Source organism: Agelaius phoeniceus, chromosome 3 (genome assembly GCF_051311805.1).
Source record: "Agelaius phoeniceus isolate bAgePho1 chromosome 3, bAgePho1.hap1, whole genome shotgun sequence".
Lineage (NCBI taxonomy): Eukaryota > Metazoa > Chordata > Aves > Passeriformes > Icteridae > Agelaius > Agelaius phoeniceus.
Window position 1 is genome coordinate 106642919 of NC_135267.1, and position 69074 is coordinate 106711992.

The following is a 69074-nucleotide window of genomic DNA, read 5'->3' on the forward strand; positions in this document are numbered from 1 at the left end:
GGGACAGCAATACTTGTCAGCATGGAGAAACTGAGTGGCCAAGCTGGAGCTGGATAATGTTGGTATTAAGAGGGCAATTGTCTTTCTAATATGGCCATGCCAAACAATCCCCTCCCATTCTCCTGATCCCCCTTCAGAGCTCCAGGGCAGCTGCTGGCTCGTGGCACATTTCTTTTCCTAGATGTCACCTTGGGGGTTTCTTTTCCCCCACCTCCCTGGATTACTAGGATGCTTGAACTCGTTTCTGACTGTGGTATTGCAGATGTGCATGGGCTGGGCTGCATTTTTAGGATCTGATTCAAAGCCCACTGAAGGCAGGAACAATTTGCTGTTGATGTCAGTGGTCTCTGGAGCAGGCACTGTGTAACTGCTAATTTTTATTCCAGGCAATTGCAGTTAAAAGGAGCGAAGTAAAACCCCCACATTTTATTTTAAAAGTAAAGTGCTCAGCCAGGTCCACTGGCTGCTGAGCAGCCAAAACAATGATCCTACTTAAGCCAGGGGGTGCAAAGTGTGACTTCTTCAGCCTGGCAACTCCCTGGTTGCTCCTGTCATGTGTCCTCTCCGTGCTGTGGGATGCTGGTCCCCACTGAGTGACCCATGGATCCCATACCCTGGTTTTGAGCACCATGGGGTTACATGGAAATGTGCTGCTCTTGGGGCTGCTCAGGGGCTTTTTTCCTGCCTTTGGAAATCTTTAAATACCCTTGGAACGACAGGAAGCTCAAGGAGAAGCACCAACTTCTCAGTCCTGTGACAAGGTCGCAGACACCAGAGAGCTGCCAGGGGAGCAGCACCCAGGAGCAGTTTGTGAGTAAAAAATGTATGTATGGGTACATACATGAGTACAAATTCCCATTGTGGGGGCCAAGCTGTGAGAGAGGAGCTGCCAGGGAAGGTGTGTGAGATTTGGGTGGCTGTTTAATTGGGGAGAATTACAGACTCATTAGGACCAGACCTCTTATTTCACTTTCTTTGGGCTTCATCTAAAAACGAACAGGATTTTCTTTGCCACCAACTTCCGTGGGCTTTGGATCAGGATCTTTGTGCCTGCAGGGTTATCTCAGTTTCCTGGAACTCTTTCACTGTTTGAATTTGCTAAGTATATTTACTGCCAGGCTGCTTTCTTCTTTAACTCCGATTGCAAAAACGTTTTGTTCCCGGCAGCCGCCGGTACGGGAGCGGCGGCGCTCCCTCAAAGTGGGCTGTGCACGTCCCTGGGTGTCCCCTTCTCCAGCTGGCCCCAGTTCAGCCTTAAAACTTCACAAGATTCACTGTGGACTTGCCCCTTGCAAATTATTTGGTGCAGCTGGGGGAGGTTCAGCAGCATCAGGTAGTGTTATTAATATTTTTCCTTTCTTTTTGAGCCTCAGACAGCCTCTCACAAAGACATGGGCTCCCTGGAAGAGATGTTTGCTCTGAGTTTATTCCCTCTTTATTTGTTTGGTCACATGAGGAAAGCAGAAAACTCAGCTGGCTGAATGTAGCCTCATCAATACTCTCAATGAATAAACAAGCATGGGTAAATCAAATGTTCTGGTTGGCTATTATTAAACGAGGAAAATTTTCTAGTGAAAGCCCTGGTTGTGGGTGTTCAGCACCTTCTGAAGAACAGAAGAATGTGGCCTAACATTTAAAAACAGAGGAACCTAAAGTGAGGGGCAGTTTGGAGAGCAGAGGCTGGTGCAGGGATAGGTCTGAGCCACTGTGGAGCCTGTGGATCCTCCTCCTTGGGTGGAGAGCCATCAGTGGAAACACCAACCTTCCACCCAGCAGCACAGGTGCTGATGGCTGAGCAAGGCTTTGATGGTCAGGAGAGTGCCCTCAGTAATACCTGCAGACCTTGGGTATTGGAAAAAATCTGTGACTTGCTTTTCCACTTGACCTAGGGCAGGCTGGCAAGTGCCTCTCTTGATTTTTTAGGCATTGATGGAAACATTACACTTTTAGGAGACTGCATCTCATCCAGGAGTCAAAACAGGTCTTTAAAATACAAATAGGAGTGGAGGCAGCAATGCAGACAAGCTTTACATTGTATTTCTCCTGAGTACACAGAGCCAAAGTACAGCTTGCAGTATAAATATACATGTGTGTGTCTAACCAGGACAGCTGAGAAAAAGTCTGAGAAGTGTAACTCCCTGCCCTCTGTTAAGTTTTAAGCATGTGCTGCAATGTCAGAGAGACCCTAAAATGTATTATTTGAAAGGATTCACTGCAGGGGCTTTTAGAGATAATCTTGTCACTTATGGCACATCTAAATGTTTGGATTTTACAACATGTTGTTCTTTATAAGCCATTCCCAGGGGTTAATTAGGCTGCATGAAGAGATTTACAGGAGCCTCTGCCCCTGGCAGTGGAAAAGGGAAGCACTTCTGCTGCCTGGGAGGGATCCATGCTCAGCTCCCAGGAGGAATGAGCATGCCAAAGGCCATTGTCCACAGCACTGCTCTGCTGTGTCAGAGCACTTCCAGCTGACCAGAGTCATGGTGACCTGGTTCCCAGCCTTCCCATTCAACCTCCTTTGCTCCAGTTTTACTTTTAAGGCCCTTGTCAAACACCAAATAACGCTGCCCCCTGCCAAGGCGAGTGCTGGCCAAAATCCTCTTTGAATGTGAGCTGAAGGTTTTCCAGTGCTCAGGGCCAGGTGGGAGAGCAGAGCCCGAGTGTGAGTGGCTGGGGATGTGCCTTCCCCTCCAGGGCAGGTTTGGTTCCAGCAGACCTGAAAAACAAGGAGATGGCAGCGAGGTGTCAGGCCAGGCTGGTGTGTGAGGTGGTGCAGGAGTATCCAGGGAGCTTAAAATGGGAGCAACAAGCACAGGGGTGGCACAAGCAGCCACCCTGGAGTGTCAATCCCACACCAGTCTCCTGTGCCACGGTGGGGGGACAACAGAGACACCTCTGGCAAACCTGAACCTGGACTTTGAATTCATCCCACAACTTGCAGCTTCCCCCTGCACACCCTGAGACCTTCCCCAAGTCCCAAACACTGCATTTTGACATTGTGTTCACACTGTGCTGCTGCAGCAAGATTTGGGGCTTGCTTTGACCCACATTCAGAAATAGGTTCAAGCCCCTCACCTGGCCAAAATGCCAGCCTGGCACCTGGGTGTAATTGTAGATGTACTTGGACAGGAGTTGTTTTATTTATATATATATATATATTTTATTTGCTAATATAAAAATCCCTTTTCTGCTCAGAGGCAGGATTCTGAGTACAAAGTGTTGTGTGCAGCCAGAGAGCACAGCATGTTCTTGGACAGCAATGTGCAGGTACACGACTCTGCTCTAAGGAGACTAATTCAGAGCTAGGATTTACCTTGGCATTATTCAGTGCCACCTCACACACAGATGTAACCCCAAGCCTGAGGTTTCCAGCTACATTTTTTGTAAGAGAAACGACTTAAAAAATTACAATTAAAAAAATTTTATCCTTTTCTTTCTTATCTTCCTTTTTTCTTCTTTTCTTACTTCTCTGGGTAAATAACTGTTCCTAGGTATGTTTGTTTTAGAGACCTTCTGACACATTTCAATGCTGATGTGGCAAATCCCAGGAGATTCAAAATAAGTTGGTTTTTTTTTCCTGCAGACACAGAAAGGGGCTGTTGGCCCTTTGCAAAGTCCTCTTTGCAACAGTGGGTGTGTGTTGGATGCCTGTACCCAGCAAGAGAAATTCACTCTAAGATTCATGCGGAGCAGAGAGGGCTTAAAGTGACATGGAAATAAAAAAGGGATTTAACAAAATGCAGGTGGAGGGCTTGGCTGCTTTCTGCTGCTGTACAGGAGCAGAGGAATGAGCAGTGGGGTGGGAGCTGTGTCAGCCCAGGTGGTGTTGAGCTCACACAGTGAAGGTTCCTGTCCCCCCCACCATCAGACCAGAGGGATGGCTTCCCATCTCCCCTCCACTGCTCTCTCACAGATCAGTGCCACCTTCCATGGGTGTCCCTTTGGTGTCTGTGGGCTGGAGAAAGACTCAAACAGGACAAAGGGAAAAAAAAAAAAAAAGCAAGTTAGTTCTTTTTTGCCCCACATAAAATTTGGAGTGATGAATGGAGAAGAAAAATCCATATTCTATGAAGGGCCTTTTCTCATGCAGAAAAATATTCCACTTACAGAGTGTATTTTTTCATGGAGCAGAAGAAAAACCCCTTCAGCTCTTGGCTTTCCCTTCATGGCTCCTGTGCCTGTATTTTGCAGTCTCTCCAAGTGCATCCAAACCTCTGACTCTGGACGTGGCTCACACTTTTTCCCTGTTGGCTCCTGGGTTCAGCCAGGTGAAAAAAGGCATTGCACAGGTTTTACCTGGAGGTGTGGGGGCAGAAGGCAGAGGAGCTTTGGGAATGTGGGAGAGCCTCAGCCAGGAAAGCCTGTCCTCAGCTGAGGTGTGTTTCTTCTAAGCCAGAAGCACTTTGTGGCTTGTTACTGAAAGCTGAAAGTGCTCTGTTGTCCTCCACTCAGGCTCTGTAGCACTGGCATCCCCAAAATACCTTAAATTCTCTATCTGGGGCCATGGCCCAGGATTTCTCAAAGCTGGGAGCTGTGCTTGTTCCTGGCTTGTTAGGAGAGCCTTCCTGGGGTGCTTTCAGTTGGATTACAATTTCCAGATGTTGAGTCAGGCAATGAGCATGAACCCTGCTAAGATCATCCATGGGAAGTGGGAAGGGTTCCCTTGACAGAGCCAGTGATTGCCCCATCCCAGTCTGCTGGCAGTGGAGCAAGGCAGGCTGCACTTCCCTGAACTGCTTCACCCCTTCTCAGCTGATTTGCCAAATTCTGATGAAGTTTCTTGCTAAGCTCCTGAGTCAGTAAGTTTGTGTCCAGTCAAACTTTCAAGAGAAGCCTGAATTTTTCAGGACCTAAAGCCAGTTTGGGGATGGGAAGGGGAGGACTCTCCTCCATCCAGTGTGGATGGAGAGGGTCTGGAGAGAATAGGTCCCAGGGTTTTTTCCTTGCCCAGATGGAAATGCCCTTGGTCCAAGCTGTGCATAGCCCTGGTTCTTCAGCCTGGGCACAGGGACACCACTCTGCACAGTGAAGGATTAGGTAATTTCCTTCCCTTCTCCTCTGGAAGGTGTTTTGATTAGCATAACCATTGTGTTCCCAAATTAGCTCGTGTTCCTGCTTTGCCCTCAGGCTGGCTTTTCCTGTTACAAGCCTGCCCTGGCACAGGGATACAGTTTTCCACTGCAGCATCACAGCTCACATCTGGACAGATCCAGCCACACTCAGTCCACCAGCTGCCCTTTCTGAGTAACCTTGGGCTGATGCTGAGGCTACAGAGAGCTGGTCCTACAGCCCTGCAGGCCACCGGTGCATAGAAAACCCCAAACAGCCCAAAAATTTTTTGTGAGGTTGGGGGGACCATGGTATGTGCTGGATGGAGACCAGCAGCAGACAGGACACGGGTGCATCCCCATCCCTGTCATCGTGGCAGAGGGAATGTTAACTTCTGGCACAGGCTGGGGTGCACATCCCTGGTACCTCAAGCCATCCTAAATGGGGTCTGAGCCTGTCCAGCACATCCTTGACCAGTCACTCACCTGTTCCTGCTTTCCTCCTGCCAGGAATTGTTCTCAGCTGAAACAATGCAAAGTTCTGGGAAAGAATTAACAGGACAATGCAAAATATTTTCCATGTGCCAACAAGACAGATACACACACACACACACAAAAAAATAATTAAAATAATCAGGGCCCTGATTTAATGGCTCTTGAGTGCCACAGAGAGCAGGAGCTGCTTGCATGAAGCTACTGGTTGGGAGGTCTCTTTGGTGTCAAGCCTTATCCACAGCAGATACATCTGGGGGTCTGAAATCAGATGGTTTTAACACCCCTTCATTGCTGGCTGAGCTACAGGGGTGGTGTAGCTTCACAACCCTCCCTCTGTGGAGATGAAGCTGTTTAAGTGAATCCTCCCAGAGAACAGGTTTAAATTCTGCTTCAAACATCTCCAGTGAGGGATGGAGGAACAGATGAAGCATATGGATATTTAACCTTTCCCCATTACAAACCACATTTGTTTTTCATGCCTTGAGATGGCCCAGTGCAATATTCCACCAATTTCAGATGGGGTTCCACCTGAATGGGAGCTCAGTTATGCCAGGAGGGCAGAAGCAAGGATGCCACAATGAGGCCAGTGGGCAACATGGGAAGTAGGTGAGGAGGAAAAAAAGAGGTTCCCTTCTTAAACCCTTCATCAGCTGATTGAACTCCAAGCTCCTTACCAATCTACTTCTCTAACAACACTTCCACTGTCGGTGGACCCAAAGATGAACTCATTGAACTTTTGGCTTCTGGTGACTGCCTGATTTGCACTCCTCCTGCCAGCATTTGGGGCACCTCACAGAGCAGAGCTGTCAGGGCAGGGGAACAGCAGAACAGAGATCTAAGGCACGAACACCAGGAGTTCTCCTGGAAAAGTGTTATTTTACAAACACCCAGGGCAAAGCCCAGCTGCAGAGACACAGGGATTTAGTGTCTGCTGGGAACTGGGCTGTCCCACTGGGCTCTGGCTGCCAGCCCACTGACGTGGGGTCATCCTGCAGGTCCTGGTTCATATTTCATATTCCAGTGGTATTTTCCAATCCCATGTGGAGTTAGGTGGAAAAACAAGGAGGCCATGCAGGAGGTACAGAAGCAAATCCAGCTGTGGCACGGTGCATTTTCTAAGCCAGGCCTCAGCGGTGCCATGGCAGAAACAGGGGTGAGGAGGGATCCAGAAACTCTTGCCACCACATCCCTGCACTTTGCTCTGCTGCAGCATCCACCTCTAATTTCCATCCCTGGAGCAGAGCTGCTGCTTATTAAACCCAGACCAGCAAGGGCTTGGCAAGGCACGCAGGCTGGGAGGAACTGCCAGGGAGCCAGGGGGAGGCCAGACAGACTGATTCCTTCTTTTATGAAAAAGGGGAGGCTGCTTCCAGAGTCTTCAAAAAGATCAAGTGTGGATGTGGTACTGCTTGGAGGATCAGCCTGACCAGGAGACAACGCAGCATCACGTCCACAGAGCAGGCAGCAGCCGAGTCTGGAGCAAGGGGCTGCCCTGCTCTTGTTCCTACTGGATTTTTGGTGCATTTCTGCAGCAGGAAGAATTCCATGGTGGGAGTGAGGGGGGGCAAGCACCTCTACAGCTCCACACTTCCACAAAGGCACCACCAAGGCCAGGCAGAGCTCCCTGCTCTCCGGGAAGAAAGCATGAGCTGTGCCTGTCTGTGTGCTCGGCCACAGCCTGGATGTGGATCTCATGGGGGTGGCACAAAGCCCTTGGTCACAGTCCTGGGTGGCTCCCCAGGTGGGATTTCATGGTCATCTCTGCACAACTGAACCTGGAGCTGCAGAAGGAGCTGGGCTGCAGGGGACCTCAGGGAGTCCTGCAGAACTTGTGGCAGTGTTTGTTTGATGACTGCTGTGCAGAGCTAAAAATACCCCAGCTATGGTTAGGAGTTCAGGATAACTAATACACCCAGTGGAAAGATTTGGAGCCATTCCAGGGCTAAACAACAGCTTCTTCACCAACAGCCAAAGACTTGTGGATGCAAAAATAACTAGAAACTGAAAAACTTGAGCTGGAGCAAGCGATTTTCAAACTGAACCCAAAAAAAACTTTTCTAGTAGTGAAGACGACCGTGGAAAATTGTCAGCACTTTGGTTTTTTTAACAACAGGGTACACAGACCTCTGGATTTAGGCTGGATTCTGCCTCTGGGCAGGAGCTGGGAGAATTTAAGGAAAATTTGGTATTTAAGGAGAATGCCTTCATTATGAAGGTGAAATCAAATTACACTGATAATATGTTATCCCAGTGGTCTGGATGAACAGCATACGTGCAGAGGGAAGCACCATGATGGGAGGTATCCACTTGATGTCTTATAAAGTGAGGGGAAAGACCCAAGAATAGACCAACAGGGACTGTGGGTGCTGAGAAGAACACTCTGGAATGAGACAGCTTCAGCCACACAGGGGCCGGGGAACTGAGGGCAATCAAGGGTTTCAGACATCTGTCTACAGACCCCAAACACAGCTGAGGAAGGAGCAGAGGGAGGGCTCCCCTGAGCACATCTGTGCCATGGTGGCAGAGGACACCCAGGCTCACATCTCAGCTCTGTCTGCCTGGGGTTTTACCCCTCACGGTGCATTTCCCCACTGCCCTGCCCTCATTACTGTTCCATGCTGAAGCAGACACTCACTTGTTCCTTTGGCTGGAGGGGGTGAGAACGGGCCCAGCTCCCCATGGCCCCCTTGGCTGGGGCTGTGCCTGCCCGTCCCTGCCCCAGTGAAGTGCTCAGTGCCTTGCTAAGAGAGCTTGAGAGAGCCAAGCCTCGTGTCTCTTACACCCAGCAGGCATGAGAGAGCACCCATAGCCTCTCAGGACGCTGATGGCATGGCAGGGGGCTGGAAGGGGTGCCTGGCTGCATGCTCCACCACTCAAGTAGCCAGGGAAATGGGGACTCACAGGGCTGGGGACATGGGTGCTGTTCAGCCCCTGTGTTCCTGCATCCAAGTGCTTTGGTTTGGAGAAGGTCCCTGGGGAGTCTAATGAGCTGATGGTCCCAGGTGGACTGAGGCAGGGATGGATCCCAAACTTTTATGGCTTTGCCTGGAAGCATCATGGCCATCGTGGGTTTTCCCAGTGCAGGTCCTGCTCGAAGTGGGGAGCCCTGCCCTGCCCCAAAAGAAAACCCAAAAGAGCCTCCAAGTCCTCATGAGTGCCAAGAAGTGTTTGTGTCCATTTCAGGTCCCCTTGCAGAAGCTGTGTTATCATAATTAGTTGAAACATTTCTCCATTAGCATATTTTTCCTCTTCTGCCACCACATCAGCCCTCATGAAACAGTCACTTATTCTCCCCTTGCCCTTGTGTCGAGATGTACCAGGCTGTGGGCAGGAGCTGCTGCCCTCCCCAGCCTGGCCTCAATAGCATGGCTTGTTCTCCGTGCAGGGGGTGACAATCCAGCGGCAGCTGATGTAAATCCCAGGAACACCACTGAGAGCAGCCCCAGTGGCACCCCCTGAGCAGGTCTGGCCACTGAAACACAATAATGTTGATGTGCCAAGCCAGGAGGCTGGAAGGTCCCCACAGCCCGTGCTGTGATGGTGATTTATCACTCCCTCACAGACACTTTTTAATATATTTCTTTCTTACTCCACAGCCAGTGCAGAAGCTTGGTTCAAACATGGCCAAGGAGAATGCAGGGTAGGGAAAGAGACAACTCTGAGCTTGGCTGATGGTATGGAGGCATAGGAGACATACTCCCACTCAAGACCAGATATTTTGTCTGTTTTGGGATAAAAAGTGTAGCCAATGCCACGTGTGTTTGAGTAGGCAGCAAACCTCCGCCCTTTCAGACCAACCCTTCTTGCCAACCCTCACCCTCCCGCTTGGTTGGGTGTCAGGGTGTTGTTCCTGGGGAAATGGCTCTCATATTTTTATTACAGGCTGGCAGGGTGCAGCATCTCCTGAAGATGCTCTGGCTCGTCTCCAGTGGTTCAGCCTGGCAGTTGCTTCTGACGTGAATGGAGTCCCTTCTGACCCACTTCCAGATAGAAAACTCCCTCTGGTGTGAATAGGCACTTGATTGATAAATCTTGCCATGGGAGGCCGGGAGACACACAGAAGGCATGTGCCAAGAGGACAGCCACTATCCTGCATGGCACTGGCCATCGTGGCCACGGCTTTCTCCCTATCCTTGGACATGCAAGCTGCGGGGTGATGGACCAGTCCCAGCGCTGTTTAACCGCACATTTGCAAACCCAGAAAAAAGGCTCCCGCACGGGCCGGGCACCTTTCGGGTCCCATCTGCTCCCTTGGTGCTCACACCTAGCCCTTGAGGAGCACGGAGCAGCACCCCTACCGCCGGCCGGGAGCTGCCCAGATCCCGCACCACGCTCTCCCCGCTGTGCCCCAGGGATGAGGCCAACACCCGGGGCAAGGCCGGCGGGCAGCCACGCCCGGCGCACACCGATCCCCGGCGGCTCAGCCCGGGGGCAAAGCTCCCCGGGGCTCCCCCGGCCCCAACGCAGCCCAGGCGGAGCGGCGGGACCGCGGAGGCACCGTGAGGGACGGCAGAGGCACCGTGAGGGCCAGCGGGGCAGCGTCTCTCCCCCAGGGGAGGGCCCCGCGGCCGCCCCGCCCCGCCCGGCCCGGCCCGGCCCCGCGCTGAGTGGGCCCCGCGGCGCGGAGCGGAGCGGCGGGCGGGACGCCACGGGGCGGGGCGGGACGCGGCGGCCGAGCCCGGCGAGACAGCGGCGGAAAGTGCCACGACTCCACACGGCCGCGGCGGAGAACAGGGACCGCGACCCGGCACGGGTGGGTAGGGGCAGCGGCAGGGCAGCCCTTCCTTCCCCCGGCCCCTTCCCCGGCCAGCGCTTCCGCGATCCCCCCGCGCTGCCTGCGGGACCCCCCGGCCCCGGCGCTCGGAGCGGGGCGGGAGCTCCGAGGCGCGGCAGCCCCGGCGCGGAGCCGTGTGGCGCGGGCAGCGGCGGCAGCCCCGGCGCGGAGCCGTGTGGCGCGGGCAGCGGCGGCGGCGGTCCCGGCGCGGGGTCCGGTCCGTGCGGCGGGGCCGGGCGGATGAATGGCCCTGAGCGCGGAATGGCGGCGTGTGCGGGCAGGGCGAGGTCCGGGCCCCGCGCTGCCCCCGGCTCCAGCGCCGGCCGGATGACAATTGCTAATCTGATTAACTCGCTGAAGGAAGGTCCCGGCGCTCGGGCCGCTGTCCCTTGTCCCTTTTCTTTCCTTAACTAAGCCCCCCCGACGAAACTCTGCTGGCACCCGGAGACCCCCGGCAGCGCGGAGCTTTTATTAGACAGAGGCATCGACCCCCCAGGCGGAGACCCTGGGCCGCCGTGGGCTCCCTGCAGCCGGCACAGGAGCAGCCTTCCCGCGGGGCTGCCCCGCTCCTCTCCTCTCCTCTCCTCGCCCCGCCGGGGACGCGCTCCAGCGGAAGAGCGTGTGCTGCACACGTGGCTGAGGGCATGGAGAAGCGTCCGCGCCCGGAGTGCCAGCTCTCACCTTCGTCGAAGCCCTGCACCGGCGGGAAAGGGCTGCAAGGAGTCGAGGCTGCCTGGGATGTGAGCCCCAGAGAGGAGCTGATGAGGAGCGGCGGTGAAATGCCTCTTCGGGCCAGGGAGGGGAGAGAGAATTCCTAATAGCCGCTGCAGAGTTTAGTCAAGCTGCAGCTGTGTTGTGGTGCTGTTACACTCTTCTCCTATATACCCATGTATTTTCTGCCTGTTTTCTCACTCCTGGGCTGAGGAAGGGAGCTGGCAGCACTGCTGGCAAGTACAAGCCAGCTGGCTGCTGCTGCCAGAGCTAATGGAGCACTAAGACACGTTCAATTAAGCCGAGCTGTAACTGTTGATGATGGGCTGATCTGGAGTTGCTGTGTGGAGTAGCACATGCTGCTGGGAGGCTGGAAGTGCACAGTCACTTACACAGAAAATGTACTTAAACAGAGGCTGCTGGCAACGTGGGCAGGATCTGCTCACGGCATGCAGGCTTTTCTCGTTTGTTTTTAATTTTTGTCTCTATTGCAACAGGGTGGATAGAAAAACTCCAGGAGAGGTATCTGGTGATTGTTTTTTTATCTGCTGGCAGTGCTGTTGCTGAACTGGCCTCCCAGTTCCCTCGTCCTTGCCCTTTCCCTCCTTTTTTTTTTTTTAGCTGCTAGGATATGTAGAGGAAGGGATGCTGCAGGAGCTTCACTGGCAGGCATTGCTGTGGGTTATGCACAGCCTGTCTGTGTGAACCCAGTTCTCTCTCTGCCCTCTGGCCCCTCATCACCCCTGCTGCCTTGCTCTAAACTGAGATGCCACCTTCACACCATGGCAAAGTGGAAGCCTTAGGGTGCAGGGGGTCAGTGTCCTGCTGGCCAGGAGCATCTTTTCCTGTCTGCAGCACCTGTCGACACCAGGAGGAGATAATGTGTGTTTTCCTTTGGCTGTGGGAAGAAATAAGATCTCTGTAGTTACTGCACAACCTGACTCTTCCATTGCTCCTGCCCACCTGTTGTGTGGCCTGGGTGATTTAAATGAGGGTGGGTGGAGGGCTGGGTCATAAAGATGCTGAATTCCCATGGATTTCATGTATGGTCACAGAAGGGAGGACAGGCTGAGCAGGTGGCACGGTTCCAGCCTGGTTTTTGACACAGCTGTCAGTGACAAATGTGACCACAAGACACTGAGCACGGCCCTGGTGCTGTTGTGTCACATGTCTGTGGGCTGGTTCATCCTGGAAATTGTTTAGTGCTGAAAAACCAGCAGGGCTGAGTGCTTTTCTGGTTCTGCTTCCTTAGGGCAGAGTTGGACTTTGGCTCAGGTCAAACAGAGGTGGCTGCATCTGCAGGGGGGTGAGGGAGGTCAGGTCTCTTGGGCTGTTATCTGGGATTTTGGGAAGCTTGATGGATAACAGGAAAAAGCCACAGGAGTGGAAGAGTCAGAGCACAGCATTTCAGCCAGCTCCTCTACATGAGAAGGCCAAGTGAACACCAAGTGAAGTTGTTCACTGTATTCCTGTTCTGATGTGGGGAAAGGCTTTACCTGGACCAGCTGTTTTGGGGAAGGAGCTTGTGTATAGAGATATTAGATGATTTCTGCTGTTCTGGCTGGGAGAGGAGTGGAGGATACTTCAGAAAAGTCGTGGAAGTAAATGTGCTCAGTGTTGGATGTGAACTTGATATTTTGAGCGTGGAGTCCATGACTGCTGGTGTCCACTCACTTCTTGGGCACACAGCTCTCTCCCAGCCAGGTGGAACAATGCCATCACAGGAGTGATGCCCTTTGAAGGACCAGGAGCTACAGGAGGGAGGATCCTGAAGTCTTGGAGCCTCTCCAAAGCGTGGCTGTCAGGCTGAACATGTGAGACTACCTTTGGTGCCCCATTTTGCCGTGTCCTGGCTAAGACTTTGTCCAGGTGGGAAGCACAGAGGGGAACTTGTGCTTGTGAGGGGGATGGTGTCTTGCTCTGCAAATCCAGGAGCAAACTTCCAGCCCTTGGAAGGGCAAAGGTGGCAAGGTCAGGGAGTGTCAAAGCAGAGCTTCTCTCCTGGCTGCTAGCACCGTGGCATAAACGCTTCTGGCATCTCTGCACCAGGAAGTTCCAGCAGGAAGATTTTTCCTTATCCCCCAAATGCCAAGGCCAGCCTGGCTTGGTTTAAGCCTGTCTGTGCCCCTTTGGAGAGATGGGCTCTTCCCTGAACAAGTTGCTGGGCTGGCCATGCCAAGTCCCAACCACAGGAGGAACCCTACAGGTAGAACTCGCTCCTCCCTGGGGGCTGCGGGGCAGGAGCGCTGGGACAGCAGCAAGGTTTGCTGCTGGCAGGGATCATTTCCTGGCTGGCACCTCTCTCTCCTTCCTGTGGATCTTCTGCTGGCACATCTGTCCTCAGGAACAGCATGGGGGGGGTTCCCCTGCTCGAGCAGTGGGAGCTTGGATGGCCCCTCTGAGCATCTCGGCTGCCCTCAGGAGCTCTGGCAGCTTCCAGGGCTCTTTTGCAGGTCCACAGCTCCTCGGTGCTCTCAGCTGCATTGTTCCTGTGTTGTTTTTGGTCTGGAGGGGGTTGCTGGGGTGCTTTTGTGTCGATAGGAAGGACTTTAGTGCTCATTTACATCCTTATCTCAGCCTGGCTTTAGAGCAGGAGGCAAGGTACAGGCAGCTTTTACTGCAGCCCATGGAGCTGGGTGAGGCTCTCTGCAAGGGACAGAGGGTATGGGGCTCTGGGAGGGCTTTGGGGACAGTCCTGTGGGGTAAGGATGGGCAGGCACAGGGCTTTGGTGCCATGATGCCACATCCAGCGCTGCCATCTCACCCACCTCACCACCCCTGTCCTCTCATCCATCCTCCCTAGTGGAGAGTAGGATTTCTTGCCCCATTCCCATCCCCTGTGTGCTCCATCAAGCTGCTTTGGAGGGTGGCAGTACCAGCTGGTGGGGTTGGAGTGTGTTTATCAGCACTTGGGGAAGCCCTTGCCCCAAGGTGGAGCAGTGGATTTTTATCTAGATTTGAAACTGTGATGCTGTGAGATCAGGAAGAGCTTATTTTTACAAATAGGTTGGGGGTTGCTGGGTGAGGAATGTAGGTCACATTGTTCTGGCCCTAAAACAGCTCCTGGGTGCTTTGGTATAGCCCTAAACCCAGCCCAAGACTGGGGGAATGTGTTCTCCAGCCCTGCTTTTTATTTACTGTCAGGGAGAGGAATTCCAGTCCTTTTCACACTGTGGTTAGGGATTACCTGTCTGTCCTGGTTGGGACATCCCAAAGCAATGCTCCTTAGTCAGGAGGTAATGGCTTGGCACCAGATGTGCTGGGATAGAGCGGGCTGAAGCCATTCAAGTGCCAAATGGCCAGGGTAGATGTGAAATAGTAATGAGGGATGCCTGCAGTATCAGCTGGGATCTCCAGCAGTGCCCTGGGGTAGAAAATTGGCCCTGACAGGGCTGGCTGGTTCCAGCTGGCATGGAGAGCCCTCCTGCCTGCCAGCTTCTCTCTCTGCTGCTTTACCTTGGAGAGGTGGGCAGGGAGAGCTGGTTAGAACATCCTTTCCCAGGCAGATTGGGTGTCTCCAGTGGGAGATTGCAGCTCCTGCCAGCTCTGCACCCCCTGCTTGGGTGCTGGAGATGAGTTTGCACTGCGCCGTCCCCACCTCGAGCAGCTTTGAGCTGCAGATTCAAGTTTGCTGCTCCAGCTCTTAGAAAGGAAGGGCCTCTGAGATGTCTCCCTGCAAGCACTGAGGTTTGAAAAGATGCTGATCTCCTTAGTTTTAGTCTTATTTTTGCCTCCTCCCCTTCCAGCCCCTCCCTCCCTCCCTCCCTCCTTGACCCACACCCCCTTAAAGAGGAAATTTGATAATGTCAGCAGTTAATTGTGGGGATGAGAACTCCTGGTAGCTGAGGACTTCCTGCATTTTGCTTGTTCTGTTTTGAGTAACAGTGATGAGGAACCACAGCCATGGCAACTGCTGGAAAATGTCCTTTCCCACATTACCTGCCTGACAGCAGCATCTGGGGGGCTGGGAGCCACTTCAGAGCCACATGGAAGTGATGCCCTGGTGGATGAAACACGTGGATGGGCCAGCAAAAATTGGATTTGAAACCAGGATAGGTTCAAGTAGCCATTAGGAGGAGTGGAGATAGCAGCATCTTTCCCCAGGTGTGGCTGAACCCTGCTGGCCAGAGCTCAGAGCAGGCAGTGTGGTCTCTGCTGCTGCTCAGCAGGGAAAGGGAAGAGGGAAGGGCTGCTGCACAGCTTTCTCCTCCCAGGGGGATATTTTGTCCCAAAGATGACACCTGGATATGTATCTGGGGGCAGTGAAAAAGCCAGGTGCTCCAGGGAAAGCCCAGATTTTGGCCAACCTGCTCCCAGCAGTCTGAAAGTGGGCTCTCTTAGTGCTGCAGGTATGGCTTAGGGTTGTACAAAACCACCCCACTGGACATAGAATGAGGCTCGTGGCTGTCTCTGACTCAATCCCTGGTTTTATTTCCTTCTCTTTGGTTCTTCTGGAGATGAAATTTAGTCACTGATGTACAACTGGACCCCTGTGCATGGGCAGTGTAGCAGAGGAGCACAAATTCAGGGGTGTGCAGGCAGGTCAGGCTGAGCCATGTGAACCTGGAGCGCTCCTCTTCCCAGTGGAAGGCACAGATGCCAGTGTGAGGATCCTTCTCAGGAAAGCCATTGCATTTCTTTCCTCCCATGCTGCCCCTAACTGTTGTCCTGGTGTCTTGCAGGCACAGAGGAGCGAGGCAGGATGGATGTGTACGACCCTCAGACGCTGGGTGTTATGGTCTTTGGAGGCTTCATGGTGATCTCAGCCATCGGGATCTTCCTGGTGTCCACCTTCTCCATGAAGGAGACATCTTACGAGGAGGCCTTGGCCAAGCAACGCAAGGAGCTTGAGAAGAGCCAGCAGCAGAAATTAGAGAAAAAGAAGAAAGAGAAACCGGTTGAGAAAAAGGGAAAATCGAAGAAAAAGGAGGAGAAACCGAATGGAAAGATCCCAGAGCAGCAGCTTACTCAGGAAGTGACAGACCCTCCCAAGGAGGTGCTCCCTGAGCCTGCTGGGGTGCCCGAGCCTGTAGCAGTCGAGACTCCAATTGCAGCAGTGGCTGTTGTCCCCCAGGAAAAGGAGAAACCCGTCCCATCACCTAAGGAGAAGAGGAAGAAGGAGAAGAAGGTGGCAAAGGTGGAGCCTGCTCCTAGCCCGGTGCTGGCTCCGCCCCCTGTCAGCGTCCCCAAAAGTTCTCCCGTGCGGGAGGTGGCCCCCAAGGAGGTGCCTGTGGTGGCAGTGCCCCCGGTTGGCACCCAGCAAAGTGCTCCTGTCGTCAGCTCTGTCGCTGTCAAGAAAAGCGAGGCTCCCCCAGCCCAGGAGGACCAGAAGCATGATGGACCTGCCAAGAAGAAGGCTGCATCCAAGAAGAAGAGCGAGCCAGGTGAGGCCAAATTCCTCTGCTTGTATCCCTCTGCTCCAGCACACGGGTGTTGGAGAGTGACAGGTTCCTCTGGGCTCTGTGTTGTGGGCTCTGCAGATGGGAGTGAATGAGAGCTGCATGTCCCTGTCCTGGGAGAGGGACAGCTGCCAAGGTGCTGCACATCTGGTTGGAAAGCCAGGATGAGGTGTTTTCCCCATAGAACCCTGACTGTTAAAAGCACAGAGGAGCTCTCCCACACTTGGTCACTGCTAGCATTTCCTCCTCCTTTGGTGGAGGTGAAGAAGGATTCTTCAAGCAGAGAGGATTGATGGAGTTTCAGACTGCAGGGGATTGATTGTAGAGAAATTAGAGGGAAGTGACTTTGGGTCTCTCACAGGGAAGGGAAAACTTACCCATCATAAGTCGTGCCTTACTTGATTGACTTAGAGATGGAAAAGATCAGGTGGTCCTGAAATCTGCAGAGTATAAAAAAGGTGTAGGGAGGGGAAAATCAGATTTCTTGCTGGATTCTCGCCTCTCATTTTACCAGTGAGAACAGTTTGGGATTTATTTTTGGTTAAGTGATAATTACAGGCACTAAAAATGTGAGTGCTTTCAGACCTGTGGAAGGGTTCCCATGTGGACACATGGCAGAAACCTCTCAGGTGTTCTCAAAGAATTCATGTGATGTGCATAGATTTCTTTCTTTCTTTACCAAAAAAACCAAACAACCCACCAAACTAAAAGGCATCCCTTCTTGCTGCCCTTCTGCAGCACATCCAAACCTGCTGTGCAGCCTGACAGTTTCCACACCCACATTTTGGAAGAGGGCCTGCTACTCAGCAGGGCATTTGCAGCTGCTGGGTTTCAAAGATGGGTTAAACCCCTTGAATCTGCTCTTCTGAGGGAAGGATGTTACTAAAGACCATCTCCACACGATGATGGGGTTTGGAATGACTGGAGAAGCTGCTCCTGGAGGGTATTGCAGGGGTGGTGGGCTTGGGGAAACTGGAGATGATTGGTTTGTTGTGTGCACCCATGTGAAAAACGCACAAATCCAAGCCCTAAATTCCTAAATCCAAGCTGTGACGGCTGAGGGAATGTGGCTGGGAGATGACCTTTTAGCATTTGTTAAGTTGGGAGGCTTTTGGGTGCTCCAAACTGAGATTCCCTTGGGTATGAAGTGCCAGTCCTGCATGTCCTGAAAGTGAAGAGTGATGTGGGATTTTGCAAAGGAAAGTTCTGGGTAGATTTGTGCCATGAAGCCAACTGCAGTTTGACCAACGTGTTTTCAGCAGCTGCGATCTCTCCTCATCAAATGCAAAGGAACAAATTATTCTGTGGCAGATAAAAATGGGTGTTCAGAGTGCTCAAGGACACATCCTAAGCACTGAAACAGATGGCAAACCTGACAGGAGTGGCTTGGGGTGTTTTTCTCCTGCGACTCCACCAGGAGAGGGGCGGAACTCCACGTGGTGTGTCCCTGCACGCAGCAGGGCTGAGCCAGGGGATGCCATGTGCTGTCCTGCAGCCCTGCACTTGCCAGCATGAGTAAAGTGTGAGCCAAGCCTCAGGCCCTGGTGGCACACGGGGGTGGAGCTGCTCTGGCTGCACTGCTGGGAAGTGGCTGTGGCTGGGGACACAGACACGGCTGCTGCCAGGGCTTGGCACTGCTGTTACAGATGGATCTACCAGGGATCACTCAGTTACTGTCACTGGCCAGACAGACTCAACCTGGGGAAAACTAATTTATTCCTCAGTAAAATAGATGAGAAACAGAGATTTTTTTTTTAAGTGAAAACAATGCTTTCCCCACCACCTCCTGTGCTTATTGCCCGGCTCAACTTCACTCCTTCCCTCCTGACTCCTCTACCTCCCATCCCTGAGTGGTGCAGGAGGATGGGGAACGTGGTCAGTTTGTTACAGCCACCCTCTGCAAACTCTTTCCTCCTCACACCTTTCCCCTGCTCCAGTGTGGGGCCTTCCATGGTCCTTTGGGAGGAACCTTGTCCAGCATGGGGTCCATTCTCTAGAGGAGAATCTCTGCTCCAATACCTGCAGCACCTCCTCCTCCTCCTTCTTCTTTGAACCTTTCTGTCTGGGGCATCCAAAGCTTTGTATTCAAGAGACTCTGGTGTTAATGACTTCAGGGGCTCTGGAGCTACTGGACTCCAAACTGCTTTTCCTTCTGTGGTTTTCTAGGAAGAGGAGCCCACAGGGCCACAGATACATGCAGGAACCCCTAAACCACTGCCTCTGTGTATTGTGACCATGTGCACTAAGGTCCTACAACAGCATCATGGTCCCTGATGCTCCCTGGCTTTCCCAGGTTAGCAGGGGAAGGGTTGGAGTCATGTTGCTCCCTTAGCAAAGAGCTGGAACAGGCTTGGCAGGTGAAAGGTGGGAGATGACCTTGCTGTCACTGGCACCACTGTGAAGGATGCATGGAGTGACATCCTTCAGCAAGGTTGTATTTTGGTGTGGTCCAGCTTCTGATGCCTGACATGTCTGAGCCCCCTGGCACTGGAAAAGCACTCCCAGCTCCTGGTGAGAGTCTCTCAGTTTGGTAGGGATGATGGCAGGTGCTGGGACCAGTTGTTGAGCCAGGCAGAGGTGACAGGTGACTCAAGGAGCATGTGTGTGGTGCCATCTCCAGTGCTTTTCTTACTGTTCTCACTCACAGATACCAAATGTGACTCTGGAAATCTGGGTTGGATGATGGTTTGAGATGGCAGCTGTGGGCTTGAAGCCTGCTGAGATGATACAATATTTGTGCTGTTGTCCCCAGAAGTCCCAATCTCTCCTCTTTCCTCCCCAGCTCCTGCAGATTCAGATGGGGCCCTGTACCTGCCCTACAAGACACTGGTGTCCACAGTCAGCAGCATGGTGTTCAGTGAGGGGGAGGCCCAGCAGCTCATCGAGATCCTGACGGAGAAAGCAGGAATCATCCAGGACACCTGGCACACGGTAGGGCTCTGCTGAGCCTCAGGAAGTGCAGGGGCACGGGAAGCACCCTATTTTCAGGCAGGCTGAGGCTGAAGCCCTGAGGGTGTCTGGGAGAAGGGAGCTGAATTTTCCCCTGGAGCAGAGGGCAGGATGTCCCCTGTGTGTGTGGGGTGGAGGGGATGGCTCTGAAGGTGTTGGTCCCCACTGATGTGCCACCCCATGCTGGCAGGCCACGCAGAAGGGTGACCCTGTAGCTGTCCTGAAACGGCAGCTGGAGGAGAAGGAGAAGCAGCTCTCAGCTGAGCAGGAGGATGCAGCTGCTGCCAGGAACAAACTGCGGGAGCTGAGCAAGGTAAGCCCTGGGTGCCCCTCCTGCCATCCCCGCTGTGGCCTCTGCTCATGGTGGCTCTCCATGTGCCTCCTGTTCCCCACATCTCAGCCCTCTGATGGGGCTCTTTGGACCCTTCACCTGTTGGCTGTTTTCTTCCCAAAAAGCAGAGGAGATCTCTCCCCTGCCCTCCTCAGTTGGTGCTGCTCCAGTCTGGGGAGGTGCCAGCCCAAAGAACCTCAGGGTAGTGCCCGCCATGGGAGAAGCAGTGGAAAACCCTTTCTGTGAGAGATTGCAGCTTTCTTCTCCTTCAGGGAGAAAAGCAAATCCTCCCTCATTTCAGCTCCCCTGAGCTGAGATGGTGCCTTTGTAAGGAACCTGATCCTATTTACAGTGCCCTTCCCTGACTCAGCCCCCTGCCCCCACCTCTTTTTGGGTGTTGAAGGCAGAACAGATCCCTGCCACGCTGAACTTGTGGCTGTCAAGTCCATCTGCTTAATTTTTCTTCTTTGCCCCGAACACTGTGTGATGTTATTTATCCTGGGGGAGGAAAATAAAATTCCAGGCTGTCTTACTCCTTTCTCTTAGCTGGCCCAACATGGAACAACAGTGGCATCCAGTGGCCACAGAGCCCAAAACAAAATGCAGGAGGAAATGTAAGTGCTAAATGTACCTGGGCGTGGGGGCAGCAACGAAAGGGCTAAACTTTGTAGTGTGCTGAGCTAGGAGGCCACATCCTCTTCAAATGGGGAGACCTGTGCTCTGAGGACTAACTGGGAGCCTCCTTTCCTGGAAGGAGCTGGCAGCCGAGCGGGCCAAGGCGGGGGCCGTGGAGGGCAGGCTGAAGGAGCAGCTGCTGGCCCGCGAGCGGGAGATCGTGGCCGTGCAGGCACGGATGCAGGCCAGCTACCAGGACCATGTCAGCGAGACCCAGCAGCTCCAGGGCAAGGTGAGCCCTAGATGAGCCCTGCACTTGCCTCCTTCCTCTGCCAGGTGGCTGCTGGTGGCACCTGTGTCACATTCTGGAGAAGGCTGAGCTGTGCGAGGGGGCAAGGGCCTCAGGAAGGGGCAGGGAGCCTGCGGTGCTTCTGGGCCATGGTGCCGAATTTCCCCCCAAAACCCCTTTAAGGCCCCCCCTAAACGCCCCTTAAACTCCCTCAGATCCCTTCCCAAACCCCTTCAGGTCCCCCCACACCCCTCTAAGAGCTGCTTGGTACCCCCCACACTCCCTAAATACCCCTCAAATCCCTTAAAGCCCCTCCAAACCTCTTTGGAGAAGAGGCACGTTGGAGCATCTTCATGGGATGTCGCACCCCTGAGGGCTGTCAGCATCAGCACACACTCCCCTGCATTGCCAGTCCCTCCTGCTCATCTCCTGGGCTTTGACAGGGGCAGCAGAAGGGCTGGTGGTGGCATTAACCCCTGTTGGGCTCCTCTAGATCCGGACCCTGCAGGAACAGCTGGAGAATGGCCCCAACACGCAGCTGGCTCGCCTGCAGCAGGAGAACTCCATCCTCAGGGATGCCCTCAACCAGGCCACCAGCCAGATGGAAAGCAAGTAAGGCTGGGAGGAGGGGCACAGCCTGGGGCTGCCCTCTGGCAGACCTTGGCTTGACCACCCCCTTTCCCAAAGGTACTCCTGCAGACACCCCAACTAGCTGGAGGTGGAGGAGGGAATGAGGGAGGAAGAGCTTTGCCACATGGCTCTTGAGGGTGCACCAGGAGAAACAAGGGTGTTCTTCCCAAGTGAAAGGGCAGGGAATCCCTCTCTCCTTTGGGGTCACCTGTGCTGATGCCAGATCCAACAGGCAGTGGAGGTGGGAGAAGGCATCAGAAGGCACTGTGGTGTTTTTCCCCCATAGGGGAGCTCATACTCTTAAATTTGAGAAGAAATGCTGCCAGCTCATTGATGGGAGTGATGCTACAGAGAACAGGACAAATAGGAGCTAGGTAGAAGAATTTCACACTCCTTTTTATAGACAGTCTGAAATGACTGGTGATTAACAGCAGGCAAATAATTACAGAGTGGACTCCAGCTGTAGTGCTTCCTCTTGTGTCTGGGAACACAGATCCATGTGTCCTCTACTTCATAAGAAAGGAATGTCTCCTGTGACTGAAACAGGGCTTTTAAAAAGTGATTTGTTGGCTCTTTCCACCCCCTCCCTGAAGGACCAGGAGTGTCCTAGAAACAGGCAAACAAAGTTCACCATTTCAAGTCCTGTATCAGGCCCACGGGAGGATGTGTTTCCCCCAACCAACACCAGGGAGGCTTGGCTGGCCTGTGGGCTGAAATAACCCTGCTTCTGTTGCTGCAGGCAAAATGCTGAGCTGGCCAAGTTGAGGCAGGAGTGCAGCAAGCTGATGAAAGAGCTGTCTGAGAAGTCAGAGGTGCTGCAGCAAGAGGAGCAGCAGAGGAAGAGCTGGGAGATCAAAGCGACGGCCTCGGAGAAGCAAATCGAGCAGCTGCAGGTCAGGCAGGCCCTGGCAAACCCTCTCCCCTTGCAGGGCTGGGTGGCTGAATGGATCCATGCACTTGGCCATGGGAAGGGCTGGGAAGGACAGAAATGTCCATGGTTGGGAAGGAAGCTGCCTGGCAGGCTTCCCAGTTGCTCTGCCCCCCATTAGCTTGTCACATTCCCTGTGGCCCTGGTGTAACATCACTGTCAGAGCCCAGGGAGCAGCATGCCCTGGTTGAGGCCATTCTTCTGCAGGTGCTCTCTCTCTCAAACTCAGATGGTTTTCAGCTTGTGGCTTAAAACCATCTCCCTCTCCCTGGTAGAGGAGATGGAGCTTGTGGCTTTTTTAGTTGCCAGCAGGGAGTGGCTGGGTTTGGGGGTTTTTAGGGGTGTTGAAAGGACACCTCCCAAGCAGAGCCTGTGAGCATACAGAGGTGTGTTGCTGGCAGGCTGTGCTCACACAGGGAAGAGCATCTCCTTGGGATGTTGACAGTGCTCCTGCTGGGATCCTGCTGGGATGTTGGTAAACTGTGTGCTGGGAGCATTAATCCCTGTGTAGCAGACAGGGTGAGGGATGTCTCTGAATTGCTCTGGCCTCTTCAAGAAGGGGCTGTGGTGGAAGAGACCTTTATCTGCACGTGCCAAAATAGTTTTGTAGAGGAGTTTCTAGAGGAAGGGGAACTTCCATATCCTTGCTCTTTATTTTTTGCCTGAAGATGTGGCTCTCATTTTGGTGGGCTGCATTTGGCTCCTGCTGCTTTTGCAGCTGAGGAGCAAGGAGGGTGATGTGAGCTCACAGCTAGTGTGAAGGCAGGAGCTGCTTCTCTGCTCAAAGCAGGAGCTCCTAGGCATGCTTTTGGGAGAACTCCAGGGATGTCAGCTCTCTGCACACCTTAATGCTGGTTAAATAAATCACACAAGCTGACTCTAAGTCAGGGATGGGCTTAAGGTGCTGGGGAGAATGTGTTCCACAGTAACACATGGAGCTCTGAGCTGAGTCAAATCCTCAAAAACCAGAGCAGCTCTGCTTTCCTGGTGGTGCTGAAAGCATCCCTTGGACAGAGACAGGCCTGCTGGTTTACCTTTTCCTGTCCCCTCCATGCAAAGCAATTTTTCTCCCTCTGCAAGAGTGCGACTTGTACCTGTAAAGCTGCAACTCATCCTTCTCCTCCTTTGCCTTCCCCCTCAAAACTCCTGCCCTTGCCAGCCTCTTCCTTGCTGCTTTCCATGATGGAAAATAAAAAGTATTCCCTGGCCCAAATGGCACAGACAGTTCCTCCTCCTGTGGAAGTGTGGTTGGGTGTCTGTGCTCTGCAAAGCCCCGTGCCAGCACCTCTCCCTGCTGGGCTGGGGCGGTTTGAACCGGGGCTCTGGGAGGTTTTTCAGAGCTCTCCAGAGGAGAGGTTGGCCATGGAATTGGCTCAGGACTGAGACATTTGGGTATTGTCTGCTTCCCAATGTGAGGGCTGGCACGGGATGAAATGTGAGCACAACGCGGGGTGCTCCGTGCGCAGGGGGAGCGTGGTGGGAAGATGACTTTAATCCCCCAAAACACAGCTTAAAAATAAGATTATGTGACACATGAAGCTTTGCTTCAAACTGGCTGGGGTGTCTGTCAGACTCCAGGAAACCTTCTCTTCCTGCCCTGCAGGCTTACCAACGGGAGGCAGAGGTGATGCTGCAGAAGAGGCTGGATGAGGTCAGCGACGAGCTCCGCAAAACCCAGAGCAGCTACAAGAGCCTCTTGGCAGATGCAGAAAAGACCAAAGGGCAGCAGCAGAGCATTGCTGGTGAGGAACTGGGATCAGCATGGGCAGGGCTGTAGGGCTGACTGGAGATTTTGAGAGCTTGGAGGAGCCACTTGGGGCAGGAGATAGATCCAGGGATGAGGCTGGATTAATCCAGGGATTAGGCTGCCTGGTGTTGGTGTGAGCGAGACATGGGCTGGTCCGTGGTTCTATCCCTCTCCTGTGCTGGCCTGCATCCCTGCCTGCCCTTTCTGTGCCTCCCCAAAGCATCCTTGGCCAAGGAAGGCTTCTTTGGCTAAGATCCTGCGTGGGCAGAGCAGGGTGGGGAGTGTCCAGGTTTGTTTGCACCTGCCCTACTGTGTTTGTCACCCTTCCCTCCAACAGAGCTGCAGGCCAAGCTGCTGAGCTCCGAGGCAGAGGTTAAAAGTAAGCTGCTGGAGTTGGACAGTGTGAAAGGGAAGCTGCAGGATGCCAGCTCAGAGAATGCAAAGCTTCTGGAGAGGATCAAGTCCATTGAAGCTCTGCTGGAGGCAGGCCAGATGCGGGAGGCAGAAAAAGACAGAGACCTGCAGGTTGTGTGCTCGTTTAATTGGGGTGGGAGGAGGGGAGTGGGTGACACTGCTTACACAATCCCTGAGTTGTCTTTGCTCTGGCATCCTCTCTGGGATGCCACAGAAAGGGCTGACCTGTGTCACATCCCTGGGGCAGGTCATCAAAGTGCTTTCTCTCTTCCAGGCAGCCAATGAAGCAGAAATGAAGCAGCTGCAGTCCAGGTGGGTCCAGGTGCACATCTAGTAGTGGTGCTTCCAGCTTGCTGTCCATGTGTCCCAGGCTTCCTTGGGCACTGAGCCTGTGGCTGAGGGCTTCCTGCCTTCCAGGCTTTATTTTCAATTAAAATATTAATTAGCTCTGGTGCTGGCCCCATGTAACAGCCAGTCCATTCTGAAGCAGGACTGAATTGCTGGCAGGCACCTGGAGTCTGACCACTCCTACAGAACAGGAGGTTCTGCTGGTGTTGGTGCTGGGTGTGGGATGTCTCTGGTGCAAGTCCCTGCTCAAGGCTGGGCCAACCAGAGGAAGATTTTTAAAGATGTTCCCAGGTATCTCCAGGGATGGAGATTCACCACCACTCTGGGTTCCTGTTCCAGTGTTTGATAACCTCTTCCCCCACTCCCTAGCACAGAAACGTTTCCTGGCGTTTAGCTGGAGTTTCCCATGTCATGAGTCCTGCCTGTTATTCCTTGTCCATGTGCTGGGCACCTCCAAGTAGGCTCTGCATGAGGGGAGGATTTCTCAGATGCCCCCATTGCCAGCAAGCATCCAGCATCCCTCTAAAGAAGGCAGCTGTTGAGTTGTCCTGAGACCCCAGGAGATGTGTGTAGTTCTTCTCAAGGACCTTGGTTTGCTCAAGCTGAGGGTCCCTTCAGGGCACATGGGGGATCTGAGGGTGTGGAGGGAACCTGCAGCTGTCTGCTCTCTGGTTGGCAGCCCTGATTTAGGGTTACTCAAGACAGTGGGATGATACTTTGAAAATGCAGAGCTGTGGGCTCTCTCAGCCTAATGAGCCACAGATAGGAGCAGCCCCAGTGGTGCAAGCCAGGATTCCTGGCCTTTGCATCAGGTTGCTTCTTCCTCTTTTCGTGTGTGTACAGCCAGCATGTTAAGTGATTGCATTTTATTGCTGGTAAGGGGGTAGAAAACCAGATCCCACTCCAGTATTGCCATGGCTGTGGTTTTTAGTCCTGCTCCCTCTTCCTCCTGCTGTGTGTAGATGCCAGAGCAGACCAGGATAGGAAGGGCTGTGTCTCCATCTCGGGAGCTTGCTGCCCGTGAGGGGGGTGACTGCTCAGGCTCACTCCTGCATCCTGCCCTTCCAGACTCCAGGAGAAGACAGATCAGCTCTCAGCCTTGGAAAGGGAAGCCACACAGCTGCGGGAGGCAGTGGAGCAACAGAAGGTGAAAAACAACGTGAGTGAGTGACAGACAGCTCATCGTGGTCACCTACTGATGGCTCCAGGGTGTGGCCAGAGGCTCTTCCAGCCCCTTGGAGCCCTGGAGGCATTGCCTCATCTGCCAGAGAGCAGGAATACCCCTGGTGGGCTGTCTGAGGTGACATGTCTGTCCCTTGCTCTCCTGGAAGGTTTAGGACCTGCTAAGCCAGAGAGATCCTACCCTGGTAGGGCCAAGGCAATCTCTGAGGAGGCTCCTTCACACCTTCCTGCTCCTCTGCTCCTTATCCCTCTACTGCAAGGTGGTGTCACTTTTGTGGAGGCCACCTTGCATCCCTGCACTTGGCCTGTGTCCCCTGCAGGCATCCTGAGCTTGCTTCTGGAGCTCCTGTCCCATCCAGGGCACTGCCAGAGCAATGGGGTGTGTGGAGCCACTGGAAAGGAGAAAGGAATGCTTATGGACAGACTCCTGACCAAAACCCAGTTCCTAAGCAGTGGCTTTGAAATAAATCCCCTGCAGTGCCAGCAAGCAGCTTTGTGTGGCTCATTGCCCTCTGTGGGTGGTGTCTCCACAGGACCTTCGGGAAAAGAACTGGAAGGCAGTGGAAGCGCTGACCACGGTGGAGAAGGCGTGTGAGGAAAAGCTGCTTGCTGCTACCAAAGCAAAGGTGAGCCTGGCATTGCCCTGGTGTTGGAAGGGAGGCATTCAGCTTCCCAAGCCACCAGGGAGGCCTGCCCTGGGTTGACTGCCTGCTTAGGAAGAGTGCTGGTCCAACTCTTCAGCAAGCTTCTCCCAAGATTTTTCTTGTGCATCCCCTGGTTGGGGAACCAGGGACATGGTTGAACTGGAAGTGATGCTTTAGTGGTTCCCAGCACCAGCAGTTTTCTGTGTTGGCTGGTTTCCCCAGCCCTGTAGGCACAGAAAAGCAGGGCCAGTGTTGTCAGCCTGGCCAGCAGGTGCCCAGGAGCTCCATCCATTGCAGTTTGTCCCTGTTTCAGGAAGAGCTGGCCCAACAGCTGGATGCGCTCCAGACGCGAACCAAGCAGACGCTGCTCTCTGCCCTGCCAGGAGTCACTGTGTCCTCACAGCAGGTGGGACAGCCTTCCCCAGCCCTCCCCAGAGCCTCTCATGGCAAGGAGAGAGGTCTAAGCATCCTCCTTCTCTCTTGTTCTCTTTTTTCCCAAACTCAGGACTATGACACGTGGCTACAGGAGTTTAAGGAGAAGACCGTGGGTGTGCTAAAGCAGCAGATGATCACAACAGAGCCACCAGTAAGTGATGGCTGGAAAGTGGAGGGGTGAGGGTGTGCTGGAGGGTCACATGTTTCTTCATCTCTCTCTCCTTCCTTTCCCTCTCCTTTTAGGATTCAGCTCTTAAATTAAAAGAAGCAGAGGAAGCGCAAAGCACTTTACAGGCAGAGTGTGAGCAGTACAGAACGATCCTCGCAGAGACTGTAAGTTCCTGCCCTTTGCACTGTGTTGGCTTCCCACTGGAAACCCCTCTGGAGAGGTCTCCTGTCAGCCCAGGCTGTCCATGAGCTCAGGGTGGGCATGGTGTGTTGGGGGAGCTGCTGTGTGGTGGAGTATTTGTCAGTGAGACAGAGGAACAGGATAAAGGTGAATTTCTAGAGCTCTTCTTCAGCCTGATTGTGTTGGAAGCCTTGCTGGTTGTGATGGAATGAGACACAGCAAGGGCTCTGATGAGCTGCTTGAGCCAGAATAGGGATTAGGAGCCCCCAGCCCCACCTGATTCTAATTCTGTCCCCTGTTGTTTGGCCCAAATCCTTGGAGAGGCTTTTGAGGCTTCCAGCCCTTAGGCTGCTCAGCCTGCTGGGGCTGCAGGAGCTTTGGGCTCAGCTGAGGCTCTGCCCACAGGAGGGGATGCTGCGAAACCTGCAGAAGAGCGTGGAGGAGGAGGAGCAGGTGTGGAAGGCAAAGCTCACAGCCTCTGAAGAGGAGCTCCAAAAGGTGTGTGTTGCTGCACAGCTGGGTTTGGTGCTCCTGGAGTAGGACTTCCAGGAGAAGGGGCTCTGTTGGCTGTAAATTGGTTGGTAGCCCTCAGTGTTCTGTCAGCTGTGAACACTGAGACACAGGACCTTCCTTTTCTCCCCAAATCTACTCCTCCTGCCACCAAGCCAGCTGACAAAAAGCCCACCTCATGTAGAATCTTCCCTCCTGAATGCAGAACTGAGACTGAGCTGTTTTCCATGGTCTGGCTGCTCCCCATCCATCACATGGGGTTTTGGAGTGAACTGGGACTGCAGGGAGCTGGGGGAGGCTGTTGTACAAGAGATGTTTGATTTCTCAGCCCACTGCTGGCTCCTGCAGTGCCAGCACTGCTGAGGGCTGCTGTGGGATTGCACAGGGTGACGTGGCTGCTGGTGCTGTTCCTGATGGGAAGAACGTCTGGTGCCTAGGGCAGCTCCCAGAGCAATCCTGCCTCCCGGTGGAGAGGAAAGGAATTCCTCCTTTCCAAACATTTCTGCAGAGTCCTCTTCAAAAACCAGCCTGGGTTTAAGTGCTTTTTCTGGCAGCTTGGCCTCTCTTAATAACCAAGTCCATGCCACCTCATTGGAAAATTGCTGCTTCCAGACCAAAAAGTGCTTTCAGCAGGAAGCTTGTGCTGAGTCTCATGATGGTTTCTCGGGTGTTGAAACCTGACTGCAGCCACCTGAAGTGCTGCAGGCAACAGCTGTTGCCTTTCTCCACCATTTATGGCCTGTGTGTGTTAGAATTGTCCTCCCTGGGAAGGAGAGCTCTTCCATGGAGCTCCCCTTGGATGGGTACAGGATGAAGTGGGAAAGGTGGGAATCACATAGCAGCCAGTTTTTGATTGAACCAAAGGTGCTCAGTGTCCTTCTCTGATCCTTTCTGCTTCAGTCACACCTGCAGCTGAAATCCCTGGAAGGTGTGGTGGAGAAGTTGAAAGCAGATCTGCAGAGCACAGATCAGGTGAGGATTTTTGGGGAGGGGAGGTCTCTGCACGGGTTGATTCAGGCCCCATCTCCTGACTTGCCTTTAGCCACAGGATGTTTGGGATGTGTTGGACCTCACACAATCAACCCCCTCCTGCTTTCCTCTCTTTCCAGCTAAAGGAATACACCTCTCTTCTGGAAGCACAACTGGAAAATCACTTGGAGACAGCCAGCTCCGAGCGCCAGAACTACACAAAAGAAGTTGAAGCTGTAAGTGTGGAGGCTGCTGCCTTCTTCGGCTTTTTCTGACCCTGACTCCCCATCCATGTATGTTTTGAGGATTTGAGGAGTGCCCTGGGCATCTGGGAGGTGCCCCAGGGATCTGCAGCTTTGCAAAGAAAGAGGAAAACAGATGGAGGTGGTTGGTCCAGTCTGGGTTGTAGACTCCTAAAGCCAAGAATCACGGGCAAGGTGATGGGTCAGGGACACAGGACAGATCTCTGTGGAGGTGCTGTCTGCTGCTCCTGGGTGGCCTGTGTGGTTTCTGTGGCTCAGGTGAGACAGACCTGTCCCATGGCTGTATTTGCTTGAGCAGTCACGTCAGCATGTGATGACACCGTGACCTCTTTGGGAAGATGTTGCATCATAAAAAAGCTTCCTTGGGCCAAAGAGTTCCTAAACCAAGTGCACAAAAGGAGTTGGGTTCTTTTCCTTTCTTTGGCAGTTGAGGCTGCTCTTGTCAGAGTCCCAGGAGCAGCTGGAGGCAGCAAAGACTGAAACACAGAAGCAGAGCAAGGAGCTGGCCCTGGTAAGGAGGCACCTTGGGAATGCCCTGCTAGGTCCTTGGGGCTGGCCTGCAAAGCAGCTCTGGGGCCAGCACCCTTCCTGTGGGCTGAGGGAGGGCAGGAAATCACAGCCTCTGATGGGCACACCCGGTGCTGCTGGGGACCACACGTTCAGAGGGGCTTGCTGGGACCCAGGAGGAGATTTTCATTTGCTTGTCTTTCCTCCTGTGATGGGGTGGGAAGGGAGGGCAGCAAGGCTTGCTCAAGCTGGTGTGCAGCAGAAAAACCCAGCTGCCTCACCACTGGACACTTGTCACCACAACACCACCCTGGGGCAGGGGTTTGGGTATCCATCCATCCATCCATCCATCCATCCATCCATCCATCCATCCATCCATCCAGGTAGAACCATTTGCTCTGCATCCCTGGGAGCTGTTGAGCCTGCAGCTGCCCAGCTCAGATACCACTGTCCTGCTCTGGCAGAAACTGAGGTGGTTTCTCAAGCATTCCAGCTGGTGTGCAAGCCAAAAATCTGGCAGGCTTTATCTGTAGGCTCGTGGGAAGGCTGTGGCACAGGGATGTGTCACTGAGCCAGGCTTGCTGCTCATCCCTCAGGTCAGGCAGCAGCTGAGTACAGGAGGGAGGTGTTGTGGGGTCACCATGTGAGCCAAGTGAGGCTGCACCCCTCGAGGTTAGGGTGCTGAGGCCACTCCTGGGCAGGCTCTGACCCTAACCCATGTCCCATGTCCTGTGTCACCGTCTCTCACCTCATGGAGAGCTGCACACAGCTCTGCTCAGGGCTCTCTCAGCTGTGTTGTGTCCCATCCTGTGCTGGGGGACAGCCAGCCCAGCACCCCCCTGTTGGAATCCTGGATGCTGAGAATGCATTGACCATGTGTCCTTTCCCATAGCAGTTGGTTTTCAGCCTGCTGTTCCCTTTGGGAGCCCTCTGGCAAGCTTTGGGGGATGGTGACAGTGCCCTGTGGGGCTCAGAGTCTCCTCAGAGGAAGGGGACACCCCCCTGACAGTGCTGTGCCAGGATCCCTTCCCTGCCAGGGAGGATTAGGGTTACAGAGGCTCCATAAATCCTGCTGCAGCTGGGCTGAGGGCATCAGCAGCAGCTTGTTCCCTTCATGGCTGACACCTCTCACCAGTGGCAGGGCTCTTTCTCCTTTAATCCTGTTAGCTGTGGAGCCTTCTCCCAGGCATGGGGGTCTGCCAGGCACATTTTCTCTATGGGATGCCTCTCATCCCACATCCCAGCTGGTGCTGCCTGAGGAGCAAGCAAAACTGAGCAGTGCTAAGCCAGGCCCCAGGCTTGCCATCAGCAATCTCCCTGCAGAGGGGGGATGCTTGTACCTATTGCCCTTTGGAGCTGTGGGGAAAGCTTCTGGTTTTATTTCTTCTGTCCAGCCCAGCTCTCTTGGTGATGTCCCTGCTAGCTCATTTCTTGAATCTTTTTTAAATGCTATTTCTGGGTGTTTTCCCCTCTTCTCAACACAGTTGAAAACCCAGCTGGAGCAGAACGAAACGCTGGCAGAGAAGGAGCAAATGCTGCGGCAAAAGCTGGCACGGGAGCTGGAGGAGGTGGGTGTGGGTGAGAGGATACCAGGGTGTGCAAAGCCTTCCTGCATTCTTGGCTGCTAATGAAGCCCAAGAATTAATTTGAAGGATTAATCTGAAGGCTTTTCCCCATCACTGTCCACACCTCAGACATCCCTGTGAGACGTTCCCTCCCACATCTGAAGGACTTCTTACAGCAGCTGTGCTAAAGCCATGTGGCATCACTGGCCCCTCAAATTCAGCTCTCCCAACCCCCCCATGTCTTGTGCCAGCTTTTTCCTTGGAGGGTTACGGGCTTGAGCTGGGTTTCCTGCTGCTCCAAGTGAGAAATGCCATCTCCCTGCTGGAAGCAATGCTCTGTGTGTCTGCAGCACCCAGCTCCTCAGCAGGACACACGCACAGGCACTCGGGGTGGCTGGAGCTGGGTGTGTGGGAGATGCTGGCACTGTTGGCTTCTGTGTGCTCACTGAGTGTGTCCCTTTGCAGGCCCAGAGCTTGGCACGCAGCTTGCAAGCAGAGCTGGAAAAGCTGAGACTGGCTGAACATGCAGCAGCTTCAGACAAGGAGGAGGCCCAGCATCTCAAGGTGAGTTGGCTGTGCCACCACAGCAAAAGTCACATGTGAGCAGGACTATGGGCATGATTGATCATTTCTGAGGACTGGGGAGCGAGGCCCATCCCATGGTCACCCTGCAGGAGAGGGCTGAGAGCTCCAGTGTGGCAGAAGGACAGCAGGGCCACTGCATCCCTGCAGGCTGAGATCAGTGTGGTGCTCTGAGAAAACAGTCACAGGCTGGGCTTTCCACACACTGGGAAACCATCCAGTCCTGGCCCACGGCATCTCCAGGGAGCCAGAGAGAGCTCTGGGGGTGCCTGTTCTCCCTGTTGAGTGGGAACTGGGTGTTCCCCTGGCCTGTGGTCACTGAGACAGCTTGATGCAGACCTGAGGTGTTTTGAAATGGGGAAGGTCACCAGGTGGCAAAGGGAGGCTCAGGCAGGTGCCTTCTTTTGACTGCCATGTAGGAAAGACTTGAAAAAGAGAAAAAATTAACAAAGGACCTGGGCCAGGCAGCAACCAAGCTACAGGAGCTACTGAAGGTTTCCCAGGACCAACTGGCCAAAGAGAGAGAAATGGTGACGAAGTTGAAAGAAAAGCTTCATGAAATGGTACTGGTGGTGGCCATGTCCCTCCCCTTGGTGCTGGGGCAGTGTGCAGCAGGCAGGGGTTTAAGAGTGGAGGCAAGGTGGTCCTTGCTGCCAGAAACCATTTTTGGGTGGCTTTTGGGAAAGGCTGAGACCACACGAGATGCTGGTCAAGGACCTGGCCCATCTGTGAAATGCTTTGGGCCTTTAGCTGCCATGAGAATAAGGGTGAGGCCAGCTGAGTAACCCACTTCTTTTTTTGTTCTCCAGGGGCAAGAGGACAGTTCAAAGGAAGGGACTTCAGTTTGATGAGTCTTCACCCTGGACCTTACAGTTAACTTACCAAAATGCCTTACACATTCCTAAAAATAAAAATTTATGCTAAATTTACTGTAGATAAAAGATACAGGCCATTAGTGACCCAAAACCTAGTTTTGAAACTTACAAGAAAACATACAAAAAAAAAATCCAAAAAACCAACCAGTAAACACTGCAGTTTGTAAGAAAATCTTCATACTGTTTTGTACAACTCTTCATTTCCTGGGGAGCTGCTGTGGCCACGCTGGGGCTTCACCCTCCTGTTCCAGCAGAACCCACCAGTGTGTGAAAAGGGAAGAGACTGTGCTTGTACATCAACCAGTGCAATTATAATTATATATTTTTTTCCTTTTTTTTTCTTTTATTTTCTTTTTTTCTTTTTTTTTTTTGAGTGAAAGGAGTGTGAAAGAAAGACCCACCATGGAAGGATGCCTCTTGGCTGGGTGGCTCTTGGCACGTTTATTTCTGGGTGTCGATGCAATTAAAATGACGTAGTGGAGAGAGCTTGTCCTTGCTTTGTTTTTCTTGGAGGTTTGTTTGTGTTGGGTTTTTTTAAGTTTGCAAGCCAGGTAGGGCTTTGGGGGTCCCTGAAGAAGGACTTTGGCCAGGAGCTGTGTCACAGAAGCCATCCCCTGGTTTTTATTCACTACAAGCAAAGGAGAGAAACTTCATTCCCACTGTTTCCCACTGCTGGTCCAGGGCTGGCCTCCCTGTGCGGGATTGGCAGAGGGATTGACACTTTTGCCATGGCACTAGGGGCATGGTGGGGACAGGACCATTCCTCCTACTTGCTTTAAACCTTAGTGCTCCCCTGTAATCTGTCTCTGTGTGTGCTGTGTGGTGGTGGTGGCCCTTGGTTACTGTCAGGCTCTCTAGTCCTCTGTTCTTGCTTCTTGTTGCTTTCCTTTTTATTTTTTTTTCCTTTTTTTTTTTTTAATTGTTCTTTTATTATTCTTTTTTTTCCTTTCTTTTTCATTTTCAAGCTGGTTTCTTAGGAAATGGCAGAGGCCACGTGACAGCTTGGTGCTGTCTCCCCACAATAAAGCTGCTGAGCCCAGTGCTGACATCAGCAGGCTTTGAGAGAGGGAGGAAAAAGGCCCCTCAGTCCCTCTAGTGCCTACAGAGAGCCAAGGCCAGGAAGGAGGATGAGGGGCAGAGCTGCTTCCATTTTGTTCCTGGGGATGGCCAGTGTGTGACCAACCCCTGTACTGCACCCCTGAGACTCCACAGGCCTGGGACGTCCTGTCCCTCCCTCAGCACTGCGGCTTTTGGGGCCGTGATGAAAGCTGGGGGAGGGCTGTGTGTGACTCAGCTGGGACCAGGTAAAGAACAAGGGCCAAGGAAAGGGGGAGCTGAGAGCCACCCCTGTGTGTGTCCCCCCACTCCCTGTCCCAGCACAGGTGGCACAGGGGGCTGCTCTCCCCATCCTGGAGCCACAAAGGAAGCAGACCTTTGCCCCAGAGCCAGGGTGAGCCTGTGGTTTATCTTCCTGGACTTTGTGGCACATGTGGAGGAACACACGAATCAAGGGCCACTGGTGACCTCAGCCTGCCAGCACTGTCACTTGCCCCAGCCCAGCATGCCTGACCTGCTGGATGGAAGCTCCCCAAAAGCGAGGCAATGCCTGGATTGCACAAAACCCCCACCCAAGCCACAGGCAGGAGGGAGCTGTGGAGCATGGCAGGGTGGCTCTCACCCCCAAGAGCCACGGGCAGGAAGGGCCCTGCCAGCTGCAGGTGCCGGGAAGTGACGCAGTTCCTTTGGTTTTTGCAGTTTTTGGCTTTTGCAACAATTCTTTCCTTTCTTGTGAGCTGCTGTGCACAGAGAGCAGAGGCCCAGGCCTCGCACAGAAGCAGTGACAGAGCCAGCACAGCCAGGGCAGGAAGGGCAGTCGTGCTCCAAGTGCACCACGGAACAGGCTGGCTCCAGTGGGGGCTGTCCCAGTGTCCCCAGCCCCAGGGGACACCACGCCCTGCTGGCACACAACACCCAGCTGCCTGTTTTAGGAACACAGAGAGGAGCACTGTTCCTCTGAAACAAAGCTCAAATAAAAGAACTCTTTCGGGGGAAAGACATTCATCAGTTTTTTACACCTGGAATGGTACTGTTGCCATGTTTTAATTCCCTTGGCACCCTGATGGAAGGGGAAGGACATCCTGAGGGGCCCGAGAAAGGCACACCTTGCCCAAGAGCACACGGAGCTGAGGCCTGGCCAGCCCCTCTTTCCCCCCAGCTGGTGGGATTTGGGATTTTGCCATGTGCCCACCCAGAGTCACCTCCTTTCCTCCAGAAGAGTCACCCAGGCTTGGTGCTTGTCAGCCCATGACTCAGAGCAGCCCCAGCACTGCAGGCAGGTACCTTTATTGATAAAGATCAACAAGTTGCTCAGCTGGAGTGACTTGGAATAAGAACACTGGATCCTTCTGCTGATTCAGCCATGACTGGAATTACTTTTCAGCCTGGGTACCTGGGCTTATCAAGGTACAGTTGAAGAGACTCAATTTAACCCTCCTTGTAAATTACATTTACACTGCCTGCTGTTTACACTTAGGCTTGAATTATCAGTCTCTATTTCCTGTTCTCATTTTCTCACAGGCCAAATGACCAAAAATGGCTTTTGGGAAACCCTTGCCTGCATGTGTACTTCAAAATGTTCACACTAGCTGAGCAAGTGTGACTGAGCTGCCTCCCTCACCTCAATCCTTCACCTTTTTCTTCATGTGCCCCTGTCAGGAAGTGATTACTCCCACCAGCAACCAGCCAAGTTATAGGAAGCATTCATCATGCTCTCTATCCCTTCTCGTCTTGCCTTTTCAGAAGGTCTGGGTGACTTGGGAGAAATCTTAAAAACAGTCACAAGAGTTTCACCCCCTCAAAAAGCAGAACAACCCTGAGAGGGGAAGTCTGGCCACAAACCCCACGATGTGGACAAGCCCACAGCACTGAGTTACTGTTAGTTCTGCAGCACAAGGATCACTTTGGGACTTCTTGTGAGGGCCCTAAAAGCTCTCCAGTGGGCTGAAGCTACAGCACCACACCCAGCCAAGGCCCAGTGTGTCACTTCTTATCACTCACTCCTGGGACTTTGAACCCAAGTCCCTGACCCAAGGGCTTTCACATTGTGGGAAATGCTCTCCTACCTTACAGGTCTGACATCCTTCCTCTTTTGCAGTGTCTCCTGCTCCATTTTATGACCAAGGAAGGAAAGTGTCCTTCTGTCCCAGGCAGAGGTGTCCACAGCATCACCTGGGCTAGATAAAGATGCCTGCAGCCTGGAGGCACCAGCTATCAGCTGGATCTTGGCTAGGAGCTGCCTGTTTGTCAGGCAGCACCACTCCCAGTATGTCACAGTGGTTTCCTTATCTCCAGGTGGACTTTGGACAGGGATCAGAACTGCAGACACCTGGGCAAGGAGGAGCTGTTTATGAGGATCATTACACACTTGGGTGAGGCCCCAGTTGACTGAAAGACAGACTGGAAGCCCCAGCAGAATCCAGGCCAGTTTGCTTTGGTCAGAATCAGGAAGCTGCACTCCAGTGGGTCCCTTTGCACCAGAGAAGCTTGTGCTCCCAGCCCTGTGACCCGTGTGGGTGCCAAGTCAGAGCAGTCAGTCAATGCCTGTCTTTAATGAAGGGTTTGACCCACTCAGCCTGGCCAGAGAGGGCACATGCTGAGTTAGGTAATGGCCCATTGTTGCCCTGGCCCCCAGCAAAGCGCTGGCACTGCTCTGCCAGGAGCTGAGGGGACACCACAGCTCTCTGTCCCTGCACAGCTGGCAACAGCTCAGGGGGAAGGGCCTTTCTCTGCCCTGGCTCCATGGGCCTGGCCAGAGAAAGCTCCCTCCGTCCTCACGGGCAGGCAGTGCACAACACCCAACACACGGCTGGGCTCCTGGGCTCAGACTGCAAACAGGAATTGCTCCCAGGACAGCCCCAGCCGACGGGAATTTGCGCCCAAAGCCTAAAGGCAGAGAGAGGTTTGGGAGCTGCAGCAAGCAGAGCCAAAGAGGGGAACACACTGCAGGGACAAACCTGCTTTCCCCCAGATCCCTCCAGCTTCACCAGCTCCTCCTTCCAGCCTGTTTCCCCCACTCCAGCTCCCAGAGCAGAGGAGGGCAGGCGCTGCAGAAGGCACAGCAGGTCCCTAAGTGCTTACCCAGATCCAGCAGAGCCAGCCCCCTGCAGGAGGGCTGATCCCGAGGCTGGAGAGCAATCAGTCACTGACCCAGGGGAGGGAAAGCCCATTTATTTAGGCTGTTCAAATTTGGCACGCACAGAACATATCACAGTAATGCACTGGAGGCTAAGGGTTTTGGTTTTTTTTTTTTCTTTTTCTCTACAGACATACAAGAAAACTCTATGCAACTCCCATGTACACATTACACAAAGGAAACAGCTTTAATCAACCACTGATGAAACATGGAAGCTTTTAAGATCTCTGTAGCTGGCACAGGAATGTTCTCTACCCCCCATACAAAAGGCATTTCAGGTCAAACTTTCTAGTAGGTGATATTTCCATGCATTTCTACAGAATTAAAGAAGCTAACAGACAAAAAGCCCAGATCAAGCCATATTAGTCAGGCTGATTGGTTCTACTAAGTTAAATCAATAGTAATTATGGACAAATGGACCAAGTGACCAAAGACTGGGGTTGAAAATACCATTTTTAAAGTTGTGGTTCCTTTTCATTTTACTACCCATAACTGGAGAGCTCTGATATAAGAATCTGCATTTATAAAAGCCTCAGAAGCATCTGATCCACTAGTAAGTGTATATTAGAGAAAGGCAGTTCTAAATTAAACTGTGTCAACAGAAAAAGCAATTTCTATAGAATCACTCAGGAGGAAAGAGACCTCAAGACACTTCATAACGAGAAAATTGAACCTACAGAACAAGTGAACCTTTAAATATTATTACTGCACTGTGATTTTACAAGAGAGTGGATTAGGACTACTTCTCCAGAAAAAGTGTGTCTGTTTTATGTCTAGCTTCATAATTAGGCTTTTTAGTACAGCTCTGCAACCGCAAGCACTAAGAATTTAACCCAGTTTTGGTGCTCACAGGTTGCTTCAGCTGAAGTTAAACTACAGGTTTAAAGTTTTGTTTTAAATGGTTACAGGGGAAAGTTTTTGAATTTTGCTTGTTACTATTTAGAAAAGCAAGAACAGGAACCAGATCATTCTCACCTCTCCACCTTTCATGATACACTGCTCCAATTTTTAGAGACCTTTAGTGTTAATCCATTGGGGACAGTACTGGGCTGGACAACCAATGCAAATATTAATACACCAAGATAAATCCTTAATTTGATTTATTTAGGGTCATTTGTACATATGAGCTACATCTCCAAAGTCTACTTTATTCTACAAGACAGCTTCCCTACTGTTAGTGAAACCCTTGCCTAGAATGTTTGCTTTATATAACTGATCTATTAAAACATGGAATGCTTGTAGAGTTGTGGCACTGTATGACATCTACACGGGACTTCCTTCAAAAGCTACGACTAGGGAGCCTCCTAGCTTCTCAGCAATGCAAGCTCGGTTCAGGTCCTCTGGCCCATTTGCTTGGCATTCATGCTTTATGCCTAAAAAAAGAGGCAAAACACTCAATAATGCAGTATTTCAACATGCTAGTAAGCAATCAAAGAAACATACCTGGTAGTAATATTAGAAGAAGCAATCCAGTCACTCAAGCAGACAAGTCCTGCCTTAGCTTAGGGAATTGGATGGTTTTTCCCTGCCTGGTCCCAGGAGACATCTGGCTGCACACCAAATGTCACTGAAGGGACACGAAGCAGAAATCTGTCACTAGCTCAGTGCTCAGGCTGTTGGCCTTTTATAGCAGGCTCCTAGAGCAAATCCCTCATTCATTTCTTGTGCTGCCCTGGATAGAGCAGGGGAGGGAGCTCCAGGCAAGCCCATGGAGAGGGCTCGCTCAGCTCCCGCTGCCTCTGCAGAGGTGGCTGAAAGCATCACCCTGCAAACCTGAGAGGCAGAGACTGAGAGCTGGGCTACCCAACCAACAGTGCTTGCTTTCCTTTTTAGGACTGGAGAGCCTAAACCATGTCTGCTTTACAGGATGAAAAGCAGAATTTCCTTGGCATTTCTTTTTCTCAGCACACAGGAGTTTCCCATGGCAGTTCCAGTCCCTGGGCAAGCCATCCTCTGAAGGCTGGCACTGCTGCACAAAGATCCTGTCAGTCTTGCACAGTGCAAGATTTTGGCCCAGTGCAGCCTGAGGAGCTGAAGAGTGCTACCTGGCTATCAGCCAGACTGGCTTACTACAGCATAGTAAGTTTATGAGTCTGCATTTTAACAGACACAGGGATGAAAGTGCTCTGCCACTGAGGCAGCTCTGCACAAAACCCAGTGTTGCCTTATGAATCTTATGGTTTCTAGCCTGTATGGTGCAATGTGCTGCTCCATAAGGTCCATCACACATTGCAAAACCTGCTCTTGGTCCTGAGCACTGTCCTAGTGCCTCTGAAATTTTGTCAGACAATGTAAATTTGTGCTAGAGCTCATTTTAGCGCTGTCACATGACACTTTACTTCTCACTAGTATCTCAAAAAATCAACAAAAAAACCCCAATTCAGCCTTGCTGTGTTCTCCAGGGACACAGCAGAGTTAGGAACATTAGTTGTATTACATACCTTGAAACTTCTTTTTGATTGCATCCTTGGAGCTTGCGTAGATCATCTTACTTTTGAGAGGTGCTTGTTCTGGTGCCCTAGTGGGAGACACCACAGAGAGTGAAATTAGTGACACTGATTATCCACCCCAGACAGAAGCAGTATCCTACCCACCAGAGACAAGTGGAACATCTCATGGCTCCAGAATACAGGCATCAGGCTGCCCAGCTCAATTTAAGCCTGCCATTTTCCCAGCCTGGGCAGTACAAACACTCAGAGACCTCACCCACAGAGCCTGGACTGCATGCTAGGAATGAGAGAGTTGGGAAGCTGGCTTACCACAAGAAAAACATCAGCTCTTCTTTTTTGGATTCCTTGGTCTCGAAGCTTGCATCATACAAGGCATAGCGGCAATCCTTCTCGGGAAGCATCTGCACAAAGTGCTTGAAAGGGTCGGTGACTGTCACTCCGACGTCTCCCACCAGAATCTCTTTGCCCTCCTCCACAATAATGCACTTTTTGTCTGGACTGAGGCAGAAGATGACAGCCTTCTTCCTCTTCTTGATCTCCTCCGGCGTGGAGCACTTCCGCACTTTCATGTCGTAGAAGATACGGCACACCTCATCGGCCACTTGTACTCCGGAGGCCTGCAGAGACCACAGCAAACACCTTCAGCCCTCCACCCTCCTGTTCCAGCTACAACATGGCACTGCCTTAAACACAAGCCTAGGAGACAACAGATTCTTGCAATAGTCACTGCAGCCCCTCTTTTCCAAAGCCAAGTAAAGAATCTGGAGTCTGGCTGCTGCCCACAGCTGGCTGCCAACCCAAAAACTATTCCAAAGAAGGCACAATTCCACTTTCACCATTGGAACATTGTTTTGGGGGAGTTCTACAGGCATGCCAACCCCTTGTTCTCTGAGATTCAGTTGTGGCAGATCCTTTGGCATTAGAGCAGCTTAATTTTCTTCCCCGTTTCAGGCTGGCTGGAGAAGCCCACAAGGATCTTCTGTTCAAAGCTTCCCAGACATTTCCAGCATGCTTGCTAGGAGCTTTAGGAACAGAGGTAAAACTGGCCAAATTCCACACTTGTCACATGGACTTAGTTTAGAGATCAAGGGAAATGTAGTGGGGTACTGGGATTGCAGTGGTAGCTTTTAGCTGAACAAACCAACTTTGGGAAGTTGCCCTGAATTCAGTATTTCAAACAGAGAATTTGCAAGTCTTAAAAGTCTCTTCTTCTCACACCTACTCCAGCAGTTTTTAAAGCAAGCTCAACCCTTCTCAACATTTCTTCCCCACCTTGGAGTCAGCTGGGAAATTGTAGTGAGCGGTATCGTGTTCCCCTGTGTAAGCTGGAACAAGAGGTGCACATGCAGCATTATCAATCTGATGTTAAAAGCAGCTGCACAGAATAAAGAGGACAAGACCTAGCAAGAATGACAAAAGGCTGAACTGCATTTTCAGTCTGATGCTTTTCTGGAATGAGACAAAAAAAAGTGGGAAGTAGAAGCATTTACATTTGAGTTTTGTTCTCAGACTGCACCAAGCTGGAGAGTTTAAAGGCAGCTGTGCAAGACTGAATATTGCAAATGTGGGAAGCCAGCAGGCACTGCTGGAAGGACATCATGGCCAGAGCAGTAAAGACCAAACTGAAGCCTGTCCAGTACTGAACAACTCTATCTGTTCAAAATGCTACACACAGTATAAACAATGAGATTCCTTTAGAATCCTGCTTCCTCCCTCACTGCTTTTGTGTCTTCCACATTCAAATGACATTACTCATATCCATCTATCAGAAGGAAAGCTGCCTTCCTCCCTCTGTGCAAACCACGACACGTCACTGCTGCGAGCACAGTCAGCAGTACCAACAGTCGGGTACAGCAGCAGGTGAGACACACAACTCAAAAAGGATAAAGGCTGCTCTTCATTTTTTTTAAATTTATCTTCAGCCTCAAAATGTGAGCTCAAGGGATTTCTTTTGCATTTTGAAGGAACAGCAGAGGTCAGCTGCAAAACAAGGGGGACCGAGGTGCAGTGCTCAGGCTGTCCTTGAGAGATGGTAATGGAATGGACACCTACTTTAATGTGTGGGGGTTTTCTAAAGCCTTGACCAGTGCCTACCACAGAGGACCTCAAATAAGCCCAGATTCTCCTCTTTCTTCCAACATCCCTCCTCCCCTAACTCTGGGGGGCAGGCACAGCCAGCTAACCCAGTGAGGAGAGGTGGCACAGCTGGCACAATCCATTGCCATGGAGTTTGGTATCTAGAGCTCCCAAGTGCTGGCCACAGAAAACCAGTACAATCTCATACCCCAGCAATCTGAGACAGCTTTTCTTTAGGGTGGAGAGCAGTGCTTTCTCAGGGTTTACCTAAATACAGTGGGATCTCCCTCTAGATTTACAATGCGTGGTCAGTCTGTAAGTGGTAACCTATGCAGAATTGCTTGCACTTTGGGACAGGAGAACAGCAACTCAGTCACTGTGCCTCAGCTGTGTGGCAGGCAGCCACCCTTCTGCATATCACCAATGAGGTGAGGGAAACACATGGAGAAAGCCTATTTCAGGACAAATTCAAGCTACAGTGCAAACATGGACTCAAAGTGACTCATTCCAGTGTCACCTCCTCCATACAGAGACGCTGCACTGAGTGTGACTGAGAGCTAATGAGGAATAAAGGTCTTCTCCTGTCCCTGTGTTTGGTGTGGGCAAGAGCCTCTTTGGGAAGACTTTAAATAACACAAAGTTAACCTAATAAAGGAAACAGTGCAGCAACTGCAGCTATTTCATCATTCATTAAGGACAAATCCACAGTGAATTCAAGAGAAGCCTTCTCCTCCCCAAGGTTTATTTTCTAACTAATGGTACCTCAATAGCTGGCAGTGGGTGGCAAGACTCAGGTTTTAGTCACAAAGCCCCCCAAGGTTCTTAGAAAATGCACAGAAAGTCTGCACTGCCATGGAAATGAGGCTATTTATAATGAAAAAGCAGTACATGTCACCTACCTCTACCTTTGTCAACTCTTGAGCTTTGCTCAAACACTACAACAAATAATTCCCTTGCATCAAGTCATGCTAACTTTCAAAGCACAGGTTAGTGCTCAGCTCAGAGCCAGAAGCAGCAGCAATAGAGCTGCAGATTGATGCAGACTGTGCAGTCATGTGCATTTGCTTGTGCTACTACACAGCCAGAAACATGTCTCCAAGTCAGGAGACAAGTTGTTTCTTTAAAAAGAAACTGAACACTGCTGGCAAGTCAGTTCAGATTCCAAAAATGTAGAAAGTATTTAGTCTGGAAACTCAAAATTCACTGTAAAACTTCAGCTGATAACTAGGACTGACCAGAATCTGAAGGGACAACAGTGACAACTGGATTTTTTAGCTTTCCAAGGCAAAAGGCTGTTAGCAGCTGGTGCTGCTCCTTTTCACAGCTGCTGTACAACCCCTGGATTCATCACACAAGCTGACATTAGCAGCCATTGTGCTGCCAGGGACAATGCAGATTTGTTCCATCTGAGAACACCCTATAGCTGTGTTACAGTATGGGCTGAGATGAGACAGTGCAACAAACCAATTCCCTCTGAAAACAGGATCTGCTGTCCTAACTGCAGGGCTCCCTCTGCAACCCTGGGCCTGCACCAGCCACAAATGGCCTCACAAACATACTTAAAAAGGAAAAAACTCAAACCCCAGGCAGCTTTTGTTTTAAGGTAGCTGCAAGCACTCTGTGTAGAACAACAACAGGATAACTGCTAAGAGCACTGGAACAGGGAGAAACTCCAGACTCTAAAAATGTGTCCTCAAGTGACATTTTAACCTCGTGTCTGCTGCCTTGTCCAGCAGAAGAGCTGGTGAGAAGCCTCCACCCTCCCAGTAATGACAGAGTAAACACTTGTTAGTCTGGATTTTCCCTCTTTGGCCAGATATGGTTCTTCTCTGAGGACTCAGTGCAGCACATTGGTTATTATTTTGTGCATTGTGGCTTGAATGCTGTAGAGCTCCAGCAGCCAGCCTGGTCCTGCTCCTTTTCCAGGATGGAAGCAGTTATCCAGCTCTGGACTGGCACAAGGGGGCTGGTTCAGTGAGCAGCACATACTGCAGGCACTTGTGGGATCCACGACCATCAGCCAGCTGGTGAAATTTCACTGTAGGGGACAGACCCTTAATTGCAACAAGGCAGCAGCAAGCAAGCAAGCCACCTAATTACCAGATGGGAAAATCATGCCAGGACAGCACATTCAGGGAGACATTCAGGAAAGAAGAGGCAGAACAAGTTTCTCTGACGCAATCAGCACAACTGAGCTGCCCCCAGCACCTCCACGCAGCTGCTGCAGACACAGCACATGCTGGGGGCTGAGCCCCTCACCCAATACCCTGTGGCACTCGTGGCAGTGTCCCCACTGGATGTCACCTGAGGCAGGGACTGCATTCACTGCCTTGTCAGCAGGCACTGCAGGAACACAGCAGCTCTTGTTCAGAGCCTCGCTCTTGCCTCAAGTGCAAAGCTCTGCACAAGTCTTGGGAGAGACAGCACAATGCCCTCCCTGCGCCAGGCAGCCCAAAGAGGGAGCCTTGTGTCCAGCCAGCTTCCACTGCAGGAACCAGACCCAGCTGCCTCCACTACGAGCTCCCGGCATTTTGCCTCCATTGCCAAGTAGCCAAACTGAAATTTAATCTAAATTGGGGAAGACTGAAGAATAACCCAAAGCTTTCTGAAGAAAATCCCCACATACAGAAAAGCCATTTCAGGAGTGAGACATGCCAGACATCTGATAAACTGGATTCACAGCAAGTCTGCACTAAAACACAATTTTGACACAATGAAATTCCACATCTCTTTTGTTAGGAAGTGAATACTGTGGGCACCAGTATTTTTCTTGAATACTTAAAATACTTTACCTAAGAAGAGTCTTTGTTTTCCCCAACTCTAAGACAGCTAAGACCTTAAACTTATGATTTAGTTTGCCTCAAGACAAGTTTGAAGGACTAAATTTGAGTTTAAGTCTTGAGAATTTCAGATTGTTGGTTTTCTCTCCTGTGATTAGAGCCCAAGAACTCTCCACAGTGGTGCCTGGGCATGCATTATCTCCAGAGACATTCCAAGATACAGCTCTTGACTTGTTTTGTCTGGGAACCACTCACAAACATTGTACACATCAGGGTGAACTATCCACAACTACTCAAGTGGAAACTTTTGCTTCTTGGAAAAGTATCATCAATTTTTTCCAGAATCTGACACCAAGAATGTATTAAAGCACGCCTTGTTTAATTGCAAGGGCAGATGTGAGAACACTGTGCTCCCATGTTTGCTGGTCACATTATTGGCATGTATTTGGTTCTTAGTTTCTTCAGCAAACCCTGTTTCCCTCATGCCTGGCTTACCCTCCCTCCTATCTACCTCTGAAATTCCCTGCCACTGCCAGAGCTGCCTGTGGAGCCATGTGGCATTTCCCTCTGACTCACTCATGTGTCATAGTACATCTCTGCAATAAAGACTTTTTCAATTAAACTTATTTCCACCCAATTGGTCTGGGACAGCACCCTTCAGGGACAGAGCTGTCCCCTGCATTGCCACAGTGGAGTCTCCTGGGCCATCAGCAGAAACTTGAGGGGAAAACTAAGCCAAGGTAGCTGTGGGAGCACTTAGCAGAAAGGGAGAGTAACAGCCTGGCTGAAAGGAAGTTTTGCCAAATCAGGCCTCTGGAAAGGTGTCACCACCTAAGGCCAACAAGCCAACTGAAAATGTAGGCAGTCAAAACCATAAAGATATTAAATACTGCTTGGCTTCCAATCTGTTATCTGAGCACTCAAGAAAACACATCTGGTGTTAACATCCCCACTTTACTGAGCAGGAAAGGCAGCAATGCAAGGAGGAAATAAAGGAGCAGCTACTTTAACTTCATCCCAGAGACCAGCAACAGTGTGGGAACACCAGTGACTTCAGGAGTCTGGAAAAGCCCACATCACCTGCTTACCTACAGCTGGTCAGAGAGACACCTCCATTTACAGGGGACAGCCTGTACATCTGAGAGGACAAGGTTTCAACTCTGATCTGAAGCCTGACAGGAAACAGAACTAGCAACCTTTTACTACTGTTGTATAAGAGGCCATTATTTGCACACCATAAACCAGCAAGAAGTACAGAGTCATCTGCATATCACTTGTAGAAAGATCTTGCCAGCTAGACTCAAGTTATTTTGCATTATTTGGTCTCTTTTGGCAGGGGGAAGGTGTGAGGGAAAGAACTGAAACTCTATTCAGCTTTTATTTCCTGCCCCAACCCCCAAGAAGAAAGGTTATTGACAAGATGAGAGGAGTATAAAAACAATTATTTAAAAAAAAAAAGAAAAAACTATCCTTCAAATTCCTGAAGGTCATTTCTTCAGCTTTTAGCCAAAGAGGAAATTATCTCCTTCTCTGAACCACCACGAAGTTCACTCCCCATTTAATTATCAAGGTAGGCAGAACAAGCAATACCCACAAAAGGCAATCCCAGCAACAGTACTGAAAAACAGGAACTGCAGTGGCCAGTAGCAGCAGGGCAGAAGTTTTGAGCAGCACCCATTCCTGTGTTGAAATGTAAGTTTTTAAGGTAATGCAGGTGGAAGCTGGTGTGTAACAGGACTCTTGCAGAAAATCAAAGCTTTTCAGAAACACATTCAGCACACAGATCAGCTGGTATGAGCCTAAATGCCTATAAGAACTTTCTTGTGGCCCTCCAGGCACCTCCAGCAACCTAAAGCTTAAATGGCACCCTCAAAATGAGGCTTTGAAGGCCAGCTCTGGGCATCCTTGATACTTGTTACTGAGGGACCCTCCTCTCCCGAGGAGACTGCTGTGAATACTGAACAGCCAGGTGAGGAAAAGGCTGAGAACAGCCTCACAAGCAAGGCCTGGTTGTAGTCAGGCACTCTACATGGGATTGCTTAGGTCAGCCCTTGCACCCAGCAGGAGCCTCTTGACAGTGATTCTGCCAAGGCGAGTAGGAACATGCCAGACATCAACAGCACCAATTGTCATGAGGCTGTTATCTTGTATATGAGGCATATGTACCTTGTAATTACACAGATCTGGGAATAGCACTGACTAACAACCAAGAAAAATCATTTGCACGGTACTCCAAAGACCTTGGACTAATTTAATCCAGTAGCAAAGAAACTGAACATTGTGGCAAGGCACAAAAGCTGGAAATCCAAGCTCTTTTGATAGCAAAGGATGCCCTCCTGCTGGCACTACCACACTTTGCCAGAGGGCCTCCGCTCTGCCCAAAACCAAGTTCATTTGCAGCCTCTCAAAAAAGCCAACCTAAACCCTGTTGCAAAAAGGAGATCACTATGAGAAATAGTAGTTTTGACTGACTTGGGAATTCCCTGGTTGCAAAGCAAGATGAAGCCTGACACACTGAGTAGTCACACTTAACTAGGTTTGCATACTGCAGAGGTGGTAGCTGGCTTGTTGAGACAAGCCTCTTTTAAACAAGAGCTGCGAGTCTCATCAGACTTTTTAGCAGCTTCATCTGCAGCTCCCATCAGCTCTGCTCCACGCTGCACACCAGCCACAGATGCTCCAGAGCTTGGGTGTTGGAGAAAGCAGGGACATTAGTGGTACATCCTGTCTGCCACCCTCAGGACCAAAAATTTATTTCCCGGATATACCACACGGTCAATGAACTACTGGTAAATACCAAGGGAAGGCCTCAATATTTAACACCTCTAATACAGGTAAATAACTCAGGCAAGTGTGTGTTGCTGGACAAGTGTTTGTGCATGACTCAAGCAAAAACAGGGCAGCAGTTAAAACTGCATGAGCTAATAATTGAGGCAAATTTGCCATCAATTCCATCTCCTGAATCAAACGGGGATGCAAACTCTAAGCACGGGCAAAGCAAACAGAATGAGCCACCATGAGACTGAACACACGTTTGGTCTATTCTGCCCCATTTATGCAAGGAGAGCCCTAACACTTTTTTCTTTTAGAAGCCAGGAAACACAAGCAAATCACTGCGGATCCTTAATACTTTTTTGTTTCTTTGCTTCCAGCGTTATACCTTGGATAAAGGTTTTCAGCACTGTGCGGAGAAGCAAAACAAAAAAAAAAAAAACAAAAAACAAAAAACAAAACCAAGTCCTTGCAGCAAGTGCCTCAAAATTTCAGCTTCCTCGAGCGGCCGCTGCGACACCCTGTTTTTTACACTCAGCGATTCCCCTCCGCGGGTTCCGCTTCCCCCTTTTGTCCGCCGCCAGCGCTGCGGGCTCCGGCCGGGCCGGGCGGCGGGGGGCGGCCCTGGCCAGGCCCGTGCTGGCCCCGCGGAGCCGCCGCCGGTTTCTAGGCCAGGCCCGAACCCCGGGGCCGTGCGAAGATGGCTCCCGCCGGGACCGAGGCGGCGGCGGCCGCGCTTCCTCCCGAGCAGGGCAGCCCCCGGCCTCCCACCGACACCGCCCGGTGCTTTCCTGCGGGGCTGCCACCCTCTCGCAGCCAGCCAGCCCCCCGTGGGGAGCGGCGGGGTCGCCGCCTCCCGGTCCCCTCCCGGCCGCGCCCTGCGGCGCGGGGAGGTGCCGCGCACAGCCCCCCCCTTCCCACCCGGCCTTTTCCCGCCGCGCCCTCGCTCCTCACCAACCCCCCCCTCCCAGGGCCGAATGGACGCGCCCGCCCCCAGCGCCTGTGTGCGACGCGGAGCGTACCATTACCTTACGGTGGGGGGGAGGAAAGGGAGGGAGGACAGTTCCATCGCTTCAAGGCGGGGTGGGAGTAACCTTCCGTCGCCTCATGGCGGGATGGAGGCGGGGGGGAAGGGAGGAGAACGGATCCGCCGCGTCAAGTTCAAAGGCGAACGGGAAGGACCGGGAGAAAGGGAAGGAGAAGAAAAAGGGGGCACGATACGGCCAGGCACAGCGGCGCCGCCAGCCAGAGCGCCGGCCGGGATGCGGCGGGCGGTACCGCCGCCCCCCTCCCCCCTTTTTCCCCCAGGGATGAAGGCGGAGGCGGGAGACGGAGAAGCCGAAGGCCCGTCCGGCGGCGCGCGGTGCCTACCATGGCGTCGGCGGGGCGCGGCGGGCGGGCGGCGGAGCGCGGTGCGGCGGCGGCGGCTCCCTCGGCTGTCTGGGCGCGGCGCGGGCTCCGGCGGCAGGAAGAGAAGCTGCGAGGGCGCGAGCCGGGCGGAAGCGGTGTCGACGTCACGGCCGCCGTGCCCGGAGGAGGAGGAAGCGGTTGCTATGGCGGGAGCCCCGCGTGGCGACGCCCCGGCCCCGTGCGCACGCGCGGGCGGGGCGGGGGGCGGCAACCCCGTCGCCACGCAGGGCCCCGCCCCTGACGAGTACACCAATCACAGGGAGAGTGCGGCTGATTGACGTGCCAGCCGGCCAATGGCGCGCGCGATCGGCCGGGTGGGCGGGGTTACCTGCTCGAAGGTGTGCCGGGTGGGGTGCGGGGATGGTCCTGAGGGCAGAGCTGGGGGGCTCGGGGAGCCGTGAGGGACAGCGCGGGGGGCACGAGCGGGATTTGGGCTGCTGGGAGCGCGGCTGGAACGGACTGGGGCGGCCGTGAGGGCAGCGGGGAACGGCCGTGGGGCGGGCGGGGAGCCTGCGGGAGGAGGCGGCCGCAGCAGGAGCGGCGAGGGGCGGGCAGCCGGGCGGAAGTGTGGGAGTTTTTCTCTCTTTTTTTTTCTTTTTTTTTTTTTTTTTTTTTTCTTCCTCCGAGGGTTTTTCACTACCTACTTTGGTGCGATCTCAGGCAGGCGGTGCTGATTGGCTCGGGCCGCTGCTGCGGCAGAGCCCGGCGCTTCCCGCCGGCACCCGCGCATCCCGGATCCCGGCACCGCTTCATCCCCGCGGCCGGAACAACGGGCGGCTTGTCCTCGGAACAAAGGCGGCCCTGAGGAAACGCTGCTGCCGAGGCCGGGGCAGCTCCGAGAAGCTGCTGCTCCGTGTTCATGGCTGTCCTGCTCGCCCTGACTGACGAAAATACTCATTCCTTAATGTTCCTGGCCGGCAAAGCTCGGGCTGCTTGTAATCAGAGTACAAAGGCATCTGCTGATGGTACAAAATGTATAGATAGAAAGTTAGGTTTTTATCACCGAATCCTGACTGCAGTGATGTTCCCGGCTTGAGTCCATGAGCAAAAAGCCCCCAGCATCAAAAGCTTATTTGTTGTGTATGTGCCTTCCTGTAAGAAGGAAACAAAAACAAGCCTCGATGGCGGCGTTTTCAGGGCTGGGGTATGAGGGAACAGTACTTCATTACAACTATCACGAAGCTTCACTATTAAAGGTGTGGGTAATGCTTACACACCTTACAGTTTTCATCCATATTGCTGTTCTAGTTCAAAGGGTTTAATTTTTATTTGATTTATCCCCTCTTTTGAGGCTACCCCAGTAGATGCTCTTTGTAGATGTTCACATGAGAGAGAAGTTGCTGAAAGACCCCATGCTGAAGATGGGTGCATTGAAAAAGCCATCCTGTTTCATTAGGCTCTTGTGCTGGGTGACTTAGGCCTGCCAGGGGTTCCTTTTTTTGAAAAAGCTCTTGCATCAGATTTGTAATGAAATTAGCAAAAAGACCAGCCAGCACAACTCAGACTTTAATTGGCCTGAGAGGATACTTCTTCCCTAGGCCACTTTCTCATTCATTTAATCAAGGGATGCTTAAATTTGACCCCAAATCTTGACTTACTTTGGAAGTATTACCAAGAAATGAACAGGGACGTGTTTGATAATTGTTTTTCCATTTTGAAATGTAGTTCTAAAACAAGTCAGATAAAGTGCCTGTGTTGTAGGGAGAGCTTCAGTCCTGTCAGTAAATTTCTCTGGACAACTTCTGGTCCTGCCTCCACAAGCTGTGATTGTGGCTTGCAGAGGAAATCAAGGCAGTGGTGGTCAGAGCCCTGTGGCAGTGCCACAGCAGACCTCCCTCTCTGGTGGTGGGTGGCAGAAACCTGGGGCAGCCGTGCTTTCTAATCAAAATTGATGTGGGTAATCAGTCTGTTACTGCTCCAGGCTTGCTCTTCTTAGATGGGTTTCACTGTGACAGAGGGGTACAGAAGTGAGACATCCTGGGGAGGAGGGGAGGAGATGATGCAAGGCCATGAGAACAGGGCTGGGGCTATTTCATGCTGTGTACTTATAAGGGCAAATGAGGTGGAACTGGCCTCTTGGCTCAGCCTGCTCTGAGAGGTGGTTTTGGAAATGTTGCAGTAGGTTGAGAAAGTATCTAACCAGTTAAAGGAAATTCAGCGGGGACAAGAACTCCTTCACCAGGAAAGTAAGAGAAAACTCTCACTTTTAATCTGCCTGGTGAGAAAGATGAGCCTGCTCTGGGAAGGGCACTCACTCACCAACCACCACAACGGCTTTTTGAAATGTTTCATTCCCCAGAAAACAAAAGAGCATAGCCCACTGAGGAGAGGCATGATCTGTGCACCAAAATACACCATCAAGTGTGTGGTTATGGTGGTGCCTGCCTTAGCCCAGGGCTCCACAGCCCCTGCCCTGCTGTTCCAGCACTGGGAGCTCCAGCCCTGCCCCAAAGCTGCCTGCTGGGGATGAGCAGTGTGCCTGGCACACATGGCTGGGAACCCCTCCTGCATGCCAATCCTGTGCTGCTGCTTCTGCAGGGAAAGGGAGCTGGCCTCTCCAGCCCTGTGCTCTCCCTGGCCTGACAGCCCTCTCCTCATGTGCCCTCAGCATCACCCTGACCCTGTGTAGTGCTGGCCTTCCCTCAGCCCAGGCTTGCAGCAGGCTCCTGTCAACGCTGTTGTGTCGCTCTTGCCTTGGTGCCTGAACCCAGGGGGAGCTCCCTGGTTTGGGGAGGGCAGGAGGAAATTTTGTTTCTGAGTTCCCCTCTCTATCAGTGCCAGCCTTTGGGTGGGACCAGGACCCGGCAGAGGTGAGGAAGTTGCTGCCCCTCTGACACCAACACCTCTGGCTTAGTGTGTTGCACAGCCTGTTCACCCTCTGGTGTGTGGTGAGCGAGGCTAAAGCCACCTTGGGGTGAGACCCCTTTGTCCCCAGCCTCTCAGTGAGGTAGTCACAATGACAGACAGGAATGCTGTGAATACATTGTGGAGAAGAAGGTTTTTTTACTAGCTCTTCTGCTTTTCAACAGTGAACCAGCTTTGCCTTTTTTTCCATAGTGTTAGTGCTATACATCATCTAGACTGGAAGCTCATGCTGCACGTTTGGATGAACCATCATGAAAGGTGAATCCCCCTCCTGCTCTTATGGCAAATGGTATTTGCAATCAGCCTGAAACTTCCCCCTCACACACATTGCCTCCCAAAAATCCATCCCTCAGCTGGGGGGAGATCCTGAGAGATTCCAGCAATCCTGTAGCTGCTGGTGACCACTTAGGTTCCTGTCAGAAACACCAGTGTGAACTGCAGCTGGCAAATGTCTGCCCAATGAAGGATGGCTTCAAAATCCAGCATGGTCAATAAAAGAAGTCACCCATGGTCTCCATTTCGAATTACATCAACAAAAACCTGAGATCAATACATCCAACTTTGCTGACTTTGTAGCTTTTGAGATGGTGACTACTTGCTTACTTTATATGCCTCAGCTATTTGAACTCCCCCTCCCGTCCTCCAAGCTACTGACTCATTTCCTCCTCTAAAACCTTCCTTTTTTAGCCTTTCGCTCTGAAGTATTTAGTGTCTGTTTTGAGCTGCATGCTCCATGCCTTACTTAGGCAAACTCCTACATCAAAGCCCTGCAAGCCATGGTTTTGTACCATGGAAATCGTTTGTTTTCCCTGATAGTTTCAGTCCTGAGGGGCAGCCTTGGCTACTGACTGCGCTCGTCGGCAAATTGCTGCTTTGCTGTTGGAAATCGGGGAGGCAGACAATCGGCAAAGCAGCTGGTGAGCTGAGGCTGCCGCTGCTTATGCTAATTGCTGTTGTCTCCCTCTTAGCCCCGCTTCCCCCATCTGCCTGCATCCACCTGCCGTCTTTTCATCCACTTTCACCCTGAGCAGGGATCGCAGAGGCTCCTGTTTGGCTGAAGAACCACAGAGCACCCAGACCCTGACTCTCTGTGCTGCTGATGCCGCAAAGGAGCAGGCAGTGTCCCCTGGTGCACGGTGGTGACCCGGAGCTTTGGTCGTGGCTGATGGATGCTGCTGTACCAACACTAGCTGAGTGTGCCTGAAATACAGTGCCTTTTTCTCAGGGCTTGTGGAATATTGGCTCTGTGGTCTTGGCGTCGCAAGGATCAGCAAAGATAATTTTAGACAGGAACAGAAAGTCTCTGTAAACCTTACAGTCATAGCTATTTCACTGGCAGGAAAACCCCCATGGTTGTGCATTGCTGAAACATTCTGCTTAGCAGGTGCGCTGGAGTAAAAATTTCAAGGGAAATTTGGGGACAGGAGAATCTAAGGGTGATTTCCAGAAATCACTGCTGTGATTCTCCATCCATTTTCTGAGGAGGTGGTGCAGCAGACAGGATGCAGGAACCAGAGCCTGGTATTTGGTCCAAAGCCCTATCCTAGCCCATGGCGTGAGTCTGGACAAGCTGCTTTCCCCTTTTGCATTAGTTTCCTGTTTTTGAAGTGTTAACTTTGTTCCTGCTTTTTTGGATATTACAATTTGAGATTTAGTGCAGATCAGAGCTAGATGTTGCTTATCAATACTTCCTATTTTTACATCAATGAAAAGGCTGTTCCTAAATTGCTACAGATGAATGCCAGAACTCGTATTCCCTTTAATTTGCTGTCAACCTCCACAACTGCTGCAGGTTGCAGTCCTTCTGACTTCTGCATGATAAGAACTGCAGGCCATGAGCAGCCAGACTAAAATTTGACCCTGTTTGCTGCTGTAAAACTGGGTGAATTTTTTCAGCCTCATCAGAATTGGTCCGGATTGAGTGGGATGGGGAAGTTAGCTCAGTGCTTCATTACCCCCGGGGCATTTTCTCCACTAGAAAGACAAAGGAGGAAATAACACAAGAAGGCAGCTCAGCAGTGGAACAGCTTCATGTTAATTTAAGTAAGCAAGAATGTCATCAAGCTACTCTCCTACCTGGCTTATTTTTTCCCCCCTTTGGTTTTGTTGCCAGTAAAGCCTGTCTGAAATACTTTTTATGTGAGAATGAAATGCATCTTGCTCCAGAATCAGCTTAAGGGCTGGCCACTGCTCAGCTCTCCCTTAAATCCTCAAAACAGGCAACGTACAGAGCTTACAATGATGTGTTTCCCTTGCATACACGGGAATTGGATCTTAAATCCCTGCCAGTGTGAGAAGGGAGGCTCGCCTTGAACCAGCGGGCAAAGCTTTAAGCAGCATCTCTGCCTGGATCACCCGAACGCTCTGCAGCATTCCTGGGATTGTGCTCCGGAGCTTTAGCCGTGAGACAGGGCTGTGTGTGCAGTCCCTTCTCTAGAGGGGGAGGGCTGAGCCCAGAGAGGCTGCACGGCTCCCACAGCCTCGGGCAGGAAATTTGTGGCGAGTGTGATGAATTCTTCGCTGCCTTAGCAGGGTAACACCCGACCCTTCGGGCCATCTCTGCTCTGCGCATGTAAGAAGATCAGATCGTGCTGCTACACTGAATGCGGCACGACTGCAGGGATTCCTTGGAGAATAAGCATTTGTGGCTCATGTGGGCTTTGTTCCAGGTGTGGAGGTGGTTGCTGCTGATGCCATTAGTAATTGCTATCTGCAATGCCATTAATAATTATTTTATTTCCTGAAATTGTGAACCCCCGCTCCTCACACTCTGTAACCCAGACAGAAGGTTGTAGCAGTTTAGTTTTATGTGGGGGTTTGTGCTCAGCTGCATCAGAATAATGAAACCTTTTGGAGGTGTGTTGCTCATGCAGGATGGCCCCTTGTTTTGGCTTGGGAACTGCAGGCCTATCTGTGTTTGTCAGGGCTGTGGCCACTTACTGAACCTGTCTGGGTTTGGCTCTCTGGAATGGAGGGAGCTTGGCTCTTGTTAAAATTGGGAGTTCATTTTCTGGAGGGCTTCTGTGGGTAAGATTAGATGGGAGGTGAATTAGCCCTATCCCTCGTATAGGGCAAGGTGATGTACAGGCATAGGCTGGAAAATCCCCACCCCTAATCTGCTTACTGTCTAACCATAAGAAATGCATGGGGTAATGAAAAAGGAAGCAATGAGACATATTAGTCAGCATGATGGATGTTCATCAACAGCAGCCTTATAGCTGTGGAGGATTTGCTAGAGGGTAGTGAAAACCCTTCAAAACTGTCAAAAGATAACTAAGTAGCATTGACTATGATTTCTGGGGAATGCTCTGGGAATTTAGGGTGGTTATGGCAGGCCTGAGTTGCATAGGTGGATCTGGAGAGGTAAGCACTCATTTCCCAACAGCAGCCATGGCTGCTGTGATGCTGGAGAGAAGGCACAGCACTGGCATTGCCTGTGGAGCACAACTGGGATGGGCTGCAGGACAAATCTGCCCAGAGCCTGGGTCTGGATGGGTTTGAGTGCTATGGGAGCTGGCTGTGCCACCACTGATATGGGTGGGGCAGGGGAGAGCAAGCACATCAGTGTTTTTGCCTCCCAATTCATCAGGTAGTCTCAGAAAGGGATTTGCTTTCCTGGTAAACCTGATCCTCACATATGGGTGGATAACACTCCTGCCACTACTGCCACTTGGGCTGTGCCAGCTGAGGTGGAGGAGTAGGAGGGCATTGCAGAGACACACACTGGGAAGGAAGAAGGTCTTGCTGTGTTTCCTGTGAGTGTGCAGTGGATGGGAATCTCTGACAGTTTCCTTTACCTCTCTGCTATCTGTGTTGTGGACAGATTATGAATGGAGTCAAGAGTGGCTTGATAGCTGTATCTCTGCTCTGGCTGTATTTATAGCTCTGGGTTGACAGCTGGGTCATGGTGAGCTATATATACCTGCTGTGGTTGCTCTTGTCCAGGCAAGTGGCTGTGGGAAGTCTCCACTGAAAATCAGGGTAGTGTGAGTGGAGCATTCCTTTCCCACCACCCTCTTTAGATCTGTTCTGTGTGCCTCAGTCTGTACTGGTGGCCTGTGTTTGGTGTGCTGGCTCTCTTCTGGCACACAGAGTGTAGAAAGGCTGGCTGCTGTGGGGGCATGGACCATCTGGGTGAGCCTGTGTATTCCCAGTCTTCAGCAAGCAGCATTCTCCTTCTGAGCCTTTGCATTGCCTGAGTGGCACAGCTCACATCTCTGGATGGGTGGTCACCCAACAAGCTGCATGTGGGTGCTGGGATGGAGCATGGTTACAGCAGCACTTCTGAAGGGAGCCAGGAAGCACAGCTTGCCAGTCCATGGTGTATGGGCTGAATCTGGCCAGCCAGAGCAACTTCTTCCCTGGGCACATTCCCCTGTCATCCTTCCCTAGGGCTCTGACACTTCTGCTGGACCAAAACCACTTGAATGTAATCAAAACACAACTCCTGGCCAGTGTTTCCCCTGCCAGGTTGTCCATCACAGAAGTCTTTCTCCCAACATATGATGCTTTGCTCTTGCAGTGCTCAAAAAGGTACTCCTGACCTTCCCTCCAGCTCCTTGGGCTTCCAGGCTCATTTCCCCTCCTCTCCCGGATCCCGACTGTCTCAGGCCCAGATTCAGCATCAGCCTCGCCCCTTCAAGGTGGAAGTGGCCGGGCAGCTGGGAGGTGTCCGGCTGGGGATGGGCAGAGCGAGGCCGTGTCTCCCCTGCTGTCCCAGAGCAGCTGCCCGCTGGTGTCTGAAGGCACGGCACCATCTGGTGGCATGAAAGGAATTTGTCTGTAAGTCTGTCAGAGAGCAGTCCTGACTTTCTCAGCCTGATACAAACTAGCAGTTTCCAACTATTTTTTGTCTCCTTTTTATTTTCCCCTCTTCTTCCCTCCCCTCTTCTGAGGCTTTGGGTCCATCTGTGGCTTTGCCCACCTGATGTTCTTGTCTATCCCCAGCTGCTCTGTTTCTTACAGAGACAAACTTGTCCAACTCTGGGTCATTCCTGGATCATGGTGCAATTTCTCAGTCTGGGAAAAAGTGTTAGAGAGCTGCAGAGGGCACTGCCCAAGGGCAGGCTGCTGCAGCCTGAGATGTGACAGCTCTGCTCCCATTAGAGCTGTCCTGGATTGGATCAGAGGTCTGTCTAGCCTGGTGTCCTCTTCCTGGCAGGAGATTCCTGGGGAGGAAAGGCAGTCAGTTGGCAGCAGGAGATCATCAAGATGGTCTGCCAGCCTCCCACGTGCAGGCAGGAATCTCCTGAGTTTGGCATTGTGCCTCTACTCTTGATAACCTTCTGTGGATTTCATCCTTTTTCTGGTTTTGGATCATCACCACCTGAACCTGTGAAGACTCCTGGCATTTGCTACACCTGCTGGAGATGCAGCTGGGCAGGAGACCCCTGCCTTGGCCTGGGGGTATAAAGAGCTGTCCAAGGTTGCATGAGCATTGTTCATCTGTGTGCTGGGGCTGCAGGGCAGAGCAGCCAGAAAGGATTGGTGATATGTCACTGTTGTCTCTTTTCCAGGTCCCTTGGAGACACTAGGTATGCCAGGAGTGTCCAGATTGTGGTCTGCTGACCTTCAGGCACAGAGCAGTGGTGACATCCAGCTCAGAACCAGATGTAAAGGTGGGTGTTAAGGAGCAAACCCTGTCTGTGAGCTGTCTGTGTGAGTGGTTTGGTTCCTCCAGATCCCCTGAGACCCTAATTGTTTAAGGGCTGCTGGGAACTAGATTGGGACTGTTGCCTAAAATTCAGGTAGGAGAATGTGGAGGCCTCTTGCTTTGTGAAAATCATGGCAGTCCGAGCTCTTTTTCACCCAAATTCCATTGGATTTTGGCTGGGTCTTCTTCTGGGTTGGGGTGTCATGAAACCTGGATGGGTGACAGTAATCTGGATGCTGTTGATTTTGTCATTAACCAAACACAGGTACCTCCTGGCCTGTGAATGTGTGTCCCAGCACAGCTTGCATGCCTGGGCTGGAGAAAGGGATGCCAGGTTTGTGAGGAGGAGCTGGGAGTTGTGCTGGCTCTGAAACAGACACCCCTGCACTAGACACCATTGTGTTCAGTGTTCAGGTCTGACTGCTGTCAGTGCACTGGGAGAGGGCAGCACAGGACTGTGCTCCTGTTATCCAAAGAGTTCCACGTGAGCAGGGAAAAGCATGGAGACACTGCAAGTCCATCTTTGCAAATTCACGTTTTACCACCAGGGAGCTCCCATTCCTCACACCAGTCCTATGGTGAGAAAACAGAGTCCAACATGGCAAAAAAAAAAAAAAATCCCTCAGACTCCACCCGGATCCCAGCTCTTCTGTAAGGGCTGGACTCTGTAGTGCTTGCTCTGGCTTTAAAAAAATATTATTTTAGTGCTTGGATGGGTTATGCTCTTTCATTGCAGGTTTTCTAGGAATGGGAGAACATTGAGGCTGGGTATATTGAGGCTGAATGACAGATAACACAGTGAGCAGGTGGATGTGTGGTGACAGCAATGCATTTTTCCTCACTCTGGTTTTGGAAAGTCTTGATAGAATAGCAGAGCTGGAGAGGGTCTGCCTGCAGCCATGCCCTTGCTGCTAATTGACCTACAGAGAAAAATGTGGCACTTGTGCTTCTAGAAAGAGTGTTGACACATGCAGTAGGTTTAGTTTGGTACTAATTTGAGTTTTTAATCACCAGTTATATGACTTTTTCTGTTTGATTACAGGGTTGAAGCATTTACTCCCCCAGACAATGCAACTCTCACCTTTTCCATCTATTCTCCTGCCTTCCAATGCCTGGTTTCTTTCCTGCTCTTACCTGGCACTTTCAGAAACACATATTTCAACCTCCCACATTCCTGCATTGCTGAGGAGACAAGTGTTTTACACTTGGAGGAAAAGAAAATTGGTATAGTTGAAATACGATTTGTGTAATTGAATAATGATTAATTAATTAAAAATTGGTGAAAAATTAGTAGTCAGAATACTACAGTGAGTTTGGAAAAATGGCTCTGCTCCCTTTTTGGGGGATGGTGTGAATGATGTGAGGTTAGCTGTGGCAGAGTAATGTATTCTCTGTGTTCCTGCTAGCTGTATTAGTATTAGATCACAGCAGGGCACATCAGAGTTTGGAACCAGAAGTGTTTCCAAGGATGAGGATAGCAAAGCAGCAGACCAAATTACTTGGGCAAGAAATTAATGTCCTTTCTTGGAGGTTCTTAAAAAGCAGCATAAAACATGGTGTAATTCCTGTCCCTTTCCTCAGATAGTCTGTCACAGGAAATCCTCAGCAAAGGTTTCTGTAGCACACAGACTGAAGGGTGGAAGGACATCTCTGGAGACCTGCCTGACAAGTCTCCTCATCTTAGGCCTACACTCTTTCCTGTCAAGGATCCACAAAGGTTGTGTGCACTGTCTGTTGGGAACTGAGTCACATCATGCCAGGGAAGAGAAAAAAGTCCTTCAAAATCCAAGCAGTTCCCAGGAGAACAATTTTTCTCCAGGAAACCAAAGACACAGCTCTGGCACTTTTCAGTCCAGTGTGGCTTCCTTCTGACTCTGGCTGGAGTTTGCTGTCCAGGGGAGGCAAGGGGAAATGTTTCAAATTAGGGTGAGTTTAGGAATATGTTGGAAGAGCAGCATATGCTGGCATGCATCTGTGTGGGAAAATCTATGGGCAAAAAAAGCCAAAGTTCTCCTAAAGTGTGAGAACTTGCTTCATCATTTATTTACATGCTTCAACACTTGCATTTTGGTGAGGGCTTAGATATTTTGGGTATTAGCCAGAAAAAACACAGCAGAGGGCTCTTCTAAACTGTTGATGAAATCACTGAGGAGCTTTTTGTCCCCCTGTGATTTTTCACTTATTTGAGTTTCCTTTGAGATGTGAACCTAAAATCTGGCACTCATGTGACTTTGTGGTGTTCTTGGGAGCACTGCTTCTCCATAAAACAATGTCTTGATCCCATCTAAGCTGATCCCATCCAAGATGTTTGTTTGTTTGTTTGTCTATGACAGGTATAGTATCAATGATATTTGCTTGTTGGGCTATCCAAGTCATGCTTCAATGGAAATTCTTTAAAAAAGTTAAAAATATTCATTGTAGTACACTGGCTCAGCAAATACTGCAGTAAAACCTTTGGAATAGAGACTAAATGACAGAAATAAGTGAGTTATATGTGGAGGGGAAATCAAAAGCATTTTTTATGGCATATTGCAGTGGTTACTAAGCTTTATGACATTCTCAGCAGTCTCAGGATGTTGTATTTTTTTTTCCTTAAAAGCTGCTGGAAGACATTGCATTATAAACTCCATTTTCTAATTTAAAAACAAAATTCTAACTCTCATGGTTGCTTAGAAAAACATGAAAACATGAACTGAATGTTCCAGATAGGATGTTGAAATCAAAACCAAACAGGATGGAAATCTTGGTTCATAGCTTTATACTCCAGACAGCAAACAAACAGCCTTAGATTGGCTTAGAAATTCTGCAGTTTGGAAATGTATCAATGTCTGACTTTTGGGACTTGACTGCAGCATGAGGGACACATGTGATTTTGGAATCAGAGTTTAGTCTCTTTTTTGTTAGACAATATTGACTTTCATAAAAAGTAAATACTTCTGTAAAATAAAAGATTTTAAAAAAATATTCCTCTGTTGGGAGCACTTTTTTTTCCAAAGTTTCCTTAGCATTACTTGAGTCCCTTTTTGTCTCTTCTTTTGTTCTCCAACTACTTTTATTCTGTTGGGTCGTGGGTGATGTTCCACCTGGATGTTGCCTTTTACCAGCTGAGCATGGGTTGTTTCCAAGTGGCTCAGTGCAGCACCCAAAGTAACACTTGACCTCATCTTCTCATGACTGGGAAAGCTGTTGCCTTGTTTTGTTTTCCCAGAGGAGATGACTGAATTTTTGGTGAAAGACATGCACAGTGCAGGAATTCACAGAGAGGGAATTACAGTTCTCCAAGCAGAACTGACCCTGAGGCTGTGTAGTGGCAAACTTTGTGGTTGCACTCCTGGTGATGCAGTGGAGTGGTGTGAAAGTAGCTGGAGGATGAAAAACATTCTCTCTATCCCCCACTGTGTTTAGACCTGCATCATCCATTGCTTAGGATATACAAAGTGCTATCCCTAGTGAGATTTTTCTTTCCCCTAGTGAGTTTTTTGTTACTTTTTAAAGATAAGATCTGCAGCTTTGGGCATCATATACATGAGATAGAAATGTCTTAACCATAGAAAGGCTGGCTAGATCTTATTTATCAGAGTCCTTGTCTTCAGAGCCTAAGTGTCTGTATCTGTCATTTTATCCTATAGTAGACCCCTGGCTGTCCAAGGCTTTGAGGTCATATGGATAATTAGCAGTCAAACACTTACATTCCATCTAATTCAGGCTTTTCCCAGTATTATTGACCTCATATGGCCCCATTTGGGCTGGATGCAAGACAAGGGCCAAACCATGCATTAAACCAGGTATGTCAGGCTGCCAGAAGGTAGAGGCAGGGGTAGATTCACTCCCCTTTTGAACCAACATTCCTTTGAGCCATACATCAGGTCATGCCTCAAAACACTTATCTGTGTTTGCCAGCCTTTAATAGGTGGTGAGCACACACATTTCAGAGGAAGTTGTTGGGTGGAGATTAGAAGTACTTGAGCACACAAAGAGAGAGAGAGGGACTTAGAGGTGGCATGGCCAGCTCTGTAGAGATCTGTAGTGCTTGCTGGTCTCCAAAGCAACTCATTAGGCCTTTTCACAACACTAATTGCTGAGTTGCTACTTCAGATTCCTAAGTGAGGGCTTCGTAGAAAGCATGACCGGAGAATGGGGCTGGTGGGACTCAGAATTCTTGCTGGAGCAAGTAGAAGGTGGAGGTTTGGAAGAAAAGAGACTACCTTTGCATGCACCCTGAGATGTGTGTGAATTCAATGACTCAAATGGAAGGAACCCAGTGAGAACACAAAAACAAGAGTTCACAAGCACTGAACTCTTGTCCAGGTGGGAAGGAAGCTTGGAAAAGAGCAGATGGCTCACTAGCTTTTATGTCTCTTGGTAGCCCCCAGTGCACATGCATTTTTGGAGGTATATCCCTGAAGCATCCACAAAAGTCAAGAAGATACTTCCTAGATAAAGGAGAAATGTGGTTCCTGTCTTCCCTAGTTCTCCAAAAGATGTCAAGGAGAGGTTTGGAAAACACTGGCCTTGCACAGTGGCAGACAGGACCGTGGCTGTGGGGAATTGCAAGCAATGTGACTTCACTTGTGACCCCAGATGCCTTTACAGACTTTGGCATCTCCCTGCACTACTTCCCCTTCCATGTCTGGTTTGTCCTGACTCCTCTGCACCTGGCATTGGGGGTGTTGTGTTGCAAAGACACCTCACTGGAGAACACTTCTGCACTTCCTCACAGCCATGCCCTAGGTCAGCATGTTGCTGGTTGCCACGTTTCCTGATTTGTGTTTATTGCTGCAGAGCCACTGCTTCCTTCTGGCCTTGGCTGACACCACAATCTTCACTCCACATAAATAAAAGGCCTCTCTGGGACTGCCTGTGGGGTAGGCTTGCTCAGCCTGACCCTGCCAAGGGAGGACAATGAGTCTGTCTGAGTCACAGGGCTTTCTTATCCCACTGTCAGTGGCCACTTGCAACATCCAGGAGGGTTGCCTGACTGCTAGGGAGGCCAAGAAGGGAAAGAAGGCAATTTCCTGCCCATGCTGTGAATTGTAGCAGAAATACCTAGGATTTTGGGAAAGGAGAATGGTAGACTTGCATTCACTGGGACACTTGGGCAGGGGAGTTCCAAGGAGTGCTCCCTTGTCATGCAGTCAGGGGACTGAACTGGGAGGTTGGCCAGAGTTTTCATGGCTTGGGACAGAGAGGGAAAGGAGGCACTTGCCAGCTTATGTGGAGTATGTCTACCTGCAAGAAAATGTGAGGTGTCTTCAGTATTTTATAGGACTGGTCTGGCCCTAGAGGCCTCGCAGAGAAGCCAGAGTAAAAGGGACAAAATTTCAGTGTCTTGAAGGGCCTTGTCATCCTTTGCAGGGTAATTCTTCAGAACAATTTATGCCCCTTTGGAAGTCAGCACTGCTGGTGCTTTTTGATCTCACTTTTCTGGATAATCACTGGCATTGTCTGCTCAATGTATTATACAGCTACAATTTAATTTTTCTCTCTGAAAGTTCCTGCTGAGAGAATTGGTGTGCTTAGGCAGGTATTCAGCTGTGTCAGTCTTCAGAAGATGCCTTCTCTATAAAAAAGGCAAAGCCACAATTACAACTAAAGCCTCTTATTTCTTGTGTTTAATGGTATGTGGCTGGCAGCAAGGATGGTAATGGAAAGGCAGCAAGGTTCTTTTAAAATTGCTATTAATGGGAACAGACACATTGGGAGAGACAGATGAGAACTGCTTCCAGCCTAAAAGCAGCAGCTGCAGAAACAAGGGTTACTTGTTTACCAAGACTGGGGTATGCCCAAGAGTTAAAAAATGCATGAAGCTGGGATTGAACCTTTGGGTCCCAGGTCTCAGTCAGCCCTGCTAATGATTGCTTGAGAACCCTCTATAAATAATTTCATTTCTTTCTTTCTGACCTGGAACTTAGTTGAGAACAACTGTTGGTTTACTTCTACTTGGTTTTTTTTTTGTTTGTTTTTTCTTTTTTCTTTTCAGAATCTCTAATCTTGGCTGTTTGGTGACTGCATGACTCATGGAGTGCAGGACACTTTCAACATCTAAATCCAAGAGTGGCTTCACAACAGAGGATGGCTTGTTGAGGAGACTAGTTGGGCTGTTCTCTTGAGCATGGGTGAGAGAGTTTTGGAGAAATGTCTTTCGTGTGGGGTCAGGGTCAGAGAGTTCTGCAGAGGCCTCTGTCTTCAGTGGGATCTCCCTTCTGCCACAGGCTTCAACTCACCCCAGAGTCCCACAGAGTGACTGAGCTGGTTGGGCCCAGGTAGAGAAGGGAGAAGTGTAAGGGGTCAGAGCTGGAGGCATCTCTGGACCCTGCCAGATTTGGAATCAGAAAGGGAGCAGAACAGGGGCAGCTTAGAGGTCTCTCATGATTCTTTGGCTGCTCTCTGAGCCTCCTCTGTTCTGTGGATTCCCAGCAAACCTCAACTTCTGCTTCATGCAAAGGGCTGTGCTTCCCCTGGTATTGCTTCTCTCACAGTGAGAATCTTGTGCTCTTTCTTCCCCAAATCTTGTGCTTGGGAATGTCCAGTTACACAGGCATTGTGTCTTAAGGAGGCTGATTCACTGACTACCCACATGATTCCACCTGCCCTTGGCTGATGCTCACTTGGCTATAGAAACCCCCTTAGAAGGCTCCCAGTGTTGCTCACGATGAAGCAGATGGGAGTTTCTAAGTTGTCTCTTTAAGGACTTCTAGAAGCAGGTGTTGGAGTCCCTGAGTTTCAGGCAGGTGAGGGTACCATATAGATGTTTTCTGCATTTTTCCTGCAATGATCTCTATGATTGTAAGAGGTCTGCAACCTTCTTTTACTCTTCTAAAGCAGCCTGCAGGCCAGCATTCATGATAGGAAAGGTAAGATTCTTTTAGTTTCTCTTGTGATTCTGGAAACTGCAGCCTAGCAGCTGCCTTCATCTGGCTGAGGAGAGGGTAGCCTGGTTTTCACCTGGATTAAAACACCCCTTAACCTTGTGCAAGGCTGTGTCAACAAAGGAGTGAATTACCTCCAAACTTTAGACTGTTGAGGTGACCTTGAATATTGGACCCTTTTACAGCCAAAATCCTTCAAAGTGGTGGGGAAAAGAGCCTGCATTCCTGACCATTATTAAAGTGGACATTGTTAATCACATGTGAGGTTGGATTATTGCATGCACGGAACAAGTCCTTGATGTTGATCACTCAGAAGTACATGAAATTCAGTTTTCAGTTTATTAACAATGACCTCCTGGAGGGACTTTCCTCCTGTAGCTGAAAGAAAACATGCTGAGGGAAGAAATAAAGAAATACTAATGCGATTAAATGAGAGGTATTATGGCATATTTTCAATCTCTTTCTCTGGATTCTGGGCCTTGAGTCAAATCTGGTTCAATGTTTTCAGCTATTTTGTGTGTTCTTGGACAAGAACCTTGCTTGTACTGGCTTTATAAGCCATCAGTTGTACTAGAAGTTCAATTAATGGCCATATTGACAGCTCCTCAAATTCACAGTTTACTTCTCCAGGAAGGATCAGATCTTGAAGAACAATGTAGAAAGATCCTACAGGACAGTCCTCACCCAGCATGAGCTGACTTCAGTCCTGAGAACTCCAAATGATTTCTGGGGTTGTGGCATGTAAACACTGAACTCCTTGTCAGTGTCTGCAAATGCACCAGCCCAGGAGGAGGAAGCAGCTCTTTTAACCACTCTGAGTTTCAACTCATTGTATAGCAGGAATAGCAAGATCCAGGCAGAGGGACAAGCAGTAGAAAGATAGTGATTTAGTGCACTGCCTTCCTGTCCACTGCTTTAGTTTTTCATCCAAGCAAAATTTTATGCTGGAATTTGAAGGAAAAAGACAAGGTGTCTTCGTGAGTAGTTTAGATGAACATTTTGGGGGAGAATTAAATTTTTTCCTGGGAAGCCAACAAAGGTTTCAGGAGATATGTCCTCATTGTTGAAAGATAAGGACAGCTAAAATGTTACCCCTGCTTCTGCTTTTTGCATCAAGAAAGCATTACTCAACCTGAGAAACTGGCATTATGTGGCTGCCTGTGTGTTTTGGAGCCCAGAAGTGAAGTGCTGGGCTTTAAACCCTCCAGGCTTCTTCCTTTGTACCAACTGGGCACAGTGAGGCTTTTGCTTTGCTCAGCACAGCAGGACTTGTAGGTGGATAATGCTGCCTGATGCTGAAGTGGCTGTGATGTCCTTGTAATGACTGCCTCAAGGCATGCTCAGCTGCTCTCTATTTTCCCAGTGAAGTGCAGCCATGGTAATCAGGCCTTTTTGTTGTTGAGTGATTTTCTACGACTTAAAAAACTGATCAGCTGGAGTCCTGAAGCTTAACAGCCAGCATCCAAGTGCCCTAAGGAATACTTCAGCCTGACACTAAAGGATTCAAAAGTAACTGGAAAGAAAATACCAAGTGCCAGTGTGGTTACTTAATTCCACAACCCAGCTGCCTAACTTCATTCTGTCCTCTCTGATTTTGGAGGTCCCTGGCACTGGGAGAAAAGAAGGGCTGAATGCATAATGTCAGTGCATTATCCAGACTGCCTACAGAATCAGAAAGTAATGCTCAAACAGCTGAGTGGCATTTGGGCTTTTCAAAATCTCTCAAGGATACAGAAGCAATCATCATTTTCATTCCCCTTCTTGCTCTCACCCAGGAAGGATTTTGTTTATTTGGTAGGTGTCTGTGTGTGTTTGTATGTGGATGGCTTTATTAGTTTACTCTTAGTCCAATAAGAAATCTATTTTGCATAATAAGTATCTCTGCATATGACGTGTCGCTGCTGGGCTGGTGCAGTGATGTATCATCACAGCCTCATGGATTTTGTTTCCTCTCAGACATCTCACAATAAATTGCAGGGGTTTCTTCAGGTTCCAGCCCCTGGGACTCATGTGAACATATGCAAACTTTGATATTCATTATACTACCTTATGATCTGACTGCCAGTTTGACAGAGGAAAACTTGGAAATCCAACCTTAATTTATGATTGATGTATTTTAAAAAGGAGTCAAAAAGCAGATTAAAAAGGCATTTAGAGTGTATTGGGTTTGAGATATTTCAAAGGTAATCTCCTACCTGTAGGGAGCGTGATTATTTTTCGCCATCTGAGGTTTGCTATCTCATTACTGAGCGATGACGACAAAAGCCCTTGTTCCTCCATGTGAGAGCCATGCAGAGATTAGAGCTCTGCAGGCTGTGCTTTCCAGCCCTGCAGGAACCAGCCAAAGGAAGGCTGTTATCTTTAGACAAATGCTGATAGCAGGCCTGGAGGGGAGGTGCTCAGATAAAGTGTGAGGGGCTGCCACAATGGAGATTTTTCTGGGAAGTTCAACCAAACTCTGGAAGTGTGTTCAGAGAATTGCCCTGTGCACACGTTAGGAATTGCCAAAGGGAGAGCAGGTGCCAAAGGCTGTGGAATTTCCCTCACTGGAGATACTCAAGAACAGTCTGGACACAGTCCTGTGCCATGTGCTCTGGATGACCCTGCTTGAGCAGAGACCACATGGACCCACTGGTTCCTTCCAAGCTGACCCGTGCTGGGATTCTGAACTGTGGTCCACCAGCACCACAGCACTGTGGCTGAGCTCTTAGCAATGAGACACCTGATCCATGCAGCTATTCCTACAGGAGCTGGACACAACTCCCCAGTAAACTGCAGTGAAATGAAAGCTTCCTTGTCCTTGCCCTGTTGTCATGTTCATCAAAGAATTATTAGCCAGCTGGGAATCTGAGAAGGAATTTTATTTTTTCAATATTCACAATTTTGTTTTTCTCCTTAAGTTTACGCATTTTAATTCCTGTTCAGATTAATCTAGTGCATTAGGTCTGTTTTTTACAGACTTGTCTTACATAAGATTGCTGGGTGAATATTGTGCAAGTCTTTGTGAACAGCTTCACTGGTAAGCGCTGCCCTCCTCGGTGGTGTGACCCATTCTTTGCTATTCCCTCCACCTTCTTAAGATTTCTTCTTAAGGCTTGTGCTGGTCACAATTTACAGCTCTGTGTCATCCACTGTGTTAGGTGCAGTGATCTGCTGTGGCTTTCTGTCTCCTTGCTTGGATGACTGAAACTTTTGAACTGGAGCGAACTGACAGCAGCTACTGGATACAAAGCAGTTGCCTCACAAATAACCACTTCTTTGAATAAAAATACTGCTCTGAAAGTGAGTCTTTACTTGTGCATTTGAGCTTGCTGAAACCTGCAGGATTGATAACTATAAATGTAGGCTGCAGCGTGGCCTGTAGATTAACTGCATGTTAATTAAATAATGATCATTGGTGCAGTAATCTTATTTATGTGTGACAATCATACTCTTCTTCAAGGCCCTTTCATGTTTTGGAGTGGGCTGGTCTTTCTGCTGGATATGCATGCATAGAGCAGCAAGTGAGCTACTGGTGGGGTGAATTTTGAGGTTATTCACAATTTCACTTTGTTCTTGAGGGAAAAGTCTTAGTGGCCAAGTATCCCAGTTTGTCTGGTACGGGTGACTGGTTTTGTTTGCAAGCTACCTTGATGATTCCTCTCTTGAAATTGTTAAACACAGTAGGTATCCCTACCCCTTCCCATGCTTCAAATCCAACAAGCACAATGTAGAAAAGAGTTTAAATCCTTCCTAATGAGAAGCAGTGAGGAATCCTGCTGGCAAGTCAGCCCCTTGAGAACTGGCTGTTCTCAGCACTCAAATGTTTCATAGATTCAAGTCTTGCTTCCCCATTCTGTGCAATAAAGCCTTAACCAGGCAGAGTTTTTTGCTCTGAAATGCTGGGCAGGCAGGAACTGCAAAAACTTCAAAGCTTAAAACAGAGGTTGTACCTCTGGTTGTATATGGGGATTGTGAAAATGTCCAGACTATGCACCATTGATTTGTCTTTCAATAAGAAATCTTTCATTTGAGAGCACAACAGTTGTCTCTTAAAAACAAAACAACAAAACCAAACAAAAATCAAGCACACTTCCCCAACTCCAGAATGAAAAAAACAAAGCAACTGCGTGTCTGTAAAGCAGTCTGGCATCTGGCTTGGCTCTGCTGGCATCACAGCAGAGGAGCTGACTTGAACCAACAAAAACTTGAGCTCCTGGATGGCCTTTTAATTTTGTGTTCTTGCAAGGATTAGGGATTTGTAGTCTTGCTCTTGAAAAAGGGCCTTCACATAAATATGTGTAGTTAAAGCATGATACCATGCTGAGTGAACACTCAAATTCGTGCTATTCCCTGAAGCGCTTGGACTTGGAAGTAGTGAAGTTGCACTACAAGCTGTTGCTGAGGGAGGAGAGAAATGATTTGATCTAAGGAGAGAACACAAGTGGTGTGACTGTGAACCAGCTCCTGGGGAGCTTGGGGGAATTCTGCATGGACATAGTGCTACTGATTTCCCCTCAGGGCTTCCAGGGATCTGCAAAGCCTCAGAGTATACTGGGATACTCTTTGTATCCCAGTCTAGTATCCTAGCAGGCTGCTGGAGGGCCAGTTTCTGCACAGCACACAAACATAAACTTCATTTAAGGCTTCTTCTTAGTCATGTGAAGTCACTGGTATTCCTCAGAAGCTAAGCTTAAACACACACTCCATGATTTGGGTTGGATTGGCGACCAAGGACTTGGTCGACTCATTTTCTTGTCAGCTCTGGGAAACAATTCCTGGGGAAGAAAAAAGCATTTAATAAGAACTAATGAACACAAATCTCACACAGCAAAGCTATTTCTCCTGCAGTCTGAGGCAAATACATAAGATGAAGAATACAGGGAAAAGAGGATGGCCAAATTATTGTTAGTAAATACAAGTTAATGTAGCCATCAAAGGCACCAGATTGCAGAAAAACTCTGGTGATAATTTTGAATATATGGTATTGCTGTGCTGGTATTTATATTTCTCAGAGTAAAAAAAGAATTCTGCTGCAGAGGGATTTTTTGCTAAAATCCCAAGTACACCAGTACTTCACTTAAACCAGCACCGACTTTCAGTACTGTGGGTTCACTGTTTCAATTGCACAATCTGACCATAACTGATTGCATGCAGTTATTTGAAATGCAGCTTTTCCTGGTGCCAATTACTTTGTTTACTGCTTGTGTGTAAACAACAAGCCTCCCCTCATGGGCATAAGGGCAGATTAACTGCAGTAATTACTAAGCAGATGTCTGCAAGTGAATACCCATTTCTTAGAGGCAGATTATCTTCTGCACTAGCATAAGGGAAAGGGATTCAAAGCAGGTGCTGCTGTCACCCCACAAGTGAGGTGAGCAGCCTGGGGCTCAGCAGAGGGCTGTGTAAGTCCTGACCTGTCTGCAGGGTGATAATCATTGACCTACTTGAGATCAGTGCTGGGAG

General features: G+C 50.6%; 3 protein-coding genes across 7 annotated transcripts in view; 2 read left to right on the forward strand and 1 right to left on the reverse strand.

The window, feature by feature from the left end:
- Positions 1 to 10126: 10126 nt before the first annotated feature.
- Positions 10127 to 33043, forward strand: RRBP1 (ribosome binding protein 1). Of its 5 annotated transcripts, none has more exons than XM_077176096.1 (22): positions 10127 to 10299; positions 15714 to 16415; positions 19213 to 19361; positions 19570 to 19692; positions 20465 to 20617; positions 21108 to 21226; positions 21984 to 22137; positions 23776 to 23914; positions 24257 to 24444; positions 24608 to 24645; positions 25750 to 25828; positions 26397 to 26489; positions 26821 to 26913; positions 27013 to 27093; positions 27186 to 27275; positions 27697 to 27789; positions 28702 to 28773; positions 28911 to 29006; positions 29461 to 29544; positions 31025 to 31108; positions 31571 to 31669; positions 32107 to 32485. In XM_077176096.1, the coding sequence occupies exons 2-22, from the start codon at positions 15734 to 15736 to the stop codon at positions 32470 to 32472; spliced, it is 3075 nt and encodes a 1024-aa protein (XP_077032211.1). In that variant the 5' UTR covers positions 10127 to 10299; positions 15714 to 15733; the 3' UTR covers positions 32473 to 32485. The 5 variants fall into 5 exon arrangements, with proteins under 5 accessions (XP_077032211.1, XP_077032212.1, XP_077032210.1 ...); XM_077176095.1 differs by having other exon boundaries at positions 10128 to 10299; positions 25750 to 25840; XM_054630676.2 differs by lacking the exon at positions 32107 to 32485 and adding an exon at positions 32497 to 33043 and having other exon boundaries at positions 10130 to 10299; positions 25750 to 25840.
- A 3725-nt stretch (positions 33044 to 36768) lies between these two features.
- On the reverse strand, positions 36769 to 48361 carry DSTN (destrin, actin depolymerizing factor). The gene is made up of 4 exons (XM_054630681.2): positions 48204 to 48361; positions 39514 to 39821; positions 39196 to 39272; positions 36769 to 38127 (listed from the first exon to the last, which is right to left on the reverse strand). Exons 1-4 carry the CDS (start codon positions 48204 to 48206, stop codon positions 38018 to 38020), a joined length of 498 nt encoding a protein of 165 aa, XP_054486656.1. The 5' UTR covers positions 48207 to 48361; the 3' UTR covers positions 36769 to 38017.
- Positions 48362 to 62857: 14496 nt separating this feature from the next.
- LOC129118027 (cystatin-like) overlaps positions 62858 to 69074 on the forward strand; it is an 11608-nt gene continuing 5391 nt past the window's right edge. The window contains exon 1 of the mRNA XM_054629172.2: positions 62858 to 62876. Within this exon, the coding sequence (XP_054485147.2) occupies positions 62873 to 62876 (4 nt within the window). The 5' untranslated portion in view covers positions 62858 to 62872. The remainder of the gene's footprint in view (positions 62877 to 69074) is intronic.

Coding starts and splice junctions, on each gene's coding strand:
- DSTN (XM_054630681.2), bottom strand. Junction 39,273..39,513: donor GAGCTGATGTTTTTCTTGTG/GTAAGCCAGCTT, acceptor GTCTCCCACTAG/GGCACCAGAACAAGCACCTC. Junction 38,128..39,195: donor AATCAAAAAGAAGTTTCAAG/GTATGTAATACA, acceptor CTCTTTTTTTAG/GCATAAAGCATGAATGCCAA.
- RRBP1 (XM_077176095.1), top strand. CDS start 15,734: ATGGATGTGTACGACCCTCAGACGCTGGGTGTTATGGTCTTTGGAGGC. Junction 24,445..24,607: donor AAAAAGACAGAGACCTGCAG/GTTGTGTGCTCG, acceptor TCTCTCTTCCAG/GCAGCCAATGAAGCAGAAAT. Junction 26,914..27,012: donor TCACTGTGTCCTCACAGCAG/GTGGGACAGCCT, acceptor TCCCAAACTCAG/GACTATGACACGTGGCTACA.